The sequence below is a fragment of the Balaenoptera borealis genome, assembly GCF_965194805.1.
Source record: "Balaenoptera borealis genome assembly, chromosome: 13".
Classification (NCBI taxonomy): domain Eukaryota; kingdom Metazoa; phylum Chordata; class Mammalia; order Artiodactyla; family Balaenopteridae; genus Balaenoptera; species Balaenoptera borealis.
This window is the reverse complement of record NC_138870.1, coordinates 9,325,882-9,379,726: the sequence shown is the minus strand read 5'-3', so window position 1 is coordinate 9,379,726 and position 53,845 is coordinate 9,325,882. Positions and strand designations below refer to the sequence as shown.

The following is a 53,845-nucleotide window of genomic DNA, read 5'->3' as shown; positions in this document are numbered from 1 at the left end:
CTGCCAAAACTCTACCTACAAGTAACCACTAAAGACATTGCACGTTACAAATCTATTATTTTGCTTTACACATCAATAATATTTGTTACATTAAACAATGGTATACTAGGGTATAAATGTCTCATAACTTTAACAACTCTCTTAGTTGTGAACCCTTCCCTTGACAACTTTTCCTTCTTTGTTTTTTTGGTTTTCCATTTTAGCTCTTAGTAAATAAAACCAAAAAACAGGTGCTACATAACTTTGAATATTTTAAAAATATTTTGTAAGATAAATTACTTAAAATAGAATTGCTGGTAAAAAGCCTGTATATTTTATGTTTTAATAACTATTGAAAATTTTATACTCACAATCATTACCAATTCAGAAAAATATCAGTTAATTTAGTGTTCTCACAGGTGAAAGTTGTTCTATTCTTTTCATTTGCTTTCTTTATTTATTAATGAGATTGAATAAATTAAAAAAATTTTATACATTACTTTTTAATTTCTTTTGTTCACTTTTGGTGATTCATTGGCATTGTCTCTTTAATTTAGATGGTCTGTGTGTCTGCCTCTGTGTGTGAGTGTGTGCCTGTAGGTAAATATAATCTAGTTAAGTAGAAAAAGGATGTTAGGCTGGCAGATTGAGAGATACGTGGTTATTGTACAAATGTAGAACTTACCCAGTTCTTGAAAGAGATGGGTTTTTCCTCTATTAGTAAAGAATCTACTGAGTAATGGGTTATTTCAGTGATACAATAAACTTTATGTCAACCTAATTTGAAATAAAAACTTTAATATTAAATTTAAATAATCAACACTTTGTTAATGTAGTTGTGTTTTAACCATAGTCTACACACTGTCAACATGATTCATTATACAGAGAATGTTGAGAGGGAAAAACATATCTACTCCTTAATCTACTCCTTTCAAAACCTGATTCAAAGAGGAAATGAAATGTATAATCTCATTAAAGGGGAATAAAATTATTCTTCTGAATAAGGACTGCAAAGTTCGGAGAGAGATTTAGTCTCTCATTTCCTTCCTTTTTTACCCTTTTAATGTTTTTTGTTTTTTTAAACATCTTTATTGGAGTATAATTGCTTTACAATGGTGTGTTAGTTTCTGCTTTATAACAAAGTGAATCAGTTATACATATACATATGTTCCCATATCTCTTCCCTCTTGCATCTCCCTCCCTCCCACCCTCCCTATCCCACCCCTCTAGGTCGTCACAAAGCACCGAGCTGATCTCCCTGTGCTATGCGGCTGCTTCCCACTAGCTATCTATTTTACGTTTGCTAGTGTATATATGTCCATGACACTCTCTCACCCTGTCACATCTCACCCCTCCGCCTTCCCATATCTTCAAGTCCATTCTCTAGTAGGTCTGTGTCTTTATTCCCGTCTTGCCACTAGGTTCTTCATGACCATTTTTTTGTTCCTTAGATTCCATATATATGTGTTAGCATACTGTATTTGTTTTTCTCTTTCTTTTTTTTTTATTTATTTTTTTTAAATTTGTTTTTTGTGTTTTTTTTTATTTTTTTGTGTTTTTCTCTTTCTGACTTACTTCACTCTGTATGACAGACTCGAACTCCATCCACCTCATTACAAATACCTCCATTTCATTTCTTTTTATGGCTGAGTAATATTCCATTGTATATATGTGCCACATCTTCTTTATCCATTCATCCGATGATGGACACTTAGGTTGCTTCCATGTCCTGGCTATTGTAAATAGAGCTGCAATGAACATTGTGGTACATGACTCTTTTTGAATTATGGTTTTCTCAGGGTATATGCCCAGTAGTGGGATTGCTGGGTCATATGGTAGTTCTATTTTTAGTTTTTTAAGGAACCTCCATACTGTTCTCCATAGTGGCTGTATCAATTTACATTCCCACCAACAGTGCAAGAGGGTTCCCTTTCTTCCACACCCTCTCCAGCATTTATTGTTTCTAGATTTTTTGATGATGGCCATTCTGACCGGTGTGAGATGATACCTCATTGTAGTTTTGATTTGCATTTCTCTAATGATTAATGATGTTGAGCATTCTTTCATGTGTCTGTTGGCCATCTGTATATCTTCTTTGGAGAAATGTCTATTTAGGTCTTCTGCCCATTTTTGGACTGGATTATTTGTTTTTTTTGATATTGAGCTGCATGAGCTACTTGTAAATCTTGGAGATTAATCTTTTGTCAGTTGCTTCATTTGTAAATATTTTCTCCCATTCTGAGGGTTGTCTTTTGGTATTGTTTATGGTTTCCTTTGCTGTGCAAAAGCTTTTAAGTTTCATTAGGTCCCATTTGTTTATTTTTGTTTTTATTTCCATTTCTCTAGGAGGTGGGTCAAAAAGGATCTTGCTGTGATTTATGTCATAGAGTGTTCTGCCTATGTTTTCCTCTAAGAGTTTGATAGTGTCTGGCCTTACACTTAGGTCTTTAATCCACTTTGAGTTTATTTTTGTGTATGGTGTCAGGGAGTGTTCTAATTTCATACTTTTACATGTACCTGTCCAATTTTCCCAGCACCACTTATTGAAGAGGCTGTCTTTTCTCCACTGTATATGCTTGCCTCCTTTGTCAAAAATAAGGTGACCATATGTACGTGGGTTTATCTCTGGGCTTTCTATCCTGTACCATTGATCTTTATTTCTGTTTTTGTGCCAGTACCAAACTGTCTTGATTACTGTAGCTTTGTAATATAGTCTGAAGTCAGGGAGCCTGATTCCTCCAGCTCCATTTTTCGTTCTCAAGATTGCTTTGGCTATACGGAGTCTTTTGTGTCTCCATACAAATTGTGAAATTTTTTGTTCTGGTTCTGTGAAAAATGCCAGTGGTAGTTTGATAGGGATTGTATTGAATCTGTAGATTGCTTTGGGTAGTAGAGTCATTTTCACAATGTTGATTCTTCCAATCCAAGAACATGGTATATCTCTCCATCTATTTGTATCATCATTAATTTCTTTCATCAGTGTCATATAATCTTCTGCATACAGGTCTTTTGTCTCCTTAGGTAGGTTTATTCCTAGATATTTTATTCTTTTTGTTGCAATGGTAAACGGGAGTGTTTTCTTAATTTCACTTTCAGATTTTTCATCATTAGTATATAGGAATGCAAGAGATTTCTGTGCATTAATTTTGTATCCTGCTACTTTACCAAATTCATTGATTAGCTCTAGGAGTTTTCTGGTAGCATCTTTAGGATTCTCTATGTATAGTATCATGTCATCTGCAAACAGTGACAGCTTTACTTCTTCTTTTCCGATTTGGATTCCTTTTATTTCTTTTTCTTCTCTGATTGCTGTGGCTAACACTTCCAAAACTATGTTGAATAATAGTGGTGAGAGTGGGCAACCTTGTCTTGTTCCTGATCTTAGTGGAAATGGTTTCAGTTTTTCACCATTGAGGACAATGTTGGCTGTGGGTTTGTTATATATGGCCTTTATTATGTTGAGGAAAGTTCCCTCTATGCCTACTTTCTGCAGGGCTTTTATCATAAATGGGTGTTGAATTTTGTCGAAAGCTTTCTCTGCATCTATTGAGATGATCATATGGTTTTTCTCCTTCAATTTGTTAATATGATGTATCACGTTGATTGATTTGCGTATATTGAAGAATCCTTGCATTCCTGGAATAAACCCCACTTGATCATGGTGTATGATCCTTTTAATGTGCTGTTGGATTCTGTTTGCTAGTATTTTGTTGAGGATTTTTGCATCTATGTTCATCAGTGATATTGGCCTGTAGTTATCTTTCTTTGTGACATCTTTGTCTGGTTTTGGTATCAGGGTGATGGTGGCCTTGTAGAATGAGTTGGGGAGTGTTCCTCCCTCTGCAATATTTTGGAAGAGTTTGAGAAGGATAGGTGTTAGCTCTTCTCTAAATGTTTGATAGAATTCACCTGTGAAGGCATCTGGTCCTGGGCTTTTGTTTGTTGGAAGGTTTTTAATCACAGTTTCAATTTCAGTGCTTGTGATTGGTCTGTTCATATTTTCTATTTCTTCCTGGTTCAGTCTCGGCAGGTTGTGCATTTCTAAGAATCTGTCCATTTCTTCCAGGTTGTCCATTTTATTGGCATAGAGTTGCTTGTAGTAATCTCTCATGACCGTTTGTATTTCTGCAGTGTCAGTGGTTACTTCTCCTTTTTCATTTCTAATTCTATTGATTTGAGTCTTCTCCCTTTTTCTCTTGATGAGTCTGGCTAATGGTTTATCAATTTTGTTTACCTGCTCAAAGAACCAGCTTTTAGTTTCATTGATTTTTGCTATTGTTTCCTTCATTTCTTTTTCATTTATTTCTGATCTGATCTTTATGATTTCTTTCCTTCTGCTAGCTTTGGGGGTTTTTTGCCCTTCTTTCTCTAATTGCTTTAGGTGAAAGGTTAGGTTGTTTATTCGAGATGTTTCCTGTTTCTTGATGTAGGCTTGTATTGCTATAAACTTCCCTCTTAGATCTGCTTTTGCTGCATCCCATAGGTTTTGGGTCGTCGTGTCTCCATTGTCATTTGTTTCTAGGTAGTTTTTGATTTCCCCTTTGATTTCTTCAGTGATCACTTCGTTATTAAGTAGAGTATTGTGTAGCCTCCATGTGTTTGTATTTTTTACAGATCTTTTCCTGTAATTGATATCTAGTCTCATAGCGTTGTGGTTGGAAAAGATACTTGATACGATTTCAATTTTCTTAAATTTACCAAGGCTTGATTTGTGACCCAAGATATGATCTATCCTGGAGAATGTTCCATGAGCACTTGAGAAAAATGTGTATTCTGTTGTTTTTGGGTGGAATGTCCTATAAATATCAATTAAGTCCATCTTGTTTAATGTATCATTTAAAGCTTGTGTTTCCTTATTTATTTTCATTTTGGATGATCTGTCCATTGGTGAAAGTGGGGTGTTAAAGTCCCCTACTATGATTGTGTTGCTGTCGATTTCCCCTTTTATGGCTGTTAGTATCTGCCTTATGTATTGAGGTGCTCCTATGTTGGGTGCATAAATATTTACAATTGTTATACCTTCCTCTTGGATCGATCCCTTGATCATTATATAGTGTCCTTCCTTGTCTCTTGTAATAGTCTTTATTTTAAAGTCTATTTTGTCTGGTATGAGAATTGCTACTCCAGCTTTCTTTTGATTTCCATTTGCATGGAATATCTTTTTCCATCCCCTCACTTTCAGTCTGAATGTGTCTCTAGGTCTGAAGTGGGTCTCTTGTGGACAGCATATATATGGGTCTTGTTTTTGTATCCATTCAGCCAGTCTGTGTCTTTTGGTGGGAGCATTTAATCCATTTACATTTAAGGTAGTTATCGATATGTATGTTCCTATTCCCTTTTTCTTAAATATTTTGGGTTTGTTATTGTAGGTGTTTTCCTTCTCTTGTGTGTCTTGCCTAGAGAAGTTCCTTTAGCATTTGTTGTAAAGCTGGTTTGGTGGTGCTGAACTCTCTCAGCTTTTGCTTGTCTGTAAAGGTTTTAATTTCTTCATGAAATCTGAATGAGATCCTTGCTGGGTAGAGTAACCTTGGTTGTAGGTTTTTCTCCTTCATCACTTTAAGTATATCCTGCCACTCCTTTCTGGCTTGCAGAGTTTCTGCTGAAAGATCAGCTGTTAACCTTATGGGAATTCCCTTGTGTGTTATTTGTTGTTTTTCCCTTGCTGCTTTTAATATGTTTTCTTTATATTTAATTTTTGATAATTTGATTAATATGTGTCTTGGCGTGTTTCTCCTTGGATTTATCCTGTATGGGACTCTCTGTGCTTCCAGGACTTGATTAACTATTTCCTTTCCCATATTAGGGAAGTTTTCAACTATAATCTCTTCAAATATTTTCTCAGTCCCTTTCTTTTTCTCTTCTTCATCTGGGACCCCTATAATTCGAATGTTGGTGTGTTTAATGTTGTCCCAGAGGTCTCTGAGAGTGTCCTCAGTTCTTTTCATTCTTTTTTCTTTATTCTGCTCTGCAGTAGTTATTTCCACTATTTTATCTTCCAGGTCACTTATCCGTTCTTCTGCCTCAGTTATTCTGCTATTGATCCTGTCTAGAGTATTTTTAATTTCATTTATTGTGTTTTTCATCGTTGCTTGGTTCCTCTTTAGTTCTTCTATGTCCTTGTTAAATGTTTCTTGCATTTTGTCTATTCTATTTCTAAGATTTTGGATCATCTTTACTATCATTATTCTGAATTCTTTTTCCGGTAGACTACCTATTTCCTCTTCATTTGTTAGGTCTGGTGTGTTTCGACCCTGCTCCTTCACCTGCTGTGTGTTTTTTTGTCTTCTCATTTTGCTTATCTTACTGTGTTTGGGGTCTCCTTTTCACAGGCTGCAGGTTCGTAGTTCCCGTTGTTTTTGATATCTGTCCCCAGTGGCTAAGGTTCGTTCAGTGGGTTGTGTAGGCTTCCTGGTGGAGGGAACTAGTGCCTGTGTTCTGGTGGATGAGGTTGGATCTTGTCTTTCTGGTGGGCACATCCACGTCTGGTGGTGTGTTTTGGGGTGTCTGTGGCCTTATTATGATTTTAGGCAGCCTCTCTGCTAATGGATGGGGCTGTGTTGCTGTCTTGCTAGTTGTTTGGCATAGGGTGTCCAGCACTGTAGCTTGCTGGTCATTGAGTGAAGCTGGGTCTTGGTGATGAGATGGAGATCTCTGAGAGATTTTCGCCATTTGGTATTATGTGGAGCTGGGAGGTCCCTTGTGGACCAGTGTCCTGAAGTTGGCCCTCCCACCTCAGAGGCACAGCCCTGATGGCTGGCTGGAGCACCAAGAGCCTTTCATCCACACAGCTCAGAATAAAAGGGAGAAAAAAATAGAAAGAAAGAAAGAAAGAGGATAAAATAAAATAAAATAAAGCTATTATAATAAAAAATAAGAAAAAAATTATTAAGAAAAAATTTATTAAGAAAAAATTTTTTAAATATTTTAAAATAAAAAATTTGAAAAAACTTATTAAAAATTTTTTTAATTTCTAAAAATAGAAAATAAGCAAAAAATTATTAAGAAAACATTTATTAGGAAAAAAAATTTTATTAAGTAAAAAAAACAAAAAACAAACAAAAAAAAAACGGACGGACCTAACCCTAGGACTAATGGTGAAAGCAAAGCTATACAGACACAATCTCACCCAGAAGCATACACATATACACTCACAAAAAAAGGAAAAGGGGAAAAATTAATATATCCTGCTCCCAAAGTCCACCTCCTGAATTTGGGATGATTCGTTGTCTATTCAGGTATTCAACAGATGCAGGTACATCAAGTTGTTTGTGGAGCTTTAATCCGCTGCTCCTGAGGCTGATGGGAGAGGTTTCCCTTTCTCTTCTTTGTTCGCACAGCTCCCGGGGGTTCAGCTTTGGATTTGGACCCGCCTCTGCGTGTAGGTCGCCTGAGGGCGTCTGTTCCCCGCCCAGACAGGACGGGGTTAAAGGAGCAGCTGCTTCGGGGGCTCTGGCTCACCCAGGCCGCGGGGAGGAATGGGTACGGAGGAGGCGGGGCGAGCCTGCGGCGTCAGAGGCGTCGTGACGTTGCAGCAGCCTGAGGCGCGCCGTGTGTTCTCCCGGGGAAGTTGTCCCTGGGTCACGGGAGCCTGGCAGTGGCGGGCTGCACAGGCTCCCGGGAGGGGCGGTGTGGAGAGTGACCTGTGCTTGCTCACAGGCTTCTTGGTGGCGGCAGCAGCAGCCTTAGCGTCTCCTGCCCGCCTCTGGGGTCCGCGCTGATAGCTGCGGCTCGCGCCCACCTCTGGAGTTCGTTTAGGCGGCGCTCTGAATCCCCTCTCCTTGCGCGCCGTGAAACAAAGAGGCAACAAAAAGTCTCTCGCCTCTTCGGCAGCTGCAGACTTTTTCCCGGACTCCCTCCCGGCTAGCACTGAAGCCCGAGCCTCAGCTCCCAGCCCCTCCCTCCCCGGCGGGTTAGCAGACGAGCCTGTCGGGCTGCTGAGTGCTGCTTGGCACTGAGCCTCCGTGCGGGAATCTCTCCGCGTTGCCCTCCGCACCCCTGTGGCTGCGCTCTCCTCCGCGGCTCCGAAGCTTCCCCCCTCCGCCACCTGCAGTCTCCGCCAGCGAAGGGGCTCCTAGTGCGTGGAAACCTTTCCTCCTTCACAGCTCCCTCCCACGGGTGCAGGTCCCGTCCCTATTCTTTTGTCTCTGTTATTTCTTTTTTCTTTTGCCCTACCCAGGTATGTGGGGAGTTTCTTGCCTTTTGGGAGGTCTGACGTCTTCTGCCAGCGTTCAGTGGGTGTTCTGTAGGAGCAGTTCCACGTGTAGATGTATTTCTACTGTATCTGTGGGAAGGAAGGTGATCTCCGCGTCTTACTCTTCCGCCATGTTGCCCAGACCCCTACCCTTTTAATGTTATACCTAAATGTTTACTGGTATATCAGAATGAAGGCAATTTTCACTGTCTGAGCTGATACAATCACCACGTAACTCTTTTCCTCACATTTCTCTATTGCATAGATATTAAAGAGAGACATAGAAAGATACCAAGATTGAGCTGAAGCAATCTAAGTCTTTCCAAAAAAAAATGTTTAAGAGTAAGCAAAACAAGGGTATTGTAAACAAGCAAGAGGTAACCTACACAGCACCAGAATTTCCACATCTCAAAAGAAGCAAAAAATACCCAAGACAAACCAGAGAAATGTCAAATCAAGTGAACAGCAAGTAAACTACATGGAACTGAAGTTTCTAAGGTCTTCTCACCTTCAGCACAGAAAACGGTCATTTAGGAAAAAAAGAAAAGGTACAATATTATATATATTTTGTTATTTGCTAGATCTTGATTCTTGGGTTTAGAAGATTACTTCTCACAAAACCATTATAAAATTGCCTCATTACACTAATTATCTATCTTCAACACTCTCCTTAATTATTTTAGGATATTACCATGGAATTGTTTGTCTCTTAAATAGTCCTTCACTATGTTCATTTCCTCTAAAATAGCATTGATTCAAATTCCTACAGAATTGCATTACTTGTAAGAACTACTGTGTAAATTCTATTGCTTTTTTCGTGTTATTTTAAAATTATTTAAAAATAATTCTTGATATTAATCTTCAATTCAGTTCAATATAACTCAGTCCCACAACTATTTTTGAATTTGTTATGTGGGCCTGCTCTGGACTTAGGCTACCTACAAAGATGAAGAAGCAATAACCACTTAGCTTCAAGGAACTAACAGAATTTGTTAGGGGAAAGACAGATTATAGAGAAAAAAAATATTTTGGAGGTAGAGCTTATAAGACTTCATGATTAACTGAATATTGGAGGTAAGGTGAGAAATGAGTAGAATAAGATAACAAGGTTCCTAGCTTAAGTGACTAAGTAAGTTAATCATCTTACCCACCATTAAGAAAAATAATGTTTAATCCAGTAAAAGTCGGATCATATATGGCATTTGAATTGTCTCTTGATCACTTCAGAGGACAACGTCCATAATGAAATAAGTTTTAAAAGGCTGGATCTTCCAGAAGAGGATGGAAATGGGTGGGAAAGACTTAGTAGGTAAGGTTGCAAATAGAGATGATGTGGGTGAAAAGTCTATCATAGAGAAAAGCAACATATAAGGCTTGAGTAGAGGAAGACTCAAAAAAGGTACATACGAAATGCATGTCCAGAGAGAAGGAGAAAATAAACTATGTCTAGTAAGGTACAAGTGGAAAATTATTTCCTTAGATTTAGTAATTGGGGTTTTTGTTTGATTATGAAGAAAAGCATAGAAGCTACAACTAAGAGTTAAGGGTTTGAAAGAAATTTAGTATAGGAATAAAATGAGTCCAGAAAGCATTTTTACAATTTTCACTGAAAAAAAAAACAACAACACAGCAACATAAGAGAAATGGTGATAAAAAGGTGAAAGACCTGAGCCAATAACAAGGGATTACATTAGATTTTGAGAGATTTGAGCCCATGCATAGACTGATCTGACAAAATTTATAGAAAGAGATGATAAAGAACTGGCAAAAAAGAGAAACTTCCTCTTAGAAAATAAATGTTCTAAAGGAGAATGGGTGGCATGGAGTAAATAGGACATATGATAGATTTTGACTTGAACCACAGAGAAATTGCTCATCCTCTGAAATGAAAAGAAGACAATGACAATATGGTATGAATATATGAATATTCATATATATATATATACAGGAACTGGGGTGGGCAAGTTAAGGAAATTCATGGCCTCAACTTCCTTGGTAAAATAAGAGAAATTTCTTGGTGTTTGAATTAGAGTCTTAGAGAGGCTGAATTTTTTTTTTTTTTTTTGTAATCAAAGGGACTTTGGGCAGAAGTTGACCAAAACTAAGAAGATTGGACATGTTAATATTTATCCACCGCATTGTTTAATCTCAAAACTTGCAAGTTTGAGTCCTCACACTCTTTCATCTGTAACACATTCAAGTAATCATGAAGCACCATGTGTTCAAACCAACCTGCTTCTCTCTTGGGTTGAGGTTTACTTGTTTTCACCAAGATTACTGAGACAGACTCCCCAAAAGTCTCTCATCTTCCACTCTATGCACTTTTCAATCCTTTCCTTATGTTTCAAGCAAAATGATCATGACTTTTTAAAACAAGTTCCTGCAAAGATTTCCTATTGTTCTTAAAGTTAAAAAGAAAATCCTATAGTCCTACAGGCTATCTCTCTACCTCCACTCCCTCTTTTGCTCTCTGAGTTCCAGTCAGACTATAATTTCGGTTCCATGAATGCACCAAGCTTCTGGTCACCTAAGAACATTTATAGATGCTGTCTCTCCAAGTGGAAGACCTCCCCCATGCCTCTATTATTTCAAGAAATAACTAAGTCTTACTTTCCTCCAACTTTTAGTACAATGTCTTTTTTTTGATAAAGGCATTTCCTACCTATCCTCATGTGTCTAGGTTAAAACCTGGTGAACATACTCATATTTCTTTGAAAAATTTATAATTATTTCTTATCTCAACAAAAATTTAAAAAATGCATTTTGTTATTTCCCCCTTGACTAATACATTGACTGATTCATTGGCTAATAAATGAATATTAATGTTTACATGGAATTTAGAAATTAATTTTTTTTTTGCATGACAACATTATTTTCTCTAGGTATATTTCGTTTCTAAGTTTACTAGCAGAGAGTATATTTTCGGAGTGCTCAGAGTTAATAATTTGTAGAATACTAGGCAAAGGATGCTCAAATACGCTGGTGAAGATCGTTCAGGTGACATACCCTGGGCCTCAATTAGGATAAGAAAGAACTGAAGTCAAGAAGAAGCTAATAGGGAGGAAATTTGGGTATCAAAGAACTAGGGTTCTCAATGTGGCTGAGAAATAGTTTTATTTAGGATGAACTCATTCAAGAATTAGAAAATGAACGGTTGCCCTCTAAGGGTGAAACACAATGGTCTTAAATTTTACATTTGATGACTTCTGGGAAATGATGAAACTTCATCATTGTTTCTGTTTTCTTTAGTGTTACACCACCGATCTACAGCATGGCAAGTGGTGACTCGGAGTCTAGGGATCTTGTGTGTGGTCTTGATGACAACAGTGGGTGCCTTGCTTGCAAACTGTAAGTAATTAAGAAAATAATCTGTTTTTTTTTAAAATCAGTAACATAATACATTTCAATGATTTGCTTTCAAGACTGATTTTTACGTTGTCTTAATTATTTTATCCTATACAGAACTAATTACTACCATAATTTTTGCCACAGTATTTTCTAGCAGAGAAGAACAAAACCGAAAAATATCACCTGTTCCCACTCTATCTTCTAAAAATGGTGGTGAGTATTCTCTCTGTTCAATCCACTTCTAATATTGATTATTGGGACTAAAGGGTTTGTCATCCTGACATCCACAAAACTTTGTGAATCATGATAGAAAAATGCCATGTTATGGTATGTTCAATGTTTTATCAAGGAAATATTAATATTGGGCAAAATAAGAAAGAAGACATAAGAGAATGTGAAAAGACCCAAAGAATTATCTATAAAAGATAATTATTGTTTGTGATTTGATTACTATTAGGAGAAAAATGGGATTTAAACTATATTAAGGTGGGGGACAAGAGAAATGTGTGAAGGGGGTCAAAAAGGCAAAAAGAAAACAAATGGAAAGCAAGGGAGTTGTGTCTCATTAACACTTTTTTCTTTCTAGCTTTCTCTGATGGATATGATTCCTCTAACATTTAAGAAATTACAAGCATATAAATTTTACATTAATTTTTTTTATACATCCAGATACAATAGCCATAATATAGAAAGCTGTTTTTGTTTTCAATTCTCTTTTTTTCACTTATTGCGGGTTTATTCAAATCCCTATCAGTAAATTCAGCACTTATAAAACAGCAGGGGTGGAGCACGGTGGGGGGGGGGAAGAGGGGGATAGGGAAAGAGAAAACTTTCCTAATTGAGTCTGTTTTTTCAGTAAGTCGGGATGATTCCCCTCTGTCGTCCTTTCAGAGAAATCTTTGCTTTTTCATGAACAGTGTAAGATTCTCAACACGGATGCATTTGCCAAGAAAAATATCTCTTCCACACACAAAAACCAAAAGTGTAGGGTTCCTTTGTCATTGAGACTAAAGGCATTCCTCATGAGTATTCCTGATGAACATTCCCTATAAGCAAATGAAAAAAAAAAAAAAAAAGAAAGAAAAGGAAAGGAAGTGAAAATAATGGAGTAAAAATATGGAAAGAACTAATTGAAAGTCTTATTAAAAATAAATTCTTTGAATAAAAAAGGGAAAATCTCAGTAGATGCAATAAACAGGAGACGAAACCCAGCAGCTGTTAATTTTTTATTTAAATTAGTGATTGCTTTTCGAAACTTCTTGATGTCTCTCAGAAAAAAAATATTAATACCAAATATTAGCTGTTCATATTGCTTCTGTTTTTGTTTTCCTTCCATTCACCTAATCTGAAAATAAAAAGCAATCAAACAGTAAATAATTAAGGAAATGCAAATTATGACCCCAATGAGTTACCACTACACAACCATCCAAAATGGTTAAAATTTGAAAGGACTGACAGTAACAAGGGCATGGAGTTAACTGTGCTGGTGCAAATCCCCAACAATTTCACTCTTAGACATTTAAAAAAGAGACATGAAGAGATATGTCCACATAAGACATGTTCAAAAATGTTTATAGACACTTTATTTATAAAAACTAAAAATTATAAGCAAACCAAAAGTAAATCACCAGATGAATGGATTACAAATTGTGGGTTAGTCATATGATGGACTACTCAGCAATGAAAAGGAATGAAATCCCTATACACACAACCTGAATAAAACTCAAAAACATTATGTTGAGTGACGTCAGATGCAAACGAGTTGATATTGAAGGATTGTGTTTATACGAATTGCATACAAAAGTAAAAAATAATTTACAGTGATGTAAATCAGATTTATGGTTGCTTGGGTGAAGCAGGTGTGGGGCATTAGTTGGGAAGTGACATGAGTTAACTTCTGAGGTGATGGAAATATTCTAAATTTTAAATGGGGAGGAAGTTACAAAGGTATATTCATTCATCAAAACTCATCAAAGTGTGTACTTCAAAACAGTGTAGTTTATTGTGTGTAAATTATAACTCAACCAAGTGGATTTAAAAATAGCACAGGAAGACATAATTAAAAGCAATGAAGCTAACTCTTCTTCCTCTCTTTAGTCCTATTCCTCAGAGGTAAATTCTCACATAGCTTTTCTACTAATGTTTTCTTAGTCTTTCCGTAGTCCTCTTTCTTTTTTATTTTTACTTCTTATTCCTTTACTACTACTTTAGTTGAATTTCTAGCTACCAAACGTAAAATAGATAGCTAGTGGGAAGCAGGCGCATAGCACAGAGAGATCAGCTCAGTGCTCTGTGACCACCTAGAGGGGTGGGATAGGGAGGGTGGGAGGGAGGGAGATGCAAGAGGGAAGAGATATGGGAACATATGTATATGTATAACTGATTCACTTTGTTATACAGCAGAAACTAACACACCACTGTAAAGCAATTATACTCCAATAAAGATGTTAAAAAAAAAAAAAAAGTCAAGAGATGCAACTCCAGCTCTACTTTTCTCGTAGGAAGGAAGAGGTTCAAGGTTACTGTTGTCAGGCGGCAGGGAACCAGAGTGGACCTCATTAATATATGAAAAGATGCTCACTTTCACGGGCAATTAGAAAAAATTGTAATTAAATAATGGTACATTCTTTCAAATTTCAAAGATTAGTATAGATTTTTTAAAATATGAAAATTTTAAAAAGTTAGAAAAATGAGCAGATTAAAGGAAGACTCATACACTGTTGGTGAAATTGTGATGAGCAAAAGCAAACATATGCCTTCTCTGTTATACTCTTCAGTATTTACCTCAAAGAGAATTTTTTGAGCTATAATTGACATGCAACATTATATTAGTTTCAGGGGTACAATATAATGATTTGACATTTGTATATATTCTGAAATGATCATCAAAATAAGTCTAGTTAAAATCCATCACTATATATTGTTACAATTTTTTTTTCTTTTGATGAGGACTTTTTTTTTTAATAAGAGGACTACTTTATTTTAAAATTTTATTTATTTATTTTTGGCTGTGTTGGATCTTTGTTGCTGCGCACGGGCTTTCTCTAGGTGCGGCGAGCAGGGGCTACTGTTTGTTGTGGTGCGTGGACTTCTCAATGTGGTGGCTTTTCTTGTTGCAGAGCACGGGCTCTAGGCATTCGGGCTTCAGTAGTTGTGGCGCACGGGCTCTAGAGCGCAGGTTCAGTAGTTGTGGCGCACAGGCTTAGTTGCTCCGTGGCATGTGTGATCTTCCCGGGCCAGGGCTCGAACCCATGTCCTCTGCTTTGGCAGGTGGATTCTTAACCACTGCACCACCAGGGAAGTCCTGATGAAGACTTTTAAGATCTACTCTCTTAGCAACTTTCAAATATACAACATGGTATTATTACCTATAGTCACCACACTTTACCTCCCCAGAATTATTTATTTTACAACTGGAAGTTTGTACATTTTGACCATTTTCACCTACTTCCCTCACCACCACACCTCACCTCTGACAACCACGAATCTGTTTTCTGTTTCTATGACTTTTTTTTAGATTCCATATAAGTAAAATCATACTGCATTTGTTTGACTTATTTCACTTAGTATAATGCCCTCAAGGTCCATCCATTTTGTTGCAAATGGCAAGATTTCCTTCTTTTTATGGCTGAGAGTTGGGACCCTCTGTGCTTCCTGTACCTGGATATCTGTTTCCTTCTTTAGGTTTGGGAAGTTTTCAGCCATAATTTCTTCAAATACACTTTTCATCCCCTTCTCTCTCTCTTCTCCTTCTGGAACCCCTATTATGTGTACGTTGGCATGCTTTATATTATCCCATAGATCTCATACGTGGTTTTTGTTTTTCTTTACTTGTCTTTCTGTCTGCTGTTCTGATTGGGTGATTTCCATTTTTCTATCTTCTAGATCACTTATTCATTCTTCTGTGTCATTTAGTTGGCTATTCATTGCTTCGAGATTGCTTTTTATCCAGTAATTGAGTTATCTATCTTTGATCGGCTCTTCTTTGTAGTTTCTAGTTCCTTGTTACAGTGATCTGCATTTCTATTGACAATCTTTCTTAATTCAGTTAGCGTTTTTATTACCACCTTCTTGAACTTGGGGTCTGGTAGGCTGGTGAGCTCTGTTTTCTTTTTGTTCTTTCAGGGGATTTCTCCTGTTCTTTTAGTTGGGAGTAGTTCCTCTGCCCTTACATTTCACTTACATTTCTCTGACTCTCTGAATTTAGGGGAAACAGTTGTCTATTGTGGTCTTGAAGGCGTGTTTTTATGTGGGAGCATTCCCGTGGAGGCTGTGTGTATTCAGTGTCTTTGGTGTGAGAGCTGCCAGCCACTTCTTTCCTCAGGGTGTGCTAGCCACGATCACCTTGATAGAGACGGTCATTGGCATTGGAGGATCAAATGCTCGTGCAGGGTGTGAGGAGGGACCTCCTCTCTGTTCAGTGGCCATCATTGCCCTGCCAGGTGCTGGATCTGCTCCCCAGCTGTTGTGGTAAAAACCCTGAGGGTCAGGCTTGACCAGGCTCCATCGCCCTTGAGAGCGTGTGTGCCCTGCCCCAGAGGGGGTGATTGCTGAAGCAAGTGTGGCCCGCGTACTCACTGAAGACCTATGCACCACCTATGTAGGTGTCCACATCTCTGCTCAGAAGCAGCCCAGGCTGGCATCCCTTCCTCCGCTGTGTTCATCCCAGATCTAGGCAGGGCTGTAGTGTAGAGTAGGCTGGGGCTAGGGGTCGGGGCATTGTGGCTGCAGGAAGTGAGTTGGCTGTGCTGCTGCCAGAGATCTGGGCTGCCTCTGTGGCGTTCTTCTCCCAGGACTTGTCTGCCCCAAGTCAAGCTCTAAGCTGCACTGTGGAGTGGGTGCAGCTGGGGGGAGCTCACTGGGACAGAAACCGCTGCGTCCTCCTGTGCGTGCTGACGAGGGCTGCCCGAAACACACCTCAGGCCCCTCCAGGCTGTGCCTGTGTAGCTAGATCAAGTCCTCTCCCAGTACCTGTCTGCCTGAGATTCAGCATTAAGCTGCTGCACACTCCTGCCGTGCTCTGCCCTGCAGGTGTGCTGACAATGGTCACCGCCCACCCCATCCATTACCCTCTGTGTGCACTGACCATGACAGCCACTCCCCCACCCAGATCACTCCCCTGGCCTCTTGGTCTGTCTCTGCATAGCCAGACAGATACCTGGGTTGGCCCAGATATCACACCACGCTGTGGTGTGGAGTGAGCAGGGCCGGGGTGTTTGCCCCTTCGGATTGAGAAGTGTGGTGATGAGGCGGCCACCAGGGCAAGGCTCTCTCCACCTGACTGTTGGCAAACCAACATGTGAACACTCCTTACGAGTAGCATCTAGCCTTCTCCAACCCTTCTGTCTGTCCCAGCAGTTTTCCCAGCAGGCAAGAGGGCTTGTCTCCTTTGTGCAGGACCCAGGACAAGAATGCCCAGATTGTGACTCACCCTGCTCGCTCCTCAGGTTGAGAGTCCTTTTTTTTTTTTCAGATCCCTCCCAGGGGTGCAGGTCCCGAGCCAATGTCTTTTTTTCCTATCCTACCCGGTTATAGGTTTCTTGCAACTTTGGTTGTGTAGTTCTGCTAGTTTCCAGTTAGTTTTCCATGAGAATTGTTCCACATGTAGATGTATTTTTGATGTGTTTGTGGGGGGAGATGAGTTTCACATTCTCTTACTCCACTGCCTTGATCCCCCTCCCTAACTGTATGTTTTTGATGATTATAAAAAAGATTATTAAAATATGCAAATTGCATATGTTTATTAAACAGTTGAAGTATAAGTTTTTTTGAAATTAGTTACTGAATTTTATTCCATATATTTAAAATAATTAATAATAAAAATTTCTGACAAAAGTGCAATAGTTCATTAATTGCTTTTTGTGTTCATATGATTATATATTTTTTAGCCTTTTAAATATGCATATATAATTGTAATCACATCAAACAATTGTATAATATTATTTGGAATGCATTTTCCTTGTGGGTAAAATTTTATAACAAATTTTAAGTAGAAAAGTTCAAAACATGAGCTAAACATTAATTATTGTTAACTATGGTTTGTGTAAAACTTGCCCAGAAATGTTACAAAAAATGCTTAAGTTTTGCTTTCTATCTAATATCCATCTGTAAAACAAACACAAAGATATAGCAATTGTGTTAGTAGTAGTTATTCATAGTACAGAGTACACATTAAATATGTTTATATTTTCTAGAATGTTCCTGTGATCTTTGTTCAACCCACTGGATTGGATTTGGAAATAGCTCTTATCATCTTTCCAATCAACCCAAAACCTGGGCGGAGAGCCACGCTCCCTGTACCGAGCTGAATTCCCACCTTCTAAAGATCGACATCAAGGAAGAGCTGGTAGGGCAGACACTTCCGGTTTTTTTGTTATACTATAACTATATCTGGTTTCAAAGCATTAGTGATTGACACCATAATTTGGGAAAACTGAAGGTTCTCAAAAGTGTATGGTATTTTCTTACTTTGACTCAATTTTCTTAGGGAGAAACTCCACTTTTTGAACATTTAATGCTAGAAGAAAACCACTTTAACAAATGAGATATCTTGAGAAAAAATCTTATTAATACTAAGTGGATGTGTGCAAGCCCTTGGGAGAACTTTAACCAATAACATTTGAGTCAGAAAGGAGTGGATTATAATATGCACACATTTCTGGTTTATGATTTCTTTTCCAAATTGGAAGTTTTATCCATGCTTGAAATGAAAGGATGGATAGGTCTCAAAATCAATGAAACCAATAAATCCTGGTTAAGGGAAGATGGCACCACAGTAATTGAAAGCCTGAACTTATAGTGTTTTCATAACTGAACTTTTCTGAGAGTATATGGCAATTCGTGTGTATGTGTGTGTATGTGTGTGTGTGTTATGTGTGTAGGGCACAGAAAGAGCAACCAAGAAAAAGGAAATCATTACGGATTTTGAGGATCAGTCTGTGGGATTTAATTGGGGGAAAATTTCCAGTTCTTTCTAAATAATCTCACCTTTAGGGCCTTTACTTTTTTAACTTTACTGGACTCTTAGGAGAAATTTATGCATAGTTTTAGGCAAGCTGATAAATCCATAAACTTCTATCATATTGGCTTATAATTCTACTTAAGTAAACAGGATAGGATTAGATACTGTTCAGTATTTTGTGTTAAGCTTAATATTTTGTAATTAAAGACTGTCAATCTTCAGGGTTTAATTCTTGTTTTGATTTGTGTAGTTTGTTCTTTTATTGTTTCTCATTTTGTTTGTTCTTTCTAATTTTAAGCTTGAGATAAAATTGGCATTTGCAGATATCACACCTTGCTTTACAATTTTTCTTTACAGATTCTTGCAAATGGAGAACCATGGTTGTCCATATATTGAAGGAAATTATGTTTGTGCTCGTAACTGTTCATCTGGGAAAAGTTACGTCTGTGAGTTTAATATATAGCAGCTGTTTTCCTAATACATGTTGTTATTGAATCCTAATTAATTTAAAAAGTACAAAATATTCTGTTGCCTTTATAAAATTTTATAAATTATTGCTAAAGTTTTTTATTTTATTTTATTTTTTTTTACTGCACTCACAATACTTTAGTTAAATTTTCAACTTTTAAATGTATTCAAAGTGAGGAAAATTCACCACCCACAGATTCCTTGGGAGTGAGTATTCTCCCTATGAGAGCTCATATTAATATTAATTTATTAAATAAAGTTAGCAAACACATTTTTGTTTGTTTGTTTTTTTTAACATCTTTATTGGAGTATAATTGCTTTACAATTGTGTGTTAGTTTCTGCTTTATAGCAAAGTGAATCAGCTATACATATACATATATCCCCATATCTCTTCCCTCTTGCGTTTCCCTCCCTCCCACCCTCCCTATCCCACCCCTCTAGGTGGTCACAAAGCACAGAGCTGATCTCCCTGTCCTATGTGGCTGCTTCCCACTAGCTATTGGTTTTACGTTTGCTAGTGTATATATGTCCATGCCACTCTCTCACTTCGTCCCAGCTTACCCTTCCCCCTCCCCGTGTCCTCAAGTCCATTCTCTAGAAGGTCTGCGTCTTTATTCCCGTCCTGCACCTAGGTTCTTCATGACCTTTTTTTTTTTTTTTTTTAGATTCCATATATATGTGTTAGCATACGGTATTTGTTTTTCTCTTTCTGACTTACTTCACTCTGTACGACGGACTCTATGTCCATCCACCTTACTACAAATAACTCAATTTCATTTCTTTTTATGGCTGAGTAATATTCCATTGTATATATGTGCCACATCTTTTTTTTTTTTAAATGGGATTTATTTATTTATTTATTTAAGGCTGTGTTGGGTCTTCGTTTCTGTGCGAGGGCTTTCTCTAGTTGCGGCAAGTGGGGGCCACTCTTCATCACGGTGCGCGGGCCTCTCACTGTCGTGGCCTCTCTTGTTGCGGGGCACAGGCTCCAGATGCGCAGGCTCAGTAATTGTGGCTCACGGGCCTAGTTGCTCCGCGGCATGTGGGATCTTCCCAGACCAGGGCTCGAACCCGTGTCCCCTGCATTGGCAGGCAGATTCTCAACCACTGCGCCACCAGGGAAGCCCCCCACATCTTCTCTATCCATTCATCTGTCGATGGACACTTAGGTTGTTTCCATGGTTTAAATTTTAATCATATAAAAAAGATATCAAATTTATTCTTCTTTGTAATGAAGTATTGCAGTAAGATAAGGAGTGTAATAGTCAAATAAAATTCTCCAGTTCTTGGGCCATATGGCAAATCCCAATTTATGTGAAAAATAATTTCAAATAGATATGTAAAAGACACTTTATTTAGTAAAATTTTTGTGTAATCTCAGCTATTTTGTGTGGCATAAGAACTGTATGATAACAAAATAATAACATCATCATCAATATCATGGTCAATACCATCATGAATCTAACATTTCTACAGAACTTTATAGTTTACAAAGTTAAACAACAGTTCAGCAGTTATAGTATCTCATTTTTAATCCTGGCTCATTGCTCTCATAATCAATATGTGTACCTGATACTCACATATATATCCTGAGCCTCTGGTTGCCAGCAGGAGGGAAAAACATGTTAATCCCAGGATTCCTGCAACAATATGCTATGGAAATTCTGTACAAAATCAAAAGGCAAAATATATAATGAGCAAAGCCTTCAGAATTAGAGCAAAATTGAAATTATTCAAAAGTTTCAGATTAATATCACTATTTAGTTGATCATAAATTTCATTGAATATTGCATTTAAATACACCCCTTAATATATCAAAAACCAGACATAAAAGGTAACAAATATATGGACACGATTGTTACGATTTCATTTTTTCTTACTTGACATTGTTTTCAGTAAACAACTAAATATACAGAAAAAAAGTATTTACCTCTCTTTTTGTCAGCTGAATACCTTTTATCCTTCTTTGAATAGGGGAATTTCTGGTTCATGTATGACACTCTCTTCTCACTCATTTTTGAAGGCTATAAGCAAAGAACACACTAAGAATCCTTTACTATGTTTCATAAGGCATAATTAATTCAACTGAAAAATGGTAACATATTCATCATGAATTAATAGAGAGTGCTAAATGAATAATGACCAAGATGATCTGGAAAAATAAAATAAAATAACCATTTCTTTGGGAATATGAGAAAGAATGATTTTTAAAATTTCTCTTTCTGGTACTTTTAGAACACAATTTCTACATGGTTAAGTAATGGTCCATGATAGCTTATCAACATGTTATTTAAGCTTTCAGGCTGTTTAAAAAACAATTTAATTAGTTGCCAAATTTTAGAAATTGATATATTTTACACTCATACAAAAATCCAGATTGATATCTTCTCTTGAAAAAAAAATATGTCTTATCACTTAGTACCTGTATTAGACTCAAATGGCAAACATATTGGGACACCAAATACAATAACCCTTTTTGAGAAGAACACACACACAAACACACACACACTCTAATTTGGCAAATTCCCCAAACTGCCATATTGTATTATATCAGAGCCTATCATTCATTTATCTTGTCCCTTTAACCTTCTTGTCACTGGAGTTTATGACTTGTATCTTAGATTTTGAAAAAAACGCAGTAACCATGAGATTCAAGGAAAGAGATCACTTGTGATTCTAATAACAACCCTACACAGTGATTATTTTTCAATTTATAAATGAGAGAAATTGAGCCTCAAATAATGTAAATAAGGTTCCCAAGATCAAACAACTAATAAGTGACAGTCTTTAGTCAAAATCCACATATATATGTACATATATATGTATCATCAAAAATATAATCCCTCATCTACACTTCCGCAATAATATAAAATAACCTCTGTCTTCTCCATAAAAATAAATAAATAAATTTAAAGAAGAAAAAGATTCTGAATAAATACAAGATTTTTCTTTCTCATTTCACTCAGTAGAGGTTAGGACAGAGACAAATATGTTCTCTCCAGCAAGGTATGGATGGATATTCCAAGAATGTGGAGCCAAATCTGCCCTGAAACTTCAGTGGAACAGTAAAGGTTCAAGCTACTTTAGGAAGGTACGAATAGTCTAAGACTCATAATCTTTTAACATTTAGAATCCCATAAAACAAGTGAGTTCAAGATTCTCTAAAAGAACTTTGAACTTGAATCGAGGGGACAGTTATAATCCTTGTCATGCCACAAATTAATTCTACTACCTTAAGAAAATAACTATTCCAATTTCCTCATACAAATAATGAGAGGTTAGAAGAGACCATCTCAAGTTTAATTTTTGAGTCTAAAATTCTACGTTAGTATAATACAAAAGCAAAACCAAGATGGAGATAAATGATGATCAGTAAAGTTGATCTTTAGTGAGTAAAATACACCATATTGTAGTAAGATTTTTGTATTTTTGCTTTCTGATTCAACTTCTTTTGACTACTTAGTATATCTAGAATAATACATGATATGTATAAACTATATTCTATAATTAACTAAATGGTACATGTAGTTGTTCTAAAAAGGTATAAATTTGTCATACAATTCAGAGGTTAAAAGGAAGGATCATTCAATAATGGAGCTGGGAACTTTGCTTACCTATCTAGGAAAAATTATAGTCTTTTCTCACATCTAAATAGATTAAAGTACTTCAGTTTTCATATTGATTGATTCTCCAACATTTATTCTGTTCCAGATATTAGCCTAAGTCAATGATGAGCATCCATTTCATCTTGCCAGTGATTTGGTTTAAAATTTAGAATGAGACTGAATTTTTACCAATGAGACATAAAGGTAGTCTGAAAGGTGGCTTCTAGGAAAGAATCCCTTACTTTAAAAAAATAAAGAGAGGGAGAGAAAAAAATTTGTCTCTTTTTTCCTTTGGCTATTGCTCTGCAGGCTGTGATACCTAGAACTGTTATAACCGTAATACAATTATGAGTATAACCAGACTTAGAATGAGGCAGAGGTTCAGCATGCAGTTCAGAGGGATTAAAAGCCACTTGGTGCTTGAGAATTTCAATTGCATCATCTCATAGCCAGTCCTACCTCTCTGGACTTGGTATTTATTATTTGTTTTAGTTCAAGTTTAGAAAATGAACATAATTTTACCCAAATAACCTTAACACATAAGAATTATAGATAGAAAGATTAGATAGATAGGTAAATTATTGCAGTTTTACTGTTTCTTGAAATACAGTTAAACATCAGTTGGACTTGCCTCTTAATTGCAACCTGGTCCTTCTTCAATTTGAAGATATAAAAAAATTCTGAGGTTTGCAAAAATGAAAAGTAAAGTTACATTGCTATTAAAATTATAATGGACTAATAAATGCTAGCTCATTTTCAATACTTTTCAGGTACATTAGCAGAAAAACCTTTTACCTCTACAACAATAACAAAAGTAAAGATAAAAACTCTTTCCAAAAATTGTCTATTATTCACCAGATAATAATTTTCCAAATAGTTGAAAAATTCTACAGTTTATATTGAAGAGAGAGAAAAGAGAAAAAAGATACCTAAACCTATAATAAAAAATGGAATGTTATTATGATTCTCTCTAAAATTTGTCCTGAATAAGGACTTCCCTGGCAGTGCAGTGGTTAAGACTCCATGCTTCCAGTGCAGGGGGCGTGGGTTCGATCCCTGGTTGGAGCTAAGACCCCACGTGCTGTGTGGTGAGACCAAAAGGTAAAAATTAAAAAAAAAAAAAATTTGTCCTGAATAGAAAATATTACAGAAAATAAAAAGATATGCAAAATCTCCCAATGAAAGGAAAACTCCAGGGTATTTTGGATAGTGCATCACAAGCTCCTTCTCTTCTCTCTCCTCCCACATCCAGGCTCAGCTGATTTCTCTCCTTCCACTAGTCACCTCCAGACTCAGGGCTGTACCACGAAGTTAGCCTGAGTAGCTCCCCTGAGAGACTTTGAGTCACTTGGTCCATTGAAAGCCACCCTTCATGTGCAACAGCCACTTGTGCCAATGCCTGTGCCTTAGGGTTTGTGGGGGGAGAAGGAGGGATGAATAAGCTGTCTTCTCAGCTCTGCAGGAAGGTAAGCCCTCCCTCCCCCACCCTAGCCCCACCATCACTAACTGGAAACCTGGTCTCAGGCTAGGAACCCCCCCAACCCCATCCTCACGGTTCTCTGTCTATCCCAGAGCCTCAGGAGCCTGCTCGCCGTGACCAGCTAGCTCCACACGGGCGTGCGCAGGCAAGCAGAGCGAGAAGGAAGATGTGCGTGATTGTATCCCACAGGTGGACACCTCCATAGAGGTCCATTGGTTTAAAGGGACAGGGAAGGAGGGGGAGGGATGAGACCGCGACCCCCTCCCAGAAATAAAGTTTGTACCTTTGAGATTCCTTTTCGCCCTTGAAGTCAAACTAATAATTGTGTCTAGTACGGAGGTGTTTGCTGTTTTTCTTTGGTATTTTTTCTAATGCAGTAAACTCATTTCTGCCTGCGGGGGTAGGGGGTGGGGAATCTCCCAATGAAAGGAAAACTTAAGGGTATTTTGGATAGTGGCATGTTAAATGGCAACACAAGAAGTTTGTGAAGTGACAGAAAATTTAATGAAATTAATCTATAATTATTCCCAGATTATAGAATTAATCTACGTACCTCAGGTATTTTTTGTGTTGAAGTCTAGATAATTAGTAATTCTATAACACAAATATTGAATATTTCAAAATATTTTTCTTATACATATTATTATGTTAATTGGTTACCATTATGTTTTACATACATGTTTCATGTGACTTTTTGAAACATGTTCTCAAAATTTTTTTTCATGTTCTCAAATTTTTCAATATTCTTTGAAAATAGAATGGAAAAAAAATAAACAACCATAGAAGAAAACTAGGTAAAGAATGAAAAATTTACAGAGCAGAAAATAAAAGGAGCCAACACACATACACATACAATTTTGTCTGCTCTGTAATCAAAAGAACTACAAATACCCAAAATAAAAATCATACCCTAAAGATCACATTTCAAAAATGTGATAATTAATCATAGTAATAATAATTTATATAAATTAATGGATATTTCACATTGGTTATACATTGCTGTTGGTAGTGTAATTTGTAGCAACCAGTCTGGAAAACAAAATAGTAATCTGAGTCAAGAGACTGAAGGATGTTCACATCTTTTGAATTCCATCACATTAAAAAGTTTTTATACTAAAGCAATGAACAAAATTAAGTCAATAATTCATGTACTACAGAAGTTATCACTACAAAAAGTCATAATAGTGAAATAAAAAATACCCTAAATCCAACATTAAGAAATGTTTGAATAAATAGGTTACGTCTATATAATGACATAGTATGTACCTTACAAAATTCTTGTTTTAAAATCCTACTTATAATGAAAAGATACTTTTATTTAAAGGGAAATATTTAGAATATAAAACTGTGTACAGTATGATGCCATTTATATTAAAATAAAAAATAAATTCATAAAAGGAAGTAAAAAGAAGCATAATAGGGAGTTAGCATAAAAAAGTTATTTATGTATTGTGTAATTATGAGAAAATTTTATATTTATTTTTATACCTTTCTCCACAGCCTTTGCTTAAGTGGGTCCATACATTATTTGAAACATTTTATTTAATGGCCATCAACAAAGGAATGGATAAAGAAGATGTGGTGCATATATACAATGGAATATTACTCAGCCATAAAAAGAACAAGATAATGCCATTTGCAGCAACATGGATGGACGTAGAGACTGTCATACTGAGTGAGGTAAGTCAGACACAGAAAGACAAATATCATGCCATATTGCTTATATGTAGAATCTAAAAAAAAGGGTATAAATGAACTTATTTATAAAACAGAAGTAGAGTCACAGATGTAGAAAACAAACTTATGGTTACCAGGGGATAAGGGGGGGAGGGATAAATTAGTGCTTTGGGATTGACATATACACTCTACTATATTTAAAATAGATAACCAACAAGGACTACTGTATAGCACAGGGAACTCTACTCAAATACTCTGTAATGACCTACATGAGAAAAGTATCTAAAAAAAGATTGTAGTGGTAGAAATGGGCTTGGGGTCCAAGTTTATATATATAAACTCCAGGTATTTTCTGATTTTCTCTTTCATTTCATTTTGACCCATTGGTTTTTAGTATCACATTGTTTAGTCTCCATGTAATCATTTTTTTTCTCATTTTTTTCCTGTGGTTGATTTCTGTTTACATATAGTTGTGGTCAGAAAAGATGTTTGAAATAATTTCTATCCCTTACATTTCTTGAGGCTTGTTTTGTGTCCTACTATGTGGTCTCTCCTTGAGAATGTTCCATGTGCACTTAAAAAAGAGTGTGTATTATGGTTTTTTTGTATGTAACGTCCTGTAGACATCAATTAAATTCAACTGTTCTATTGTGTCATTTAGGATCTCCTTTGCCTTATTGTTTTTTATGTCTGGAAGATATGTCCAGTGATGTCAGTGGGGTATTAAAGACTCCTACTACTATTGTATTCCCATCAATTTCTCTTTTTATGTCTGTAGTGTTTGTTTTATATATTTAGATGCTCCTAAGTATATTGGGTGCATACATGTTAACAAGTGTAATATCCTCTTCTTGTATTGATACTTTTATCATTATATAGTGTCCTTTGTCTTTCATTATGAACTTTGTTTTAAAGTCTATTTTGTCTGGTATGAGTATTGCTACCCATACTTTCTTGTCATTTTCATTTGCATGTGCCATTTATCTTGTGGTTTAAGCCTTCTTTTCCTCCCCTTCCCATTGTTTGGTTAGGTGATATTTTTAAAAATTGCCTTTTCTTGAACTGCATAGTTTGACTTGGGTTTATGTCATTACATCAAATATTCCTAGTATAATATAGACAACTAGTCATGATTGGAGGATGAATTCATGAATGATATAATGAGTAGTTATTTAATATTTCCACCTATGTCATGGTGATACAGTTTAATATTGTTTGTGTTTTATCCTTTCAAGGGTCATTTGTTTTTATCAGAGGAAATCTGCAGATTAAATTATTTATTTAATAAGAATAAAATGGAATGTAAGAACTAGGGCAGAGAAATAGAGATGGTATTTTGAAAATGATGGACTTTGTGCCAGGTAGAGTATGGTTGAGAATGTAGAAATTCCTCAGGATAATTAGCGACAAATATCCTTAAATACTTGTTGAAAATGGGATTATGGCTTTTAGAATTTCTTCCATGACAATAGAAATGAAATAATAATCGATATGAAGAAACAGTGTATGTACTGCCAAGATTTAGCAACCTAGTTTAAAAGTAAAACTTGAGGTATTTGAAGTTTGCAGTGTTTGTGATTGAGATGGAAACAAGATAACTGCAGGGTGGCTAAGCCGCCATCTCCTCAGATCTTGTAGAATATGAAAACAATTTCTCAGAGACATTTGAAAATGGAAAATCTAAATGACACACTTAGAGGTCCATTTGTCCTTTCAACTGGAGCCCAAAGTCTCCTATTTTCTGGAGGTGTGTGATGAGGTAAACTGTCTTCAAAATAGCCTAAGTGTGAGAATTTCCTGTTCAAACCTAAAGTGACACATTGATGAGAAATCAACTTTTTCCACTCTTGTTTCACTCTGAGCCTTCACAGGGCAGTCTGTGGAGGTCACAGACATTGTTTATTCTTGTCCTAGATTTATGTCTTTAAATTTCTCCTTTTATTACCCAGCTATAGCAGGCCTCTTTTATGAGAGTAACCTGACCTCCCCACTAAAGGATGCACGACTTTCTGGCCAACAGAAGGTATGTGTCCCTCCTCTCCTGTCTCTCTACTAGACCACCTCACTTAGTGGGAAATAACAAATGTTAAATGTGATGCAAGTGAGGTACAATTAATATACAAGAAAATAAAAGTAGAACATTTGTGTTTTTTAAAATAATTCAGGGTAAAAAGCAACCATAAAACATGAAATATGTTGGAAGATTTCTCAAAGTATTCAATTTATTGTCTGTAGGAAGTTAGTCAATTGCATATGCACTTGCATATTTGGGTTTGTTAATCAATATAATATTAAGTGAAACCCACAGACATCATGACAGGGAACAATTAGTTTGGGATTTTATAATCAGTAGAAGGTGGGTTTTTTGTATAATAATTTGTTAATATATATTTTGCTCAACCTTTATAAATAGAGTCTTGGGAAGGAATTCATTGCATAACAAAAGCCAAACATAATTCCTCATACTTGTACTTAGATTGAATAAAAGCAGCCTGATTTTATAATAAAAATCAGGATGAGGTAGCTTCCTAAATGCTAATTTAAACTTAATTGTAAGTAATGAAAGAATTTTTTAAAAAATCGAACAAACACTGCAAAAAAGATGTACCATGCTAATTAAAGACATTCCTGCTTAATAAATTACTTTACAGGGTCTAACCGATATGAATTAGAAATAGTAACATAGAAATTGTGACTAAAATAATAATTAAAACTGATACTTATTGAGAACTTATGAGTGTCAGGTTGAGTGCTCAGTGTTACATGCATTGTATATTACATATTCTTATTTCCATTTTAGATTAGTAAAATAGGTTACTAGATACTAAATAATTTTTTAAAGGTCACACTCTTGTAAGTTTCAAAGCCGTAATTAATTTCCAGGTCTTTCTGACTACTGCGTCCATTGACTGAATTATTAAGTTATGTTATCTGGATATTTTTATAAGTAATTTTTATAAGTAATTACCATCACTTATACAACTAAAATGACCTTTACTAACTTTGACACCTATAGGATCTTTCTGGAAGTTTGAACTAACAGTGTTCTTCCATAAATTACTTATATTTGTTTATTATTTTGTGGATTCACATCTTAGCCATTAAGTCACTTATCAATTACTTTTGCAAAATAAATATTTTTTAGTTTTTTTCTGTTGTTTTATTTTTAATATTGTCTAGGTTATGTATAAGTTTAGTGTATCATGTAACATTTTCCAATACATGAAGTATTTCCTCAATTTTTAATGTTTTCTCAGAACTCCTCAACCATTCAAAATAACGACCATTTGGTAACACTTTTAATAAATAAATGTAAGTCACCAAATAATGTAATTTAGTGTAGGAAATTGTTGTACATGCCAACCTTACTCTTTCCCCATCTTTAAAATACTCTATCTTTAACCATTACTGGATTTCAAAATTATCATAAATATAGATGAATCTCTTTTCTAATAAAACATTTTAATTTTAATACAAGCATTATAATGGCGTTAAAATATTTCTGTGGAATCTGACTAGGATATTATTAGTCATGAACTTCTTTATTCCTCCCTAATTTATTGCTTTTCATTGTTTCAACCAAAAATATGTTGTCAAATGTAGAATATCTTAAAAAAAAAAAGTATTCTACCATGAGACACTTGTTTAAAGCTCTAAGGAATTTCGAACCCGGCCTTAAGATTGTTCTACTGCGAAGTGAGCACTAAACTCTACCCCGCCCATTTTACTGTACTAGGGATCTCATCTTACATATACCATTCATTCCTAAGTACACTTAGAACACTGTTTGACATAATTCAGCTGCAGAGATGAATAACCAAGGAGTAACCTATGCAGAACTGAAGGTAGCGAAGAACTCAAAGAGGCAGCAAATAAAACCTAAGGGCACTAAAAGTTCCATTTCAATAACTGAGCAGGAAATAACCTATGCAGAATTAAATCTTCAAAATGCTTCTCAGAATCTTCGAGGGAATGACAAGAACTACCACTGCAAAGGTAAAACATTTAATAGTCATATGATGGAACTGTTCTAGGATATGCAGTTGGGGTACAGAGGTTGGAGAAAGAGTAGTAGATAAGCTCACATATTTTTCATTTTGAGGAACAGAACTTAAAGTTGGATATGGTATTCTACTGTGAAATTGGAGGACTACTTTTATTCTGGCATTGCTGTAATTTGTAGTCTTTGATCAACAATTCATGAAGCGTTATATATGCTGAAAATGCAATGGTATATTCTGAAAGAAAGATTGTAGTGGTAGAAATGGGCTTGGGGTCCAAGTTTATATATATAACTCCCTGTTTATGTGGGTTCCTTTGTTTGTAAACTTTCTAAACAACTGTCACCATCACTCTTTTCTCAGTGTTTCCTTTTCTTTCCCTGCAGATATACCATCACCTCCAGAGAAGCTCATTGCTGGGGTTCTGGGAATCATCTGCCTTGTTTTGATGTCCAGTGTGGTAACAATGATAGTTTTTACTCCCTGTAAGTAGATTTTTGAAAAATTGTAAGGGAACTTTACACTTTAATGATGGTCAGTGCCTCTAAACACTTCATAATATTATGGAATGGGCCTCTCATTAAAATGTATGCATTTAGACTAAATGTGGAATGGTTATTCTGAATTTGTCAAAAGTATACAACACAATAATTACAGAGAGTATGTATATGTATATTCTGATTTCATAACTCAAAAGCATGCTTTAGGAGATTGAAAGATCTTATTGAGAAATACAAATTAATTCTTGAGATTGGTTAAAACAAATACTATAAGAGGTGGTGATCTGTTCCTTTAGGCTTTTGAAATATTTTTTCAACCAAATCTTCATTACTTAATTTTTCTTGGTAAAATCAATTTTATTCCAGATTATTCTAATCCTAAGCAATAAACCAAATTTCAACTCAGAAACTACAATCATTATGATTTATTTAGATCAATATTAACTTTTATAATGATTAATTTTGTAGCTACTGTAATACAGGAGCAGAATAACTCCTCTCCGATAAAAAGGCTCCAGAAAGGTACATAATGATTTTCAAAGTTCTGATATAAATACAGTTTGTATTTTGTCTCTATCTTAGGCTAGTGAAAATAAGAATAGATTTTGGGGTAGAACATAAATTACAAAATCGGGCAACAAATATTCATAAATAATGATTATAGGAGAGGCTTTCTCCCTATGCAACAATACGATCACCATACCCACTGTTGACACTTGGCTCAAATTTCCTCCCTCTGTAATAAGATAAGAGACAAATAATTTTGCTATTCTAAAGCAGAGGTTTAATTTCTTGATTTTCAGGCCATGTAAAGAGTGGCTATTTCTGTGTGTTTGCTTTATATGGAGACATAAACTGGGGGGTGAGAGATTGACTCTTCTCTGTGAATGTATGAGTGTGGTTTGTTTTATATGCACCAGCCTTGAGGGTGCATAGATGTGTTTTATATATATACACATGTATATATTTATACCCATGCATATATGGAAGTTAATTTTCATTTTTTTAAATTCAAATTGTTTTTGGATAATAATTCACAATCTTTCTTCAGAATGTCATTCTGGTCAATGTCCAAAAGAGTGGTTTACATATTCCAACAATTGCTATTATACTCATTTTGAAAAAAAAACATGGAATGAGAGTGTGATGGCCTGTGCTACTGAGAATTCTACTCTGCTTTATATAGATAATGAAGAAGAAATGGTAAGATATTAAATGTTGCAAACACTTTGTTAAAGGCTTGATTCAGTCAATATTATATTTGTTAGGATTCACTTGTGTTTTTGTACATATTTGTAGTTTGTTTAAGGCCTGTTAATGTCCCATTAAACAATGGAATACAACTTTATGATATTCTATTTATATTTTTATACCATTAATACACGTTTGATAATTTCCAGTTCTTGCTTTTCATAAAAAAAATGTTTCTACAAATGCTATTATTTTCTAAAATAAACTGTGCTATTTAATTTTACAATATATAAAGGAAAATAAACACACCATGATTTTGCATATTGATCACAAAATGTATAGAACCATGTAATTGCATATCAGATCATGGAACAGAAGTTTCCACTTCACAGCAGCCCCATTCCTCTGTATTCTCTCATCACTTCTCCACCCTCCTTGTATACCCACTGTCCTGACTTTTGATATTATAGAATCTCTTTGCTTGTTTTTGAACTTCATATACATGGAATCATAGAGTACGCATTTTTCTTCCTGTCTCCTCTTACCCCCATATGCTATTTTTGCAGTTCATTCATATTATTGCATTTATGTGTAGTTTGTAAATTTCCACTGCTCATTATGTAAATATAACATTTAAAATCCAATCTATCCAATGTCTCTGGGTAGAGATGGAGTCTTATGCCCTCAGGGATAAAGAGGCTTCCTGGGTTCAGTACTTTTAGTCATGGGATCCCCTTTGTTAGTCCCACCTCCACCCCTACTCCCCAACTCTGGTATCTCTCGGTGGGGGGGAGGAGAAGCACTTCCTCTGGCTGCTGTTGCCCACAGGATTCCCCTCAACACCGAGGAGGAATGGCTAGGCTGGGTGTTGGGAAGCAGCAGGCCTAGGTCACTTTCTTCGGTTGGGTGGCAGATATAAGATGCCCCTAATAGTTGTTCCTTAACCCCAGGGTCGCAAACCATTTCACCTTTCTCTTTTCACCTTTCAGAGTTCTCCTTGACTTGTGTCTTTCATTAGTTCCCGTGTTTACAGTTGTACTTAGCAGGGCGCAGCTGAGAGAAATGAGTCTCTGACTCCTTGTCTGGTCCATTTGATTCCAGCAACACAGAAACAGAGTGATTGGGGGTTGATCTAGTCAAAGAATGGTGTGAGGCCCAGGAAACCAAATCTTTGGCTTTTATGTCATTTATTTTCTCAATTTCATTCCCTTAATTTCCTTCTAAAACCGAAACTCTGAGAAACATAGTAGAGAAATCCATTGATATAGTCACAGTATCCTGAGAAATGGATGTCACAGAATCTAAAAACTCATTTAAAGCCTTGCTATATTAGTTTTGACAACATGGGTAACAATTGAATTACATGAATCAGAATTTTCCTTATTAACCTAAGAAAAACAGTGAAACTGCTAAGCATAACTGTTTGAGTTAATTTTACATCAAAAGTACAGACCTTGGTTAATGTTTTTGGCAATATTAAAACTTTCAACTTTAATATATTTTTAGTGTTAGATGAGACTCTAACACTCTCATTTCGTTCAGAAAACTAAGGATCCTATGAAAGAACACACTACTTGCCTTTGAAAAATTAATAAAAAGCTTTCATAACGACTATTTAAGTGAAAATTCTTTATTTTTGGCTAGAAATTCCTGAGGTCCCTATCAATTATATCATGGATTTCAGTCTTTCGTAAAGGCCGTGGTCATGAATGGATGTGGCTAAATGGTTCAACTTCCAAACTACGGTAAGTTTTTAAAAGTAATACTGTATAGAGGAGGAAAAGATTAAAAATAAAAATTTTAAGAATAATATTAAAACATTTGTTTTAGTTGAATTATAGAAAGATGAAGGAAGATGTTGAAAGTTAATAAAATGTTGATATAATTATTAAAGAATGGGCTACTCAGTAGCCCATTTCCCTAATAACAAGCTTTTACTAAAATTATAAGGGGCTTCCCTGGTGGCGCAGTGGTTGAGAGTCTGCCTGCCAATGCAGGCGATGTGGGTTTGAACCCTGGCCCGGGAAGATCCCACATGCCGTGGAGCAACTAGGCCCGTGAGCCACAACTACTGAGCCTGTGCGTCTGGAGCCTGTGCTCCGCAACAAGAGAGGCCGCGATAGTGAGAGGCCCGCGCACCGCGATGAAGAGTGGCCTCTGCTTGCCACAACTAGAGAAAGCCCTCACACAGAAACGAAGACCCAACACAGCCAAAAATAAAATAAATAAATAAAACACACACACACACACACACACACACACACACACACACACACACACAAAACTCAGGGCGCTTTGTCGGTCGTTCACAGACCTGTGCAGAGTGGTGAAAAATTTGAAAAAAGAAAAATTATATTAAAAAATCATTACCCATTTTCAAAATATCTTTTATGACAGTGACATGGAAAATGCTATTGTTTCATGAGTTGTCCTCATATAATAGGGCTGTGCCTTGTTTTCCATTACAGTATAACAGACTCATCACCTGATAAACGTAACTGTGCACTGCTATATTCAGATGGCATTAAATCCGACAGTTGTGAGCTCCCACATACATATAATTGCAAGCATCAGCTTGAGAAAACGTGAGTTTGGATGCTGTTGAGTAACTTTACCTTTTATGAAATGGAAATAATATTATGATTGTATAAATTTTAAAATGAATTATATTGAAATATAATATGCACACCAAAAAGTATACATATCATGACTTTTGTGTCTGGCTTTTTTTACTCTACGTTATTTTTATGGCCTTCAACCTTTGTAAAAGATCGCATGTTGTATGAGTCCATTTATATGAAATATACAGAAGAGGGAAACCTATTCTAGAGGCAGAGAGTGGATTGATGGTTACCAAGGGCTGAGCAGAGGTAGGATTGGAAAATGACTGCTAATGGTTACTATGTTTCTTCTGGGGGTGATGAAAGCTTTTGTCTAGAGTTTGTTAGTGTTGATGGTTGTAAACTCTGCGAATATACTAAACAAAAAAAATCACTGATTTATACACTTCAAGTGGATAAATTTTATGCCATGTAAATTACACCTCAATAAAGCTGTTTTAAAAAAAAATCCTGGAATTATGTTTGGGATTGCATTTAATCTTCAAAGTAATTTGTAAAGATAGTCATCTTTACAATATTGGCTCTTCCAGTCAATATCATGCTTTATCTCTCTATGAATTAGGTTTTCTTTAAATTCTCCCTATTATATTTTGTATTTTTCTATATTGAGTTCTTAAAGATACATGGGTATTTCACTCTCATGCTTTAGTAAAGGACATCCTTATTTGAAAATTTTTAGTAAGTTTTGCTGCTGTAAACAGTAATACAATGAGGTTTACATGTTGGTCTTATAGCCAATGATTTCTCTGACTTTATGTATTAATTCTGTCATTTCAAATATATAGTCTTCTGGATTTTTATATAACAGCTATTGCATTTGTAAATAATCACACTTTATTTCTTCTTTCCAGATGCAATTTTTTTCTTGACTTATTTTTATAGGCTAGGATTTTATTTCCAATGTTGAATACAAGGTACAGTAAAGGTTCTATATGTATCCTTTTCTATTTTTGAGGAAAAGGTTTCAATATTTCATCAATATGAGGTTTGTCTTAAGGTTTCTTTCATCATAAGTTTCTCATATGAAAACAATTCCATAATATTCTCATTTTTCAAACAAATTTTATAATCAATTGATGTTACATTTGTATTATTTTTCCATCAGTTGGAATGATAAATGTTTTCTCTGTATAATGATTATGAAGTAAATTACCTTTATTTCTTTCATATGTTAAACAAATCTTGCATTTTGAAGTAAAATCACAATGATCATGTGTTGTTCTTTTTAAAAAAATCAATGCATATATTATATCTAGGTCAAGCTAGATAAAGTTTTTCTTTATCTGTGTTCCCAAAGAGATTTGACTGAGTTTTCATTTACGTTATGTACTTGACAAGTTGTTACCAAGGCTATTATTAGGAAGTATTTCCTTTTCTTTTACGTGGACCTTTGTGAAAGAGTACTGCTACGTTTTCAAGTGTTATTATTCACTACCAATGCCATCTGAGCTTCTAGAACTTTTTTGTGGGATGGTTTATATAACTAACTCAATTTCTTTACAATATGTGTTAGGTTTACTATTTGTCAGGTTTCTATTTGCTGTGCTGCATTTTGATAATTTGCATTTTAGGATTTTTCTATTTTATATAGATACTAAAATGTTTTCATAATATTGCTTTTTTATCTGTTTGATATCTGTAAAAACCACATGGTATCCCCATATTTATTATAGGCATAAAAGACTTGTTTCTTCTCAAATTTTTTTTTTTTTGGCCACACCGCATGGCTTGTGGGATCTTAGTTCCCTGACCAGGGAATGAACCCGGGGCCTCGGCAGTGAGAGTGCGGTGTCCTAACCACTGAACCGTCAGGGATTCCCTCTCCTCACCTTTTTTTCAGCAGTCTTTTATCAATTTTATGAAATGTTTTCAATGAGAATACATTTGGCCTTGTTGTTCCTCTCTATTGTAATTTTGTTCTTTGTCTTGATTTTGTACTATTTATTGTTTTCTTCCTTCTACTTCATTTGGTTTTAATTTCACCTAAATTTAGCTTTTCCATTTTTAGTTTCTTGTGATGCATGCTTGGATTTCTGCTTTGTTTGTTTTATTTAGTTTGTAAGGTAAGCATTTAAGGCAATCAGTACTTCACAAGACAGACATTTGGTTTTATATTTTCCTTGTAATTCTTATAAAAATTTTGAATGTTCATTGTGGTCATTTCTATGGTCCATCTGTTACTTAGACATTTATTACTGAATTTAACACCATATAAGGATTTTCAAATTTTTGGTAATTCTGCATATAGTAAAGAGCATTCTATTTGGTTAGAGAATTTTCTGTGAAGCTAGAAATATTCTACATCTTTGTTAAAAGTGGCTGGTGTGAATGAGAAAACAATATTAAAATATTATTTTTTTAACTAATTAAAATTAAATTTGAATACCCACATTTCAAGTGCCCACTTGCCAAACTTGGCTAGCAGCTACTGCAGTGACACCACTTCTATATTTTTATATGAATATGCTTGGAAATATGATTTATAGTGTATTTTTTGAAAATTTCTATGTAAAAAAATATGAATAGTCCATACTAGTATATAGTATGTGTTCTACATATATGTATTGATTAGTTGTCTAGTTTAAATCTTTCTTTAGCCTTACTGATATCTGCTTGTTTGTAAGCAGTGAGAGAGAATTGTTTAAATCTCTATTTGTAATAGTTCACTTTTTTCAAACTTATGTTGAACTTGTATTATTAAGTACATAAAGATTTTTTTAAAAACATTGCTAATAGTTTAGATACTCTATCTATCATTATGAAGCATGCTTCATCATTTCCAACACAGTTCTTGCCTTCTATTATAACAGTATACTAACTATAGCAATTTTCTACTGGCTTATGTTGCATGGTATATTTTTCATCTTTTTACTTTCCTCTTTCTTTAGGCTTTTGTTAAAGGAGTTTCTCATTAAGATGGTGAACAGTTATTTTAAATATAAATATTCTTAGAATTTAAATTGGAAGTTACTCTTTTATATTTAACATAATTTTTAAATTATTATAAGATATATTTGCATATATTATTTATACGTAAGTATGTATAGTATGTATATATAATTAAGTATAATATAGTTATCCTTAATCAGAGATGAATGCTACCATTTCTTTGAACTCCACTTTTTTTGTTTTTTTCTTTTTATCTTTCACAATAACTATTTTAACTGTCCTCTGTAAGAGGTTGTCAGTTTAATATGTTTTAAATATTATGTTATTAGTGCCCCACATTTTACAGCATAAATTCTTAACTCATTAAAGTGTAACAAATTAGTACCTTTACCCTCTCTCGAAAAGTGAAAAGACATAACTACCTTCTACCTTTATTTACTGCTTATGCTGTATTTGCTCCCTTGAATTCAAATACAAATATATATTTTAAAATTTGAAACTTTATTGTTAACACTTTGTCGACTCAATATCCATTTAAATATATCCACATAATTTTTTCAACTCTTCTTTCCCTTCTGCATATCCAGGTTTTCACCTAGAATAAGGGTTTCATTTTTTTTTATACATCTTTATTGGAGTATAATTGCTTCACAATGCTGTGTTAGTTTTGTTGTACAACAAAGGAAATCAGCCATATGCATACATATATCCCCATATCCCCGCCCTCTAGAGCCTCCCTCCCACCCTCCCTATCCCACCCCTCTAGGTCGTCGCAAAACACGGAGCTGACCTTCCTGTGTTACACAGCTATTTCCCACTAGCTATTTTACATTTGGTAGTGTATATATGTCAATACTTCTCTCACTTCGCCCCAGCTTCCCCTCCCAACCCTGTGTCCTCAAGTCCATTCTCTATGTCTGTGTCTTTATTCCTGGCCCACCACTAGGTTCATCATTACCATTTTTTTAAAAATTCCATATATATGTGTTAGCATACAGTATTTGTTTTTCTCTTTCTGACTTAGTTCATTCTGTATGAAAGACTCTAGGTCCATCCACCTCCTACAAATAACTCAATTTCGTTTCTTTTTATGGCTGAGTAATATTCCATTGTATATGTATGCAACATATTCTTTATTCATTCATCTGTCAATGGACACGTAGGTTGCTTCCATGTCCTGGCTATTGTAAATAGTGCTTCAATGAACATTGTGGTACATGTGTCTTTTTTTTTTTTTTTTTAAGAATTTCATTTTTATTTATTTATTTATGGCTGTGTTGGGTCTTTGTTTCTGTGCGAGGGCTTTCTCTAGTTGCAGCAAGCGGGGGCCACTCTTCATTGTGGTGCGCGGGCCTCTCACTATCGCGGCCTCTCTTGTTGTGGAGCACAGGCTCCAGACGTGCAGGCTCAGCAATTGTGGCACACAGGCTTAGTTGCTCTGCGACATGTGAGGTCTTCCCAGACCAGGGCTCGAACCCATGTCCCCTGCATTGGCAGGCAGATTCTCAACCACTGCGCCACCAGGGAAACCCCCATGTGTCTTTCTGAATTATGGTTTTCTCAGGGTATATGCCCAGTATTGGGATTGCTGGGTCATATGGTAGTTCTATTTTTAGTATTTTTTAAAAATAAATTTATTTATTTATTTATTTTTGGCTGCTTTGGGTCTTTGTTGCTGCACGTGGGCTTTCTCTAGTTGCAGCGAGTGGGGGCTATTCTTTGTTGCAGTGTGTGGGCTTCTCACTGCGGTGGCTTCTCTTATTGTGGAGCATGGGCTCTAGGCATGCAAGCTTCAGTTGTTGTGGCATGCGGGCTCAGTAGTTGTGGTTCACGGGCTCTAGAGCGCAGGCTCAATAGTTGTGGTGCATGGGCTTAGTTGCTCCACGCCATGTGGGATCTTCCTGGACCAGGGCTTGAACCTGTGTCGCCTACATTGGCAGGTGGATTCTTAACCACTGTGCCACCAGGGAAGTCCTTATTTTTAGTTTTTTAAGGAACCTCCATACCGTTCTCCATAGTGATTTTATCAATTTACATTCTCACTAACAGTGCAAGAGGGTTCCCTTTTCACCACACCCTCTCCAACATTTATTGTTTCTAGGTTTTTTGATAATGGCCATTCTGACTGGTGTGAGGTGATATCTCATTGTAGTTTTGATTTACATTTCTCTAATAATTAGTGATGTTGAGCATGTTTTCATGTGCCTCTGGGCCATCTGTATGTCTTCTTTGGTGAAATGTCTATTTAGGTCTTCCACCCATTTTTAAATTGGGTTGTTATTTTCTCCCATTCTGTGGGTTGTCTTTTTGTCTTGTTTATGGTTTCCTTTGCTGTGCAAAAGCTCTTAAGTTTAGTTAGGTCCCATTTGTTTATTTTTGTTTTTATTTCCATTACTCTAGGAGGTAGGTCAAAAAAGATCTTGCTGTGGTTTATGTCAAAGAGTGTTTTTCCTATGTTTTCCTCTGAGTTTTGTAGTGTCCGGTCTTACATTTATGTCTTTAATCCATGTAGTGTTTATTTTTATGTATGGTGTTAGGTAGTGTTCTAATTTCATTCTTTTACATGTAGCTGTCCAGTTTTCCCAGCATCACTTATTGAAGAGGCTGTCTTTTCTCCATTGTATGTTCTTGCCTCCTTTGTCGTGAATTAGGTGAGCATATGTGCGTGGGTTTATCTCTGGGCTTTCTATCCTGTACCATTGATCTTTATTTCTGTTTTTGTGCCAGTACCATACTATCTTGATTACTGTAGCTTTGTAGTATAGTTTGAAGTCAGGGAGCCTGATTCCTCCAGCTCCGTTTTTCTTTCTCAAGATTGTTTTGGCTATTTGGGATTTTTGTATTTCCATACAAGTTGTAAAAAGTTTGTTCTAATTCTATGAAGAATGCCATTGGTAGTTTCAAAGGGATTGCATTGAATCTGTAGATTGCTTTGGGTAGTATAGTAATTTTCACAATATTGATTCTTCCAATCCAAAACATGGTATATTTCTTCATCTGTTTATGTCATCTTTGATTTCTTTCATCAGTGTTTTATAGTTTTCTGAGTACAAGTCTTTCACCTCCTTAGGTAGGTTTATTCCTAGGTATTTTATTCTTTTTGTTATGATGGTAAATGGGATTGTTTCCTTAATTTCTCTTTCTGATTTTTCTTTGTTAGTGTATAGGAATGCCAGAGATTTCTGTGCATTAATTTTGTGTCTTGAAGCCTTACCAAATTCATTGATTAGCTCTAGTAGTTTTCTGGTGGCATCTTTAGGATTTTCTATGTATAGTATCATGTCATCTGCAAACAGTGACAGTTTTACTTCTTCTTTTCCAAGTTGTATTCCTTTTATTTCTTTTTCTTCTCTGATTGCCATGTCTAGGACTTCCAAAACTATGTTGAATAATAGTGGCGAGAGTGGACATCCTTTTCTTGTGCCTGATCTTAGAGGAAATGCTTTCAGCTTTTCACCATTGAGAATGATGTTTGCTGTGGGTTTGTCATATATGGCCTTTATTATGTTGAGGTGGCTTCCTTCTATGCCCACCTTCTGGAAAGTTTTTATCATATATGGGTGTTGAATGTTGTCAAAAGCTTTTTCTGCATCTGTTGAGATGATCATATGGTTTTTTGTCTTCAATTTGTTAATATGGTATATCACGTTAATTGATTTGCATATATTGAAGAATCCTTGCATCCCTGGGATAAGTCTCACTTGATCATGGTGTATGATCCTTTTAATATGTTGTTGGATTCTGTTTGCTAGTATCTTGTTCAGGATTTTTCCATCTATGTTCATCAGTGATATTGGTCTATAATTTTCTTTTTTTGTGATATCTTTTTCTGGTTTTGGTATCAAGTTGATGGTGGCTTCATAGAACGAATTTGGGAGTGTTCCTCCCTCTGCAATTTTCTGGAAGACTTTGAGAAGTATTGGTGTTAGCTCTTCTTTAAATGTTTGATAGAATTCGCCTGTGAAGCCATCTGGTCCTGGACTTTTGTTTGTTGGAAGAGTTTTAATTACAGTTTCAATTTCATTGCTTGTGATAGGTCTGTTCATATTTTCTAATTCTTCCTGGTTCCATCTTGGAAAATTGTACCTTTCCAAGAATTTGTCCATTTCTTCGTGGTTGTCCATTTTATTGGCATTTGTGATTTCTCCTTTTTCTTCTAGGTTTTCCCAATTTAATGTTGTATAATTGTTCACTGAGCCTCCTATGATCCTTTGCATCCTTTGTGTGATAACAGTTGAATGTCACCTCTTTCATTTATAATTATATTTACTTGAGTCCTCTTTCTTTTTTCGTGTTTAGTCTTACAAATACACTGTCTGTTTTGTTTATGTTTTTTAAAAAAACAGCTCTTAGTTTTATTAATCTTTTTTATTGTTTTTTTATCTCTAGTTTATTTATCTCCCCTCTGATCTTGTTATTTCCTTCCTTCTATTAACTTTGGCCTTAGTTTGTTCTTCTTTTTGAGGTTCTGTGAAGCGGAAGTTCAGGTTGTTCATTTGATCTCTTTCTTCTTAACGTTGGTATTTCTTTCTATAAATTTCCCTCTTAAGACTGCTTTTGCTGCATCCCACAAATTCTGATGTGTTCTGTTCCATTTTCTTTTGTCTCAAGATATTTTTAAATTTCTCTTTTGATTTCATCTTTTACCCATGGATTGTTCAGGGGCTTGTTGTTTAATCTCCACATAATTGTAAACGTTTCTGTTTTTTTCTTGTAATTGATTTCTAGTCATACCATTGTGGTCAGAAAAGATGCTTGGTAAGATTCAATCTTCTTAAATTTACTATGACATTTTTGGGATCAGTATATGACCTATCCTGGAGAATGGTCTATATATATTTGATAAGAATGTGTATTTTGCTTCTTTTGGCTGGGATGTTCTATATATTTCTGTTATGTCCACTTGGGCTAGAATATATTTCAAGTTTAACATTTCCTTTGTTGATTTTCTGTCTAGATAATCTCTCATTTGATGAGAGTGGGTATTATAGTTCCATATTATTATTGTATTGTTGCCTATTTCTTCCATCACATTTGTTAGTATTTGTTGAAGTTGAATATATATTTGCATTGTTATATCTTTTTGATGAATAACTCTTTTATCATTATATGCAATGACTTTCTTTAGCTCTTGTTACCATTTTTGTTTAAATTCTATTTTGTTTGTCATAAGTATCACTACCCCTTCTTTATTTTGGTTTCTAATTCTGTGGAATATCGTTTTTTATCCCTTCACTTTTAGCCTAAGTGGATCCTCAAAGCTGAAGTGAGTCCTTATACGTATATATGTAGTTGGGTCTCAGTTTTCTTATCTGTCCAGTCACTCTATGCCTTTTGGTTGGAGAATTCAATCCATTTACATTTAAAGTAATTATTAACAAGTAAGCACTTACTTAAGCCATTTTATCGTTTTCTGGATGTTTTGTAGTTTCCTTGTTCTTTTCTCTTTCTCTTGCTGCATTTGTTTGTGAATTGATAATTTCCCATAGTGGTATGTTTTGATTCTCTTCTCTTTATTTTTTGTGAGTCTATCATAGGTTTTCCCTTTGTGGTTACTATCAGGCTTAAATAATACATGCTATAGATATAACAATCTATTTTATACTGATAACAACTTCAGTTGCAAACCAAACCTTACCTTTTTACTCACTCTTTTTATGTTTTTCATATCACAATTTACCTCTTTTTATATTGTGTATTTAAAAACAGATTATTTTTGCTATAGTTATTTCTAATATTTTTTTCCTTTAACCTTTATACTATTTCAGTATTAGAGTATTCTGGATTTGACCTTGACCAATGTCCTGTATATTTTCTATGTTCTCATGTTACTAATTAGCATCCTTTCACTTCAGGTTAAAGAACCCCTTTCAGCATTTCTCATAAGACAGATCTAGTGATGATGAATTCCCTCAGCTTTTGTTTGCTTTTTTGAGAAGATCTTTATCTTTCAATTCTGAAGGACAACTTTGCCAGGTTGAATATTCTTGCTTGGCAGTTTATTTCCCCAGCACTATCCCACTCTCTCCTGGTTTGTAAGGTTTTGCTTGGAAATCTCCTCATAGCCCTCTAGGAGTTCCCCTGTAAGTTACTAGCTTCTTTTTCTCCCACTGGTTTTAAGACTATCTCTTTGTCCTTGATTTTTTTTTTTTTTACAGTTTTATTATAATGTGTCTTGGAGAGAATCTCTTTAAGTTGATTTTGATTGGTGACTTATGAGTTTCATAAATGTGGATATCGAAATCTCTCAGCAGATTTGGGAAGTTCTCAACCATTGTTTTTTCAAAATAACTTTCCACCCCCCTTGTCCCTCTCTTCTCCTGGAACTCAAGTAGTCTGCAAGTTGGTCCTTTTGATGATATGCTATATATCACATAGGCTTTATTCACTTTTTTTAGTTGGTCTTTGTTCTCCTCTGACTGGATAATTTCAAAGGTCTTGTCTTCTAGTTTACAGATTCTTTCTTCTGCTTGTTCCATTTGGTGTTGATGCTTCCATTATATTTTCATTTCATTTATTATATTCTTAATTCTGTTTAGTTCTTTTTACGATTTGTATCACTTTGCTAACCTTATCATTTTTCATATATTGTTTTCCTTACAGTGTTGAATTATTTTTCTTTTTTTCTTGTAGCTCATTGAGCTTCCCTAAAACAGCTATTTTGAATTCTTTATTGGTTAATTCATAGATTTCCATGTCTTTGGGGTTGGTTGCTGGAAAATTACTGTGATCCTTCGGTGGTGACATTTTTCATGCTTCTTGAAGTTTTGTATTGCTGTCTTTGCATTTGAAGTAGTAGCCACCTTCTCCCATTTACTCACTGACATCAGGAGAGAATTACCTTCCATCAAAATTGCTAGTGATTCTGACATTTTCTAGGACCTTTTATGGATGCACCTGCTCCACACTTTGTGCTCCCTCTTGTGGCAAAAGTTTTAAGTTTGTATACCTTATCTTAATCTTGCAATGAACCAGGCTGGGTGCTGAAAGCCTTTCTTTTGTTTTCACAAACATGATGTTAAAGTTCATGTTTGTGGTCTCTTGTTGGCCTTCAGATTTAGACTAGGTTTCTGCACATGCTCACTAGCCATCTGCCAAAGCTCACTCTCTATGCTACAGTTGGGAGTGTCCACAGGGAGGCAACTACAGGGTGTGGGTGTTTTGAGGTGAGGTGAGCTTATTACTGAGGGTGACTGTGGGCCAGTTGGGTGGATCCAAGTGGCTCATAGGCAGGTTTCCATATGGAGTCAGTGACGCAGTTAGTAGGATCTGCATCCTTTTAATGCCCTTTTAGAGTCCTATTTGCTGCTATCTTAGACTCTTCTCAGCCCCCCAGTTATGCATATCATGATTCAGTACCCTGGATGAGGCATGAGAGAAATCAGCCTCTTTGGCAGCATCCCATATAGCTGAGAAAGCTGGGTGCTCACTCACACTCTCTTACTTTTCCTAGTGGAAAAAATCATGGGCCAAGAAGGTCTCTCTTGGCCCTAAACTCTGTTTCCATGGAGGAAGGGTAATGTAGTTAAAGTCAGGTTGCTCCTCTTATCTTCTCTAATGCATCCAATCTCATATTCTTTGCTCCAGTGGTGTGGTGGAACTTCTTCTCTGGAAGCCTGGACCTCCACTAGTGTTCTTTTGTCTGTGAGTGATTGTCTAAGACATTGTTTTCCAGGGGTTCCCTGAAAGAGGGAGGAACTGGAGCTGGTTCACAGGCAACTGCAGGGTCCACAGATGGGACTGAGTTCTGTATCACTTAATTTCAAATCATATAAGGTGGAAAACACCAAGAATAGTCAAGACAATGTGGGTGAAGATCATGAAGAATATATTTTGGCATTAGTCCAAGGAACCGAACCAAATTCTGGAAAAAAAAATGTCTACGAATATATTGAACAATAAATATGTGGTTGCAGGGGTAGTATTACAGATCCTAAGAAAAGAATAGATTATTCCATAAAGGTGATGGAAAAAATCATTTCCCTGTGGAAAAGTATTGAATATCAGAGATCTAATTATGAAAGAAGTCCTCACAAGTTTAACAGAAAATATAGTTGAAAACTTCAAAACCTTTGGTGAAGGATACACTTCTCAATCAAATTTCCAAAAAGCCAAATCATAAATGCAAACGATTCTATAAAGTAATAATTAAATAAGTAAATTTATTATCTGGACAGTAAAATACATTATTAAGATTGGAAAGATACACCCAGACTAGCACAAATTATACAATCAGTGAGTGGTTTGCTGGATCGGGCTCATAGCTAATCAAAAGAGATTATTGTTAAAATTTCAGGAATTTTGAAAGCAAGCTGTTAAACACAATCATTACTAAAATTCAATTATATAAATATAAAATATTGTAAATCATATTAACAATAAAAGTAATAAATACTCAAAACTCATTTTTAGTTATTTTGCTAAATTTACTATACTTATGAAGTTATTTGCATCTATCATATCTGGTTGTGGAAATACTGTACAATGTTGTACTACTATAAATCTCTTCCCTTGTCAATTCTGCGTTCAGTGGTATCAGGTTAGTAGCTTTAAATTTGATTATGGTCAGAGTACTTACACAAATAAAATTGGCAAACATTACCAATGAGATCTTCCCCACCACCATAGAGTGGGTTATTAAACATTTACTAATTTACACTGGGTGCACTTAACAATAGATTTCTATCTAGAATATATAAAGAACTTATGTAAGTCCATAAAAAGGCAACCAATTCAACGTAAAATAGGAAAACATGTGAAAAGACAATTCACAGAGAATTAGACCTGAATATTCCTTAAAGATACTATTATAAAAGTTAAATATAAGTTATTATCATGGAAAGGCAAACCAAAACATCCTAATAAAATTTTGTGTTCACGATATTAGAAATATTAAAAGATTGTAGATTCCAAATCATGGATATGGTGTAGAAAAATGGAAGCGCTCATGTACTTCTGCTTGGGGTGAAAGTAATTACAAGTTTTGAAAAGCAATTTCTCAGTATTTGTGAAGTTTTGAATATACTTATACCAGTATCACAAAACTGATAAGTACATAGTCTAGAAGAAACACTCCTGTAAATATGGTTATGGAAAGATATTGAAGAACATTCAAGACAGAAGTTTGAGTGATAATAAAAAGGAAAAAAAGGAAGAATCTGAATATCCTTAGAAAAGAAAATAGGTGAAAATATTGTACTCTATTCATAAAATAGACTATATTTTATGAAGAAAGTGAATAAAATAGCACGATATTGAGTATATCAATATTAAGGGATGTCAGAAATATAAATTTGAGCCAATATAAATAATTCTAAAAATGCACATTACACATTGTTTATCTCCGTTTTTAAAATATATGCAAGACATAGCCGTATGTATTAGATATAAATAAATAGGTAATAGGGATCCTCTATAGGGAAAAGAGGGAATTAAATTATGAATGAGAAGATAAAAACTTTACATCTATTCATAATATATTTCCTAAGCTTGATGGTAGGTACATTAGTGTTTGTCATATTATTCTTTAAGCAAAAATTACTATCAATAAGGCAATTTAGAAATGTTTCAGAATATTTGTATAAACTTAGAGCAACAGAAGACTTTGTAGGCAACCTAGTACACCCCCCTAATCAATAAATAAAAGACTAGAAATATTTATCTACATAACATAACAATTATGTCAAATAAATAATGGAAAATATATAAAACTCATAACTAATGTTTGATGAGCACTTACTATGTACCATACATTATTTTATGTGCTAAAGATACATCAGTGAAGAAGACAAACTTCCTGTCCTTTCATAGTTTATATTCTGGTGCGGAAGAAATATAAAAAGCAAAATAAACAGGTTAGAATAAATGATACAAGTAAAAATAAGCTACATTAAGAAATAAAACATATTAATAGTGTGTTCAGGAAATGAAACTCTAGAAGATAACATTTGACAGAATTTAAAGGAAATAATGAACTTATCTGGGCAAATAGAATCCATATCTGTCAGAGCAGAAAGGCCAAAGAAATAAAATGGTGTTGGTGAGGAACAATAAAAAGAACAATGAGTCTAAAGAGAGAAAGGAGATGAGGAATAGGTCAAGAGAGAAGAAAAGTTGATATGGACTAGTGCTTGACCACTTCTGAGTATTAAAAAAACAGAAATGAGGTACACATTTTTGAAACTACTTTTTAGATGGTTTTCATTCTTTTGACTGCATCACTCCACTAAGACTGAAAATGTGTCATTGCTCTTAAAGATACAAGCATATATGTCTTTAATAATCAAAAACAACATCTAATTACAAGGAAATATTTGGCTTTCTAGTTTTTAATCACATTCGGGAACCACCACTCGAACCCTATTTTAGTGTAATAATGATTATTCATGTTAACCTTGAGAACACATCACTTTTTAAAATTTCTTTTTTAACTTGTCTTCTTGACATTTCTTATTAAGAGAAAATTCTGTAAACCACAGGGTATTTTTTAAACAATCTGTCTAACATTAAAGATATTTAGAAAGTAAAATTTTGTGTTTTGAATCATAAAACTGAGGCCCATGAGGTCCATTTGTATTTTAAAATAGAAATGGGTTAAAAATACCAACTGGCTTTACACCTTATAATGTCTGTATATTAGGTCATCATCCCCTTCCCTAAACTGCTTACTCTAGCATCCTCTATATTAATGGTACCATCATTATTTCATTCAGTAAAAACTAAAAACATAGGCATCTTTCTTATCCTTTCCCTCTCCCCACTCTTGTCTTCACCTACTGTCAGATTTAATATCATCAACTATGTCAGTAACCTCCCAATTGTTGTCATCTTCACAATTCCTAACATCACAGTTTTGGATAAAAACACTATTTACTTCTACTGTCCCTAACTATTTTTCTTATTTGTTCTTTATCCCCATCTGTATCAAATCTATTGTCCTCTGAACAGGTCAAATTGTCTACCCACAGTATGGAAATCTGACCTTGTCAATCCTTTCTTAAAACTCCTCAAAGGGCTTTTTCCGACTATATGGTACTATTCAAGCTTAGATTATGAATCTTTCTTCTTCTCACTCACACACACCCACTTCTTGTGCTTCCAGACTGTTCCAGATTCCATACATCTCCAGATATTCATAACCCCACCTAAAAAACCAACAATACTGGAGCATGTATAGCTCTCTTTATTCATTTTACTGTCTCTTTCTTCTAAGTCTTTGTCATTTCCATCTTCAATTCTTGTTATGTATTAACCCCGTTCAACTTGATATCTAACATATTTTTTTAAAAAACACTCCCTCCAAATCACCTAATCCAGGACATCTTCCCTAACACCATTTCCTCATAGTTGATACTGGTAATCCATTCCAAAATTGTTATGTATAATCCTGTCTTCTCTCATACCCAGTAATTGTGTCTACCATTGCAAATTACATATTAATTTAAAACCATATGCTATGTCTATGCCTTAAATAGATTGTGGACAATCGATGATAGGGATTGTGCTTTATACTTTATTAAACTATGTATATCCATTGCCAAACAATATGCTTGACACACAGAAATCCTTAACAGATACTAGCTCAAACAATAAAAAGGAAAACACCCTTCATGAAAATACAGCAGTTTCCTATTTGTACGTTTATTTATATATTCTGTTGTGCTTTGATGTTGTTAATTCTGTGTAAAATAATGGAGAAAAAAATTCATGCAGTAAAAAAAGGCCCCAGGAGTTGGGCTAACACCACAGAAGGAACATTGTGAGCTTTTAGTAGTAATTTTCAAACTCTCCAAGAGGATAATGTGAGAACTGTAGAGCTTAAACTGAATGCATTTTTATTCTTGTGTACACAAATGAATCTACTGGGAACAAATGAAGAAGCAATAAATAAATTAGAATTTGACCAACTGTTATTAGGTGCATTAAAAAAAAAGGTTGTGACTTGGGAGACCTGGGTTCTACCTAGATCTTCAACTAATGACCCTTTTTCCTTGGGAAAAATGCTGTCTTATTCCTAAATCTATTTCCTTGGGCACTTGGGATAAGTACTGTCCAAATTTCACGATATCTACAAAATTCTACTATTCTTTGATATTTAAAGTACTGAAGTAAACACAAAATCCACTTGGATGCAAGATGCAGAAGTTGTAAATAGCATCTTTCTTTTTTTCCATGACTGTGGAGATTATCGCTGTGGCAGGAAATGTAAGGTTAAATGGCAAATAAACAAACAATCAAAAAAAGAAAAATAACTAGGATGCTAATAGAAATTTGAAGTCATCTAATTTGTAAGTCATGCATGTGATTTACTTGAGAGCAATTTTGAAAAGAGTTACTATTTACATGGCTGTTTATTCTCAAATTCTAAGTTAATACCACAGGAAGAGAAAAATTTTCTGTTTCATTATATCATATAGATGGATATTAAACAAAAAATGAAGTTTTCTAGCATGGACTAAGTTAATATAATGAAAATATTTCTTTGTGAAAGAAATGACATCGCAGTAGAATTGCTTATATTTAGAATTACAGAAGGTTTCAACCGAGATGGGGCCAAGAAATTATTTATCCATTACAAGCTCAGGAAACTGTGTCAAGCAATATCAGTTAGTTGCCAAGATGGTGATCTATTCTCTTTCCCTCCCTGCTGAAGTTCAAGATTTATGAATTATCTGCCTTGTGTTCATTCTACTACAATGTACTAGTTGGCATTACATGTTCCTTGCACAGTACGTAATACCCACTAAGTGTTCTGAATAAATATTTAGGTTCTGAATAAATATTTTTTCAGGTGTGTTTGCAGATTTTCACTTTTTTGTCACTCAGCATTTCAATTCTGCTTCAATATGCCCATGCATATCCAGACTCAGCTCTGTTTCTCCCTGTCCCATTTATTTACTTCAACGCTCATGTGAATTTTAGAATCTTTTTGTCATGTCTCTTATCAATCTAAACACATTTACAGAAAAGTCAAAACTACAAAAGTTTCCCTTGGTCATGGCCATACATCATATGCTTGCGTTTCTAGGCAACTGTCCAGTAAACACCCCTGACCACATCTACTTTTAGAGTCGCAGCTTGAAGTGAGTATCCTGCCCAGAGGACTGTTTCTCACCACAAAATTGCATTGTGCCTCACTACCTTCTCCCCTTATGGTACACAGGAAGAGCTTAATACAGGCTCAGTCATGTTAACCAGACTGTTAACTTAGTGGCCAAGAAGGACTGTGGATTAGACCGTGGTGGTTTTACTCACGTAACAAATTTAGTTTCTGCATAGTTTGTTGAAGTGGTGGCAGTTATTCTCGGATGACTTGAACCCAGGCTGTTTGCAAAGCCTTGTAAATTTCTATATCCAGTAGTTTTAAAAGGTCAGATAAATATGTCCCTATGCAATCTATACATGTACTTTTGTACTCAAATTACGCTTTCTGCATAAATTCATTTTGTTGGTTTTATTCCACTTATTAGAAGGTATGTTTTCTGAAAGCAATGTCATGTCCTTTTGCAATTTCCCACGTCACTGAAACATCACTACTATTCAGCACGTCCTCAATAAATGTTCCATGATGACAGATGCAAGGTAAGTATATGCTTAGCATTGAGAAAGATTTTGGAATTTCTTTGTACATATTGTCTCTTTATACAGGTAAGTCTTTTAACTTCTCCCCTGCCTTTTAAGTTTTTTAACTCACCATCCTAATGCAGAATACGTCTCTTTAAGAATCCTTAAAGACGGATGTTAACTAGATGTTTGTGGTGATCATTTTTCTATATATACAAATATCGAATCATTATGTCATATATTTAAAACTAATATAATGTTATATGCCAATCACACCTCAATTAATTAATTAAAAACACTTTGTCCCCCCCCGCTTCAAAGAAAAAGAATCCTTTCCTCACTCCATCAATTTATGTAGCGGGGCTTTACATATGACACCATAGCTCCCCATGTTCAGCTTTATCTATTTCCAGAAACTGTACTTGTAGGTATGTTTTGTGACTTTCCCACAGGACTCTAAGTTCTTATCTGAACTAAATGAAATAGTAGAATATTCAGATGTTCTGTTATCTCTTTTTCTTGGTCTTTTATTTAAGAGACACATAATATCAGTTAAATATAAAGCCACTAACATAAAAAATAGCTCTTCAAGTAAGTGTCATTTAGATTTCCCCATAAAAAACCCACATTCATTTCCTTTTATAAACCAAATATTTTTTTAAAATGTGGTTGTAAATGTCAGCCTGCATTTCATATATAGAGGTCTAATTTTACTTTGTAAAATAGTCAGTGGAAAATGTGGATTAGCTGAAAAGAATATTGGTCTAAGACTGTCAGAAGATAACATTAGTCTTTTTTCCTTCAACTTGTTTCATATTCAGTTATCTTGTTTATTCTTGAACTTGTTTCACACTTTCTTGTCCACTTTTCTGTCACTTACACTAAAATGTAAACTCCATGATGGCAAGAAATTTTGCCTAGATTGTTTAACATTTTCAAGGCTTAGAAAAGCACCTAGCAAATAGTTGTCACTAAAAAAGCTATGCTGAATAAAACTGTTTATTGTCCAAGTTGAAACATATCACCAAATTTGCTTTCCTTATTTCCTTAGCATATTTTTAAGAATTTTGACTTTGATACCTTACTTTTCCTTAAAATTTTATGATGTTTTGTTATCTTACTTTATATTGTATCTCAATGTTTTGAATAAATGAAAATAAATAAAATATATACTGAATCAATCTTATAAATTGATATCAACTCTCATATATTTACTTATTTTTTTAATGCACACCAGGGTTGTGATTTAAGTTCCTAATTCTTCTGCATATGATGTACATACAGTAGAGATTCAAGTGTGTGTTTTTATATTGGCATAAAAAATTTCACAGCAGTAATTATTTAATAGTATCTCATTTCCTACTTTATCTGCAATGCTACCTCATCTGTTTTTTCATCTATTCACATGGCTTTTCATTGTCTGTATCTTTTCTCTTTCAGTTTATCGGATTTGTCTACATTCTCATGTCACTTTGTTGTAATGAACATAGCTTTAGCAAAGGTCTTAAAAATTAGTAGGACAAGTCCTTCACCATTTTTTCTTCTTCAATAGTGATAGGTCTACTCTTGGATTTTGCATTAATGAACATAGGATAACCTGGGATATTAATTGGAATTGAATTGAATCTCTAAAATATTTTAGAATTAATTGACATCTTTTTTAGATCCAGTGGTCCTATCAAAATTTAGTTGTTTTTGAAAATATTTCTATAAAATTGTACAATAAGTTCCATATAGATCCTGTCTATTCCTGTTAGATTTACTCATAAGTACCTTACAGTGTTTCTGTTGTGGTTGTTAAGTTAATTAATTATTTCTGTTTATTATTGAACTTTAATAGTATTTGCAAATTAATGTTACATTCAGTTATGCTAATATTATTTCTATTAACTGGTCATTAAATTATTTTTTATGTTCTTTGTGGATAAATATATCACAGCAAAAAAATTTTTTTAAGTCCTTTTCTTTTTAATTTTCTATGGTGATCTTAAATGTGCTGGAGAATCTCCTCAACGATATTGAAAAGAAGTGGTATTATTATCACTTTGTCTTAATGATTTTCTAAAAAGCTACTAATACCTCAAGGTTAAGAATGATGTTTATACAGATTCTGATATATATGCTAAAGATTGTTTTCATCATGAAAAGCTGTTGAATTATAATAAATACGCATTCCACTTGGATATATTCATCTTCTATTTCTTTAATCTACTGTTTGGAGCAAATTTCATTTAACAATTTTTCTTCCAAAAGAAATTATTATTACAACCCTGAAATAAACTCAATTTGGTCATCTATAGATTAGACAGTTTTATACACTGATTTGGTTTGGTACTGTTTTAGGATTTTGCAACAACTTTCACAGTAAGATTGACTTTTCCTTTTCCTGTTAACACATTCTCATCTAATTTGGACATCAACACAACTCTAGTTGTAGTGAAAAAAAATAGCAACAATTCCTTTCTCCCCTATAGTTTAGGAAAGTTTATATGTTTTAATTATTTCTTCCTTGAAAGTTTATTATTTCTCTCCTTTAAAAAAATTTGGCTTTTGTGTTATCCCTATGGGAAGATTTTAAATAATGTATTGATTTCATAAAAATTATTATAGCTTTATCAAACTTTGCAGAATTGATTTTTACCTATGTTAAATTATCTCACACATATTGTACACAGTAAATAGTTACAGTGTCTATGTAATTGTTCTATTAACTAAAATCTATTGCTTGATAATTCTCTTATTGACTGAATAGGTTGTGGATTTACTGGTTGAAGTTCTGTTTTCAGAAGAGCATGTTCAGTGAAAGTTCATATGAATGACTCCTTTTTAAGCTGTTTCCCTTTAGAGTGGTTTTCTGGTTTTCTTTTTCAAATTGCCCCATCTAATTTATAATAATAATAAAGATAATGATTATTACTATTCTGTAGAATATAACATTATAAAGAAGTACCAATACCTATTTTTAAATAAACGTTTTATCTTAGAATAGTCTTAAATTTACAGAAAAATTGCAAAAATAGTACAGAGTGTTCCCATACACCCAGTGTCCAGTTTCTCTTATTATTAACAGCTTACATTAGCATGGTGCATTTTTCACAATGAATGAACTGATATTGATATATTATTATTAACGAACATACTTTACTCGTATTTCTTTAGTTTTTACCTAGTATCCATTTTCTGTTCCATTATCCCATCCAGGATACCATGCTACTTTTAGTCATTCAGTCTCTTTAAACTCCTTCCGGCTGTCATCATTTCTTAATATAACAGAAATTATAAATAGCTAAAAATGAGAGCATTAAGACATTAGTTGATTATGTTACTATTCTGGTAAGAGATTTGGTGCTATTGTTCTGAGCAATAAAGA

General features: G+C 34.8%; 3 protein-coding genes across 3 annotated transcripts in view; all 3 read left to right on the top strand.

The window, feature by feature from the left end:
- The first annotated feature begins 7,986 nt into the window (after nt 1–7,986).
- On the top strand, nt 7,987–18,937 carry LOC309608603 (killer cell lectin-like receptor subfamily I member 1). Its single transcript, XM_082348901.1, is given in 6 exon segments — nt 7,987–8,572; nt 8,575–8,718; nt 11,420–11,518; nt 11,663–11,731; nt 17,713–17,864; nt 18,837–18,937. Coding segments are annotated over 6 exon segments (573 nt in total). The 5' UTR covers nt 7,987–8,502; the 3' UTR covers nt 18,876–18,937.
- A 32-nt stretch (nt 18,938–18,969) lies between these two features.
- LOC309608597 (NKG2-A/NKG2-B type II integral membrane protein-like) lies at nt 18,970–37,653 on the top strand. The gene is made up of 6 exons (XM_082348889.1): nt 18,970–29,706; nt 30,098–30,196; nt 30,680–30,733; nt 31,263–31,414; nt 33,047–33,147; nt 33,871–37,653. Exons 1-6 carry the CDS (start codon nt 29,520–29,522, stop codon nt 33,989–33,991), a joined length of 714 nt encoding a protein of 237 aa, XP_082205015.1. The 5' UTR covers nt 18,970–29,519; the 3' UTR covers nt 33,992–37,653.
- A 9,407-nt stretch (nt 37,654–47,060) lies between these two features.
- Nucleotides 47,061–53,845, top strand: part of KLRK1 (killer cell lectin like receptor K1) — a 33,841-nt gene continuing 27,056 nt past the window's right edge. Inside the window, exon 1 of the mRNA XM_082348916.1 lies at nt 47,061–53,845. This exon is cut by the window's right edge and continues 1,822 nt beyond it. The gene's annotated coding sequence lies outside the window, so the exon portion shown is untranslated.

Bases quoted from the DNA above. Each gene is read 5' to 3' on its own strand.
- LOC309608597 (XM_082348889.1), top strand. From the start codon at position 29,520: ATGAATAACCAAGGAGTAACCTATGCAGAACTGAAGGTAGCGAAGAAC. The intron at 30,734-31,262 runs GTACATAATGAT...ATCTTTCTTCAG, and splicing joins GATAAAAAGGCTCCAGAAAG to AATGTCATTCTGGTCAATGT. The intron at 33,148-33,870 runs GTAAGTTTTTAA...TTTCCATTACAG, and splicing joins GGTTCAACTTCCAAACTACG to TATAACAGACTCATCACCTG.